This window comes from Armigeres subalbatus, chromosome 2 (genome assembly GCF_024139115.2).
Source record: "Armigeres subalbatus isolate Guangzhou_Male chromosome 2, GZ_Asu_2, whole genome shotgun sequence".
Taxonomy (NCBI): domain Eukaryota; kingdom Metazoa; phylum Arthropoda; class Insecta; order Diptera; family Culicidae; genus Armigeres; species Armigeres subalbatus.
This window is the reverse complement of record NC_085140.1, coordinates 142,296,208-142,356,712: the sequence shown is the minus strand read 5'-3', so window position 1 is coordinate 142,356,712 and position 60,505 is coordinate 142,296,208. Positions and strand designations below refer to the sequence as shown.

Here is a 60,505-nt window from a genome sequence, read left to right as displayed (position 1 = left end):
ACTGGATTTCCATGTGGAATTCTTCTGAGTTTCTTTTTTAAGAATTCCCTGAAAGGATTCGAAAGAATTTACCGTGAAATACCTGAAGAAACTTCCAGATTTTCTGAAGAAATTTTTGGAAGAATTTGTGAAGAAACTTCAGGATAAATTCCTGATGGATTTTTCGGAAGAATTCCTAAAGAAAATCCTGAAAGGTACGGAGGAATTGCTTTTGGAACATCTAAAGGATTTTCTGAAAGAACTTCCGGATAAACTTCTAAAGGAACTTCCGGGTGATATGCTAGTTCCATTAACATGGAACTTGCGGAGGAATTGCAGGAGAATCTTCAGGAGGAATTCCGTAGGGATTTTCTGTAGGAATTACTGAAGGATTTTCCCGAAGAATTCGTGAAGGATTTTTCTGAGGAATTCCTGAAGGATTTTCCTGAGCAATTACTGAAAGGATTTGCAGTAGAGCTCCTGAAGAAATTTTTGAAGAAACTTCCGGAGGAACTTCCTGAGGTATTGTTGCAGGAATTTCCGAAAGAATTCCTGGAGGAAATAACAGAGAAATTCCGGAGTATAATTTCAGAGGTATTATTGGAGAATCTTTCGGCAACATTCTTGGAGAATCATCAAGAGGAATTCCTGGAGAAACTTCCAAGGGGATTTTTGGAAGAATTTCCGAACGAATGCCTGCAGTAGTTTCGAGAGGCATTTCTGGAAGAATTGGTGGCGGAAGTCGTGAAAGAAACAATTCTTCGAGGATTCTACGGAGAAATTTCTGGACGAACTTATGGAGGAGCTCCTAGAAATATTTCTAAACGAATTTCTGGTGAAATTTTCTGAAAAATCTCTGAAGGAATTTGCGAACGAATTCCTGGAGGAATTTCAGAAAGAATTCCAGATAGGGCTTTACTGGAGAAATACTTAGAAGGATTCCCAGATAAAAATCTGGAAGAGTTGCCAAACATATTTCTAGAAAATATACCTAAGGAATTTAAGGAAGAATTCATCGAGAAAGTGTAACGAGTGTCTCCTGAACTTTCTACTGATTCTTAAAAAAAAACTCTGGCGGATTTGTTTATGAAATTTCTCTGATTTTTTTCATCAAATCAAATTTACCTTGGCAATTGTGAGAAATAGCCATTCAACACCAGAACAATTTCAATTTCTTGTCGACATTCGTAAGAATTTTCGATCTTGGAAACTTAAGAAAATTTACTGAGAAAATTGAAAATAATTTCCCGTTGAAATTTAGAACTTTCTGTTAAATCGTGGTACATGGTGTTGGAATCTGCCGATATAACTACGACAGAACAGGCACAGTGGAATGTCCAACGAGACCGGGGGATAACCGAAACGGAGTTGCAGAAAGAAAAAGATATTATTTCCCGTCAATAAAACCGATGTTTATTGGTAACCGATTGGGTGTCAACTGAATACATTTATGATTTCTTTGTTTCACTTTATGCATCTATGGTGAGGGGAGCGTGGGCCAAAACGCCAGCAAAAGGATGCAAGTGCAAAAATATCGTTACAATACAACACATGGAAAATCCGAAGAGACATCCCTAAAATTTCAAATACATCCCACGAAAATTTAGACAAATTTCTTGTGGAAATAAAAAAGAATTCATTGTGGGAGTTCAGATGATATCCTCGCAAGAGCTTAGAAAAAATCTTGTGGAAATTGAGATGAATCTCCCGTTTAACTTTTGGAATAATTCCTTTATTTGCTCATACGGAAATTATTATAAATTTCCAAGATAATTTGAAAAGAATTTTCAATTTAAATTCTCTTGAATTTTTACGAGAAATTCCCCAGAATTTTAATGGGAAATTCTCCTTATTTCACGGGAAATTATTTTTTAAAACAAATTTTCACTAAAAATTATTTCTAAAACCCACAGAAAATTCGAAGAGTTCTTCAAAATCTATTCTCATTATCGACGGGTATTCTGGAAATACCGATTACACAGAGAAACAGACGTGTTACTCATCGTTCCATCGTTCACCTTTTTAACGGTTGATAATTTTTTTTGTGGGTGTTTGATCGGCCCCCTATGGCGCTTCGATCGATTTTGCTAGTGTCGACTTTTGGGCACCACCGCCATTTGGTTGCGGCTTGGCCACACTCAGTGATTTTAGCATTGGAAGGCAATGCTTCCGTGACGATGATTTTGATTGCATTTTGTTCTAAGTGAGACGTCTGTTTCTCTGTGCCGAAAAGATCAGATGAATTATGAAGAAAATAAAAAAAAGGTTCTAGCGCAACAGTTGAATAGATTTAATCAAGTCATCGTAGAATTCTGTCTTTTTTGCCGTTTAGATTAAATTAGATCGTTCATTGCGTTCTGATGCAATGATAGAAATATTTTTTTTAAAAGAGACACATCGAAAATACCACCGCTACCTAGGAAAATTTAAACAAATGCTGCAATCGCAAATTTTGAACCCGCACACAACTAAAAAAGCACGTTTGACGTCTAAAATGAGTTGCAGTTATCAACCTTATCAACCGGCTAGTATAAATGTGCTTTGGCGCTTAAGATTTTTAGCCATTTTTAGATTTTTTTCTTATTATGTAGGGGAAATGTTCCGATATCCATCTCACTGTACATATATCCATCTCATCGCTAAACAAAGAAATACGGCGCCAAATTCGTCGCTTCTTTTTGTCAACATGCGTGCTCACTGCTGAAAAAAATCACAAAAATAATAAACAAACCAATTTCCTTTCCATTGCTTTGTTTTTGATGTGATTGAAATAGGAGCTATGAGATGAAGTGGCGAACCGTTCCCCTATAACTTTTGTAATATTTATATTCTCTGCATATAGAAGTCGCATAATTTAAAAGTTAGTGATCAAATTATATTTTCTATTCACTGGCTTATTGTTTGTTTTTTTTCTCCTTTATTTAAGTGATTTTTAAATTTTAAAATTAAGTTCATCACTAGCTCATTGATTGTCTTCCAAGTACCTTTAAATAGGAAGATTAGTCTTCAAATATTTTGAAAAGTCTTCACAATGTCTTCATGAAATAAATGTCTTCACAGAGATTCAAATGTCTTTAAATTGAAGACATGTCTTCAAATCTGGCATCCCTGCGTGTGGGTTTTGTGTGTGACATAACCGTTTTATCCATAATGAGTATATAGAAGGTGAGGAGAAAGACCAAATGCAAGTGAATTAGGGTCTCGCCGACATTTCTCACCAACACGAAGGCAGGTTCGTGGTTGCAAACAATCCCATTTGATTTTGCCGTGACAGCTGCTCGTGGTTGCAAACAAACCGAGTAAAAGTGTGAGTGAAACGTGCGTGTACGTACACGATCGCTGAAAGCCTAATAGTGTATGATGGAAAATGTAAACAGCAAATGGTGACGTACATATTTGCACGGCTTCTTATGGGAGCTCGTTCGAATGTAGTGGTGAAAACTTTTTCGCCATACACGAAAGGCACACACACAAAATATGGATTTCCATACCTTAGTATCTAATCATTGCTTTATTTCGTTTTGGTCTGCGTCATTGTGAACGAGATTGTGAACTCGGGAGTCGGGAACTGCCGGTTGACTTTGCAGTTTTATGTGTTTATCAAATTTATCGGCATATAAAAAGTTTTAGTCATCATGACTGATGAAGTAGCTAAAGCCCAAGAAGCGGATGCGACCGCTGAGGATACCATTTTTGGAAAAATCCTTCGCAAGGAAATTCCTTGCAAATTCATCTACGAAGATGACAAAGTAAGTCAAAGCTAATTATCTCCAATTATGAAAACTGAAAAATCCCTTTCTCTACAGTGCGTCGCATTTCACGATATCTGCCCTCAGGCTCCGGTGCACTTTCTGGTAATTCCGAAGAAAACGATTTCCCAATTGTCGAAAGCCAGCGACGAAGATGAAGCTTTGCTGGGCCATTTGATGCTGGTGGGAAGAAAGGTTGCCGTTGAGCAAGGCCTGGGGGAGGGTTTCCGTGTCGTCATTAATGATGGAAAGAACGGTGCCCAATCCGTTTATCACCTGCATTTGCACTTTCTAGGCGGTCGACAGATGAAATGGCCACCGGGTTAATGCTCTATGTTAATCATTGCATTGTTGATTATTATTCAATAAACTGATGCTTCTTAACAAAAAAAAACTACGAAAGTCGATTTTCTGACTGCCAGGTTTACAGAAGCTTAATTCGTCAAACAGTGCCGATTGGAATCGTCAATTCTCAAGTCATTCGAGACGCAGAATAAGCATATTATATCTTACACCTCCAGATCTCCAGTTGCCATACAAGTACAATATATTCATGCAATTGCAATTGGCCTTCATGGAAAAGTTTTCAATTAACCTTCCGGAACTCGCAACGATGTAAAAAGTACACCTTTAAAAAAAACTCGCTTGTCGTGCACAACGTAGGTGGGACTTCGTGAGCGATCTAGGCCCATGCTTGTCCGGGAAGGTTTTAATATCTGTGGAAATGGTAATAGAACCCTACGTTGAAAAGCAGGAAAGGTTCGAGTTGAAATGCAAAGCCATAGAAAAAGAAGAATCTCATACCTTACGGTAGTTATCAAAAATGCAATGGTCTGGGTTATGGTGTTTGAATGAATTGAGCAAGTCACGTGTCATGAGCACGAATTGAGCTTATGAGCACTATACCATTTATCACAAATCGTTCAGATGTTGTTCAATTTACTAACTGCGCATATTCAATCAAATAATACGTAGGTATACGTATGAAAAGATATGAATTAAATTCAAATTACAAAGTATCGCAGGACTTCCAAAAACACGTTGATTCGGTTCTACACAGATATGACCATATCACATAATTTATTATACAAATCATAATTATTGAATAAAATAGTGATTCCCTATGTAATACAGTTTTGATCACCCCAGGATTACGAGCTATTCCATTGTGTCTGAAGATGGTTGACTGTAAATACTGGTTTGCTGCGTTCCACTGAAAGTGTTGTACTGGCCAGGGAGGGATGGGTTGTACGACCCAGCATATTTACGGCCAGTATCTCTGCTATAATATTTACGCTCAATCACCTTGTCGAAAAATCGTGATAACTTGACTGAATCTGTCGTTCCTGCTGCCAGGCTCCTAGCTTCATGGGAGTTCAGACAAATTTCATCCGCGCCGCATTGTTCTGCTATGCTTCCAGCTGAAGTTTTGTTGAGGATCTTGTTTTTATGATGTTCGTCCAACATGTCCAATTTAGTTCCGATCACCAAAATGGGTATCTGAGAATATTTTAACTGGAATTATTTTGTTTATTGCTTTGATAAACTCCAGTGCAGTTATCAGACTAACCTGGGTTGAGCCAAGAAATTGTTCTGGGTCAAAGTCGAGAACATCACCACCTTTGATAATGTCTTTTCCATCTTTGTTTAAAATTTCTAATAGCCATCGTTGCAAATTCTCGTGGCTTTTTTTATTCGTCAAGTCATGTACCAAGACAATACCATGCGTTGGGTTGTAGAATACACCTCGGGTGTTTTTATGGCTAATCGACCCTCCTACGTCCCATAGCTCTATGAAGAACGTGTTCTGTGATGGAGTACCTTCCTTATACTCGTGCAGCTTTACTTCGACTGCACAGCCAACAGTCCATCCTGGCGAGGTAAGTGGTTCATTGTTTGATATCAAATGGGTCAAAGAGGTCTTTCCGACGCCTAAAAACAAACAATAAATAATTTTTGTTTTCCAATGTATTATCCATATATAGACTTAATGTACAGTGTAAACTGAAAAGTTATCGTACCCAATATTAATAATTTAATAGAAATAAAAATTACGATTACAATAAATCAATCAGCCTCCGGCCTCGAAACAGGCGTATCTGTCGAGATAGATGACCAACTTTAAAACCCCGATAGCATCGATATATTATGTTCTGTTGTTGCATTATACGTGATTACGTTTATTGGTCTAATGTTTCAAAAATAAATTTAAGAAAAAAGTTACAATAGGGGTGGATAGGATTTGCGAATAAACCCCACTGCAGTGGAATTCAACGCGTCTTTGAAGGAAACGAAATCATTACAAAACTGGCAGCACAGAACTCCCAGAGTTGTTATTGAAGCTTTACATTTCAAAAGAGCGCACTTTTTATAGAAATAGCAACATTTTGCGTTGCGCTGGAACGTGGTACAGAATTTAAGGAGTCAATATCGACGAAAAAACAGCTTGTCCCATTCTCCGTATTTAAAAAAGGGAAAATAGCAAATAAATGAAATCATGCTTTGCAGTGACACGAACAGCTTTTGTTTACTAAAGCAATTAGGCTCTTCTGTAATGTTAGTGGCGATTTTCAACATGGCGATGCGCTGTAGTGTTTGACAATTCGATCGTTGCCGGAAAAAAGTTAAAATTTTCAATAGAATTAGTGTTCGTTTCGCTCCAGAAAGTTAACTCCAAGACGGATAATGTGGTGCTTTACCGGAATCGCCTACAACTAGAACGCGAACTTTGTCGATAGCCGCCATAAACGCGAGTCAATTCCGGCCAGTGAATCCAACCTAGCTCCAGAGGAAGAAAAACAACACTGCTTCTTACGAACATCGTCGTGCCGTCCGGGGGAAATCAGTGAGAGCAAAATCGGTTGAATAAAAAAAACTCGGCTGTGTGGTGTGAGTGGGTGCGCACGCGAGAAACGGCAGCAACGACACAAACGTCAGCAGTGCATGTTCGTTGTTTACCGTTCCTTCGTGGATGTTTTGGTTTCGCGACTTGTTGATAAGCGCTCCTCTCGCAAACTCACAAACGACACTCATCAAGAGAGGGATCCGAGAGAGAATGAACACGTCGTCCGTGAACGCAATCCATTAAAACATTCATCTTCCAAGGGGTAAGTAAATAGTGTACAGTGGCAAAGACGGTTTTGACCCTTCCTTCGGAAGTGTCTATAATTTCACTTTGCATGCGTTACGCAGGCGTGTTATGTATTAATCTATCAATAAACCTCTTGAATTATGAAATAAAATGTATGACAATTGAAACAAATTCACTTTAATATTGAAAATATAATTGCAACAAGTGATATGATATGAAAATATGCTTATTTTTCGGATTTGTTCCAAAGAAACAATTGGTTTTAATTGAGGAACAGATAGTCGCATGTACCACAAAACCTTCTCAGAAAAGCAAAAACGTAAAAATTTGAAGGGATTTCAAAAATTTCTTTAGTGGAAGCTAGATAACAAATGTGAGCATGTTTTGAAATACTAATAGACCACTTATATGCATGTATGTGTGCGTATGTGTGCAAATTCTAAAATTTACTACCATATAAATCTCGCTCATTTTTAAGGTATTAAACATCATTAGTTTTACAAAATTAGGCAGCCATAAGGTAAAATATATATTATTATTGAACGCTATTGAGTTTCGTTCAGATCAATGACTGATTAAGTTAGTTCTGGATTAATTAATATCAAGTTCTCTGGAAATTACGAATACACATGCTGCCAGCGTTACGATAGTTTCTAACCAACCATGTTACCACATGTTACAATAGCTATTCAATCCGACGAGCGCCTGATAGATAGGCAACCTGACGTACAGTGCGGAATCATTCGTTTTGTTGTCACTCAACCCATGTAATCCGCCTTTTGGTAGGCAATTATTTTTGTCATTTACACTTTCAATCGCCGTGGGAGGTTGAGTAGTTTTATCTCGTTTTAAATACTGGAGTCTGAAAATATTTCTCGTTTAACTTTTCAAAAGGTCCTAAGTAACATTTTTTTCATGATTTAATCTGAATAATGCAATCAACGTATTTCATGTTAATCTGTTGATTGCAATACTCAAATTAAATCATGAAAAAAATGTTACTTAGGACCTTTTGAAAAGTTAAGCGAGATTTCCTTTTAATTAAGGAAGGGTCAAAATCTCACTGTAGGTGGATTAATCTTGGTTTTTTAAATATTCTAAAATTATTGCCATTTTTGTAAGTTAGATTTTGTTTTGTTTAGATTAGCCATGTGACTTGAGCAAGCCGCTTGGCTTGAACGTAAATTAAGCGCCTGCATACATTTCTTTAACTCACTTGAATGTAAGGAAAATGTATTTTCAACTTTTTTGGCAAATCAATTAATAAATTAAAGCGGATTTTTTTTTAAATTCTAGAATTATAAATATTTAATATAAAGGGTGCGTACTTATCTGTGTTAACGTTCTCTCTCCACAAATAATATTTTTAATTCATTAAATCATCTAATAATTATTTTTATTACCATTTTTAGTGCAACAAAAGAAAAACTGAAATCTTTATAAAGCAGTAACAAGTTTGCATTTATAAAACCATGGGTGATCAACGCTACGTTACTGAGATTCCCAGTAGTTTGAAACAACTCGCTAGGTTTGTCGTACGTGGATTCTATACCATTGAAGATGCACTGGTAGTCGATATGCTTGTACGCAATCCGTGCATGAAGGAGGACGACATTTGCGAGCTGCTGAAATTCGAACGTAAAATGTTACGCTCTCGAATAGCGGTACTGAAAAACGACAAATTTCTGCAGGTGCGGTTGAAAATGGAAACTGGCCCGGATGGCAAAGCGCAGAAGGTTAATTACTATTTCATCAACTATAAAACCTTCGTGAATGTTGTGAAATATAAACTGGACCACATGCGGAAACGCATGGAGACTGAGGAACGTGATGCAACCAGCCGCGCCAGCTTCAAGTGTCCTTCGTGCAAAAAAACTTTCACAGATCTGGAAGCAGATCAATTGTTTGATTTCACAACCGGCGAATTCAGATGTACATTTTGCGGGAGTACAGTAGAAGAGGATAGCTCCGCGCTACCAAAGAAAGATTCTCGCTTACTATTAGCGAAATTCAACGAGCAATTGCAACCGCTGTACGATCTGCTGCGACAAGTTGAAGATATCAAACTTGCTCCAGAGATTCTAGAACCGGAACCAGTGGACATCGATACAATAAGAGGGTATGCCAATTTTCTGATTTGTTCCAGTGATAATATAATTAATGTTTTATTTATATATTTTTAGTATTATCAAGCCTACTAACAGATTCCCAACAGAGCAGTGGTCGGGTGAGGCAACGCGTTCGAGTGGTTTCGCCGTTGAAGAAACTCGGGTGGATGTCACGATTGGAGATTCGGATGCCATGGAATCGACTACACAGCGAAAGGATCGTCCAGTATGGATGACAGAATCGACAGTCGTCACCAATGATGCAGAAGATAACTCCGTAGAGTCGATACTGGAGAAAGCTGCGTTCACTTCGACGCAACCATCGTCGGCGAGTACTAATACTAATGTTATATCATCTTCGCGCAATCGCAAAGACAATGATGACATTATGTCAGTACTGTTGCAACACGAGAAGCAAAGTTCACGAAATGCTACGAACGATGCTATACGTGGATTGGGTGTCAATAACGAAAATTCCAGTGATAGTAGCGACGAGGAGAAGGATATCGATAACACAGAAGTGCCCACTGTGGAGATTATGGATTCTGATTCAGACGACGATACACCCACGGTGACGGTAGCAGGAAGACCGTATCCTCTAGATGAAATCAACGATACGCTTATTGCCGAAATGACGCCACAGGAGAAGGAAACATATATCCAGGTGTATCAAGATCATTTTAGTCATATGTACGATTAGATATTTTTCAAACGAGCATAAATTAAATGAATTGTTAGACTTATAATGTTTCAAAAGTCTTATTTCATTCGTTATTTCATATTGTGACCTCCAACTCTAAAATGCATATAATGATGGAGACATTTTCTTAGACTAACGATACGTTGCGCGGCTACAAAGCAAGGCCACGCTTAAGGTGGCTGATTTTTTGACTTACTTGATGTTAACATGAAAAAGAAGTCAGAATTAAAAACGAAAAGTAAAATAAGGGCTGCGTTGTGAACATATTGGTCCAAAACCGGACGAATGTTAGTCCAAATTTAAATTACTACAGCACGCTTTCGATTTATCATTTTAAATTTAAAAATGGTCCGAGCGGCCAGAGGTCAAGAACATCGTTTTTGTTTCTGAGGGAGTTGGCCTTGAAAAGGTTAAAGAATCAATTAAGCGAATAACAAATTAAGACGGAAAAAGGCCATATGAAACAGCCATACAAAAATGTCGTCAAAAGCTCAAGAGGGAAGGGCTGTAGCTCAAGATTTTTTGAGATTGCATATATTATTTGTTTATTTACTCAGACTAAGACCGGTGTGGCCTGTGTAGTACATAAAAGTCTCCTTCATTCAACTCGGTCAATGGCTACACGTTGACAGCCATGCAGTTTGCGGAGGGTCCGTATAATCGTCTTTCGTATATTCCACATTAGGTATGCTGTGGTCCCCGCCTTTTTGTACTTGCCTCGTTGGAAGCGAACACCATCTTTGCAGTCCATCCAAAATGCCCTGCCCATCGTATCCTTCCAGCTTTTTCCAACTTCTATAGAGTTGGGCCAAAGTCTATTGTACTTCCAGTTGAAAAACGAAGTGAGCTCTCGCGACAATCGAGTTTTCTCTCGTTTCCTTTTGTCGCAACTGTGCAACTGTGGAATCGTGGTGAAAATTGTGTGAGGGCATTCAGCTTCGAGTTGTCTTATCTCATCTCAGGGTTGAACAAAAGTTAAAGTTGGCGACAGAATAACAAGAGCATCGTTCAGAATAAGTGTAAGAACATCCTCTTTGCGAAACTCTTATATTATAGACTCTAGTCTTGATTTTTAGTTGGTGACTGGGTGGTGCGGATAGAATCGATTTGGTTGTCAAACTGAAGCCAAAATTTTCTATTGTGCCGGAGCCAAACATTGAAGATTGTGGTTATGTTCGTTTTAGATCTCATATTGAGAAGTATTGTTATTATTTGGGGAGAAAATAAAAATAAACTTCGTTTGAGTTTTGCATTCTTTGTAACAAATATATTCACATTATATTTCGAGTGGATAATTTGTAGGAAGCACTCGTTACGAGATTTCTCGAGATTTAGCAGCTGATTGGAGCAGGAATGTATGTAAACCATCGTAAAGTCATGTAGAGTCTCGCGCATGTGTACGCCTTCATGCAGCATGGAAAGAGAAATTCGAAGAGAGGGAAATGTTTGACAGCCGACTAACTGCAAAATAATTTTGCTTATGGGATTGATTTCAAAATATCCCGCTACTCGCTTGAGAGCAGAAAAGCGGCTCTATCTGCAGCACCCAAAAAAAGATGGTCACACTGGAACTGCCCGTCGCGTGAATCGAGCATAAATTAAATATGAGAAGACATTCAGCTCCGAGTTGGTCTTAAATATCTAATCTCAGATGTGAATGTTTAATAGTACGTTCAGATTATGAGCTATATCACTTGATATAGAGCATCTTGACATCAGTGTTTGTACATCTAGTTTTCACTGGAAATAATGCATATGGCATCTCATGTCAAGATTCGCTATATCAAGTGATATAGGTCATAATCTGAACGTACTATAACATGTGAATGCAAACAGTATTTAGATTCGGGAAGGCAAAACTGCTCAGTATTACATCACATGACTCAGAATTGAGTAGGTTCAGATTTTCGTGTATTTAACCGTGAACGTGAACCGTGAAGCCTTCCGCGCATGTTCTCTCGGTTCTCTCCTGAGATCTCATGAGATCTTTTTATCAGAATGAACATAAACAAAACTTCGGAAACTAAGTCTTCCTAAAGGAAGTCTTCCTGCTCGCTCTCAAAGCATCACAGGACAGGAAATAAACATTCGATAGGAAAACGCGTTTTGCAATGTTTCGAGAAAGTTTGGGTTCTAATTTGTAAGACAGAATATCAGTTATGTCGGAAGATATGTGAGTATTATCAGAAAATAACGTTACAAGGTTAATAATACCTAAAAATTATACGCTAAAATTTTTGTTTACATTCGAATCGTACTTTTTTGGCCTTCCATAGTCAGCCAAATCAAAACAATCCAAATTGGATTGATTGCACGATTATCTGTAAACAAAAATAGGGGTGATAAGAATATGATAATTATTTATGTTTTTGTTGATGTGATGTATTTCAGAGCAGAGGGAGTAGACACCGGCGAGTACACGGAGGCAGTGAGAGTTCTCTCATCCGGCCTTCTGGAATTGTACGAACCAACAATCAATCAAATGAAAAGCAATTTGAAGGAACTACTGTAAGTATACATTTCTTATGCAAAATGCATATAATTTGAACATACCTATTGATCTCAGGGATAAACAAGAGGAAATGCAAGTGGCAATCGCAGAACAGAAACTAACATATACTACACAAGAAGTGCAACAAATAAATGAAATGGTAAATCTAAAAATATTTCAATAAAAATTTGATTTAACTTAATAATTGTTTGACTTTTCAGGTTAACAAGGCTAAACTATATAAAGATAAAGCTGTTCGTATAAAGAATCAAATGCATCAAATTCACCAAAGGACAAAAAGTTTGCGAGTAAGTACCTTTCAATTTTATTGATAAACGCAGGAACACCTATGAATAATATTTCATATTTGAAATTAAGACCAAGGCGCTCGATATTCAGGAACTAAAGGTCAACCAATGCGCATCAAAATTGCAGCAGTTGCATTACGAAGAATCACTGGTAGCCAATAGTAAAATGGTTCAAAACAAAAAATCATAGAACAAGATGTTTCCCTCGATACATAAGGTCGGGTGGTATATTATTAAAATAAAGTGGTCAAGTATTTTTGTCAAGGCTTCTGTTCGTTGTTTGAAGAAACAAAAAATGTCGGAAAAAATATACACTTGTTTACAAAATTATACAAAAATGTTCCCATAGGCTATTCAGACTACGAGCTCTATAAGTATAGAGTAGTTTGACGTCAAACTTAAAACATCCATTTTTTTTTTTGCGAATAATCACAAGTAACCAAAAGTTTTACAATGATATGGAAATGCTAATATCATCTTCCAAATTCGGACGTACATGTTCATGATAGCATTAGAGGCGAAAGTATAGAATTGATAGTTCCGTTAGGATACGGCAGGCATGAAGAATGTTTTTTATAGAAGTCGATTTGAAAGCGAGCGGAGGGCAATATTTGTGATGGCATATATCACACGACCTTCCTTCTGCCAAGCTCCCGTATGAAGGGGGAGGGAAGAATATCAGTGTGGAAGCTGATATATCTCCACTGGCAAAAGGAAGGTGGTTTGACTTGCTCATATGCCATCGCGTGCGGAAGGATTTGCTATCGACGAGTACTGTCTCCAAATTTCTAATATGACATCAGCATTTAGTCGAATAGGATTTTTATTGCACAGTTCTGTTTTCTCATTGCGTCCGTCTCGTCGCAACCAACTTGGCTGCCTCGGAGAGAACAAAGCAGAGAAAGGCACTGCTGCTGTACCGTCGACCAATAACAGCTGAATTGATGGATGCCCCACCAAGGGTAGTACACTAAATTAATGATTTCGTGTGTTACTTCTACGTGAAGTTAAACGATTTACAATGATATGGAAATGCTAATATCATCTTCCAAATTCGGACGTACATGTTCATGATAGCATTAGAGGCGAAAGTATAGAATTGATAGTTCCGTTAGGATACGGCAGGCATGAAGAATGTTTTTATAGAAGTCGATTTGAAAGCGAGCGGAGGGCAATATTTGTGATGGCATATATCGCACGACCTTCCTTCTGCCAAGCTCCCGTATGAAGGGGGAGGGAAGAATATCAGTGTGGAAGCTGATATATCTCCACTGGCAAAAGGAAGGTGGTTTGACTTGCTCATATGCCATCGCGTGCGGAAGGATTTGCTATCGACGAGTACTGTCTCCAAATTTCTAATATGACATCAGCATTTAGTCGAATAGGATTTTATTGCACAGTTCTGTTTTCTCATTGCGTCCGTCTCGTCGCAACCAACTTGGCTGCCTCGGAGAGAACAAAGCAGAGAAAGGCACTGCTGCTGTACCGTCGACCAATAACAGCTGAATTGATGGATGCCCCCACCAAGGGTAGTACATTAAATTAATGATTTCGTGTGTTACTTCTACGTGAAGTTAAACGATTTACAATGATATGGAAATGCTAATATCATCTTCCAAATTCGGACGTACATGTTCATGATAGCATTAGAGGCGAAAGTATAGAATTGATAGTTCCGTTAGGATACGGCAGGCATGAAGAATGTTTTTATAGAAGTCGATTTGAAAGCGAGCGGAGGGCAATATTTGTGATGGCATATATCGCACGACCTTCCTTCTGCCAAGCTCCCGTATGAAGGGGGAAAAATATCAGTGTGGAAGCTGATATATCTCCACTGGCAAAAGGAAGGTGGTTTGACTTGCTCATATGCCATCGCGTGCGGAAGGATTTGCTATCGACGAGTACTGTCTCCAAATTTCTAATATGACATCAGCATTTAGTCGAATAGGATTTTTATTGCACAGTTCTGTTTTCTCATTGCGTCCACACTGATATTCTTCCCTCCCCCTTCATACGGGAGCTTGGCAGAAGGAAGGTCGTGCGATATATGCCATCACAAATATTGCCCTCCGCTCGCTTTCAAATCGACTTCTATAAAAACATTCTTCATGCCTGCCGTATCCTAACGGAACTATCAATTCTATACTTTCGCCTCTAATGCTATCATGAACATGTACGTCCGAATTTGGAAGATGATATTAGCATTTCCATATCATTGTAAATCGTTTAACTTCACGTAGAAGTAACACACACGAAATCATTAATTTAGTGTACTACCCTTGGTGGGGCATCCATCAATTCAGCTGTTATTGGTCGACGGTACAGCAGCAGTGCCTTTCTCTGCTTTGTTCTCTCCGAGGCAGCCAAGTTGGTTGCGACGAGACGGACGCAATGAGAAAACAGAACTGTGCAATAAAAATCCTATTCGACTAAAATGCTGATGTCATATTAGAAATTTGGAGACAGTACTCGTCGATAGCAAATCCTTCCGCACGCGATGGCATATGAGCACGTCAAACCACCTTCCTTTTGCCAGTGGAGATATATCAGCTTCCACACTGATATTCTTCCTCCCCTTCATACGGGAGCTTGGCAGAAGGAAGGTCGTGCGATATATGCCATCACAAATATTGCCCTCCGCTCGCTTTCAAATCGACTTCTATAAAAACATTCTTCATGCCTGCCGTATCCTAACGGAACTATCAATTCTATACTTTCGCCTCTAATGCTATCATGAACATGTACGTCCGAATTTGGAAGATGATATTAGCATTTCCATATCATTGTAAATCGTTTAACTTCACGTAGAAGTAACACACACGAAATCATTAATTGGTATGTATTTATATAATGTTCCATATCAAGTTATAGAAATGAGCCTGCCGTGGGCTGAAAATCTAATAAAGATAAAAAAAATCAAATTGCACTGTATCAAGTGAAGCTCGTAGTCTGAATAGGCTATTGGGCCAAACACAATGGATACGTTTGGGTGCGTTACGCAAACATACCCATTCTGCGTGGCTCTTATGACAGGTTGATAAACATTCAAAGTTATATTTTGCGAGGATTCCAGAAATAAAAAAAATACGGTTTCAATACTTTTGGCAATAACAGCGATTTTCAGTTAGTTTGATCTTTGGTATTGCTTACCGACAATAAATCTGGGTTTATAACCCAGAAACCTTCTAGTTTGATGTTTTATGCGATTTAATTTTTGTCGGTTACGCACTTCAATTAGTTCAATGAGTTAGACCAATGGAAAAACAATGTAAGTTGTGAAAGTAATGAATAAAGCTTTAATAATTGAACTTGATGCGCCCAAACTAACGTGCTTACTATGTTTCTCTTTTTCAAGCTCTGCAAAATCGGACATTGCAGCTGATTGCAGCTTAGTAAATTTAAAAACTGATTTTCGTTTAAAATCTCGTTTATTGTCGTTTTTCAACTAAATATTTTCCGAATTTCATCTCGTTGGTTGAATTCGGATACACTGACCCAGAATACACTAGACTGGTGCTTTGTCGCAAGTTCGCACACAAAGTACATAGATAAATTATAACAATTTATATGTGAAGAGATTTGGTCACTATAATGTTGCCTCATTAAATTCATTTGAATTGTATTAACTCGGTATGGATGACCTTTAAATTTATCACATGTTGCATTATTCTCGAAGATGTGTGTCTTTCCCCTACATGGCTATTGGCGAATCGCAAAGCACGGAAAATAAAATCTGACTTAACAAACAAACCATACATTCCCGTTCTACTACTACTACTACTACTACTTCTACTTTTTTTAAATATGTATATTTTATCTGGAATCTGAACCAAATGTGGCTTAGGATGTAAGCATTTGCTCACTTTGTACAAAGCATGTGCAAACTATTAACTAGGGCCTTTGTGATTCATCGAAAAAAAGATATTACTCTAGAAAAAGAAAACGCAAATATTATTTTTATCACGTTGTTTGTGGTACCAGTTTACACATACATTTAAAAATATAATAATTCTCATATCAATAAAATTATGAAACAATTACAACTAGTTGCATTCTATACCTAATTGATGACAGCTGCCTATTTTTCCGAAGGAACTATTGGTTGGTCGTCTTCTAACTGGTGCAATGCGTCCTCCGGTGTGGTGTACGCTATTCGAGTATCTGCAATTTAGGCATCGTTAGTACATTCGTATCAAACATGATCATGATTACATGCTATAATATGATGCAAGCTGTTAGGCCAGATATCGCATTGTTTGCTTTTATCAATCAACAGAAGAAACGTGCTCTCATGCAAAGTAAGAAAATTCTACACAAAAAAGCCAACGTTGTGTAAATAACATTTGCTTACATTTTGTCAGACGTGAACAGTATTTCAGCGCGTTTCCAGTCACTAATCACTAAGTGACGACAATGTCTTTGGCCACTCGGTTTATCTATCACACATTGTAATATTTGCTTCGCTCGTCTAGACCACTGGGAAACCGATTCTTGATTGTCTTTGATAGCATTTAAGTATTGTTTGCGGATGTAATCTTGATAGCTTGAACGTCGTCTGGCAAAGAATGAGATAGCGATATATGGCCCGAGATATTTTGGGCACTAGAGTAGATGCTTATTTGAATGGTTTGTTTCAGTTGAATAGAACATCTCAGGGAGTACAGAAATCACATAGGAACCACTCAAATGGTACACAGCCTATATTCAAATATACCCAGTTGCTGTTGCTTTTTGGTTGAATAAATCACTGGAGCTGCCATCCCATCTTTTATCAAGACAACACAATTTTACAATAAAGTGTATGAGCAATAATTCAATTTGCCATCAGCAATCTGAATAAATGTTAAAATATCAATAATACCAATCAGCAACGGACATATCAATAAAATTTTCTGTCCTTACTTTATCTATTGGACTATCATATTGGTTTGATAGTCAAATAGATAAAGTAAGGACAGGAATAATTTCCGGAAGGAATCTTGAAATCAACTAATGGTAGTAATGTAATGCTGATGCTAAAACTTCCCCGTAATCTAGAAATTATTATGCTGTTACAGTTGAAATTTATTGTAACAGTTAAATTTCCGATTAGAAGATACATATATGGAAGTATAAAATACAATAGCTTGGATGGAACGGATTTTTTCTTTCTTTATTAAAGTGATTTGTAATAGTGCCGTAACACTCCGCTCATTCGACAGTGATGATTAAGTATTAAGAGTTCATCACTTGGTTAAAACGGAAGAAGCAAGAAATAAAAATTGAGAAATGTGAAATAATAATTTATAAGTGTACATCTTATTACGAATAGTAAGAATAAGTTTTAAGTATAACACCACAAAGAGAGAAAAAACAGATTAATCCACCTAGCGGTGATAATGCCTTTCTCATACATTAATAAATGCATAAAAAACTATGCCAAATTTGACCAGGAATTTGATCGGTCCAAAATATGGCTTGTTAAGTTATAGCATTCTATGGTATTTTTGTGCTTCCTGGACCGTATTTGAATCAATTGGAACCGGTAAACGGATTTAGCGAGTACCGGTTTAAGGTTCAATTTTGGGAAATAGGCAAACAACATCACGCGACATATCAAACTTCATGATTTCAAAAGTTATGGCATTCTTTGGTAGTTTTGTACTTTCTGAACTATATTTGGATCGATTGGAATCGGTAGACAGGTAGATTTTTTACTTCATGGACAATATTTGAATCCATTTGAATTGTTGTACTGGTTAGAATCAATAAAATGTTACCCAGAAAATGCAAAGGTATCATATAATGCAATAATTTTCGAAAACATGATGTTCGATATGACACATGATTTTCTGCTTCTTTGTCAATAACTACAAATTCTAACTGGAACTTTATTGCATTACATTACTGCAGTTATTCATTGAAAACTTTCCCACCGATTTCATGAATATGTATCCTTTTGTAGCTATTACACTGCATACTATATGCCCGAGATTATTTTCCACCTGAAACATCCTAGACTGGACCGGGAATCAAACTCGTCACCTCCGGATGGGCAGTGCGACGGTATTGCTCTTTTAAAAAAATGGCAAACAAAATGTTTGTTCAATTTCTATGCGATTCGATTCATGACACTGTGATTGAATGCTTGCCAGCAATCAGGGTTTGAATCCAAATGAGAATGAGAAAATCTCTCACTTATCATGTCTGTATACAGTGTATACTATACACTCTCGATAGGTAGCATACCGTGGTGGTACGATAATGAACTGATTCGGGGGGCTACACGCTTAAAGTCATTCACACAATTTTGTGTTTCGTTCACACAAAACGGGCCTAACCTGGAACAACACATATTATGAGTAACTGCCATGTTACTCATTTTAGTGTAATTGACGGTGAACGATTTCCGATGAGTTCATTTCACACAGTGAGAGAGCGGTCGGAAAACGGACCTAACCTCAATTATATTTTTTCATGTAAATTGAAAATTATCGCAACATTTTTATACTATTTCAGAGGAGTCCCCATTTGTTTCGATATGACCAAACTAAAGTGCGATGTTTATAGTCGCACATTTTAGTTGTATCGTATCGAAACATAACGAAAATCCACAGAAAAAGTAATTTACGTTGCGGTGCATGCCGGACGCAACCGCCATCATGGCGGTCAAAATGGACTTGACAGTTCGAAGCAAAGTTTCTTACACATATTAAAATAATAAAAGACATTACACAGCGACTGTGCATGTCTTACACATAATTTTCACACAGATTGCTATTCTCTCGTGTCATCGTCGTCATGTGTGAAAATTATTCATGCGATGTGTAATTTACTTTAAGCGTGTACAAGCCATGATAGATTTCTTTTAATAAGCCCCAATTGCGGTTCTGATGATGCATTTCAACTTGTTTTACACAGCAGTGCGAAAAAAATATGGTCCCCAACATAAAATGAGCGAGAACAAAGCGTACTCCCTCGGTGGGGGCCGCATATCCGAATCAGTTTTTTTTCCAACTTGTATACAAGTGCGATAGTTTTGTTTTCATGGCTTGATATGATTCGAAGAGATTTTTGGCTCTCTTCTATCGTCGTTCGTTATCTATTGAGAGCGATTTCTGCAATCCCTGCCAGCACTAAATAGATTTGAAGCACACCAACCAATTGAGCTGAAATTTTCTCCAGAAGTCCTTAGCATAAAAATTGTGAATATCAGTTGACTGGTCGACTTTAAGAAACTTTTTGAAATTTGAACAGATCTATGCCTAATGTGCATACGTGAAATGCTAAATGCATATTGCATTTGCCTTTTTCCGATCAAACGCGTATTTTAAAAGAAGGGGTCATCTATTCGTTGAGTTTATTCTGGGAAAATTCGTACTTCTCAAGAAGGAATAATCAGGTGGGTGTCATCCATATCTCGCACAAAGGACTTGTTTTGCAGCCAACATTGTGCGACTGGTCCTCACTGACATTTCTGGATCCCAATGGGAATCAAATCAGATGTTGGTAAACAACACAAATACTACATATTTTGGGATGTTGGCTGCAAAAACATGGCGTCGTGCCAGGTGGCTGGGAATCATTAACTTCTATCCCTTTTTCGGGCAAACACGTGTTCCAAAAGAAGGAATAATATACTTGGTTGCCTTATTCCGGGGTAATGCGTAAAACGAAGAATCTATTGATGTGCCTTGTTGTGGTAAAAGGCGTGCTAGCACTATTAAATTATAGACTTATTTGCCGTATTCCAGGGAAATGCGCTTTTCCAAAAGAAAGAACCATCTACTTATTTATATTGACTTATTCCGGGAAAATGTGTGGATCCCGATTTGTTTCCTTAATCAGGGCATGGTTCAAAATAAAAAGCTATTCACTCTTACTGTTGGAGGCATTATGCCAAAAGGCCCATCGTATTTAAATCTGTAGTTTCATAGGGTTTTTGGGAATAGTTTGGAATCGTGCCCATTGATAAGCAGCCGCTATGCTGACCAAATGGCTACGTTCGAGGAAGAAAGTCAAGTTGCACGTTGAACTTGAGCAATCGCATGATGTCGCACCGAAACGAATGCCGTACTCGATCGAATGAGTTCTCCGGATCGGCGCTGATGAGCTCAGCTGTGATGAGCGTCTGTGGTGGCTTGCTTTCCGATCTTCCAGGGCGAGAGTGGCTTGGAAAATATTGCTCTCTAAGTTCGTACATTTCTGTTCGTCACAGGGTCTACATAACGCGTTCCAATCAGTTTTTCAGAATGCGAGACAGCAAATTATGTATTTATAATCGCTGTTGAGCAGCGATATATGTAGGCCGTGTTGTCACTTCCCTTCCTTTTCACCAAAACGATGATGCCCTCCATGCAGGCATGGGGAAGATTGCCAGTGAGTGCTCTATTCAGAAACAAGTTCAACGCACGGTGGGTGACGTTGACGTCGCACATCCGGAGATAAAATCCTTGTGGGATCCCGGTGGCACCGGATGAATCGTTTGGGTTGCGCTCGCCATTATTTCTGCTGTTGTTAGCTATACCATGCAATATGCATGCTTCATCTAGTGGGTCGTCCGGTGGGATAGCCCAAAAAAACGTCCCCGTTGTTATCATTGCTGTCGTTTTCTGTTTCTTGGCTGTCCATATACTACGTGGACAGTTTAGGACAAATGTCCACGGTCCATACAAATTATTGAAAATGTATATGAGCGAATGTCCACGCTGGAGTAGGGGGTTTCTGAAACTGAACAAAACCTGTTCTGTCCTGTAGACAGCCCCTAAGTAAAGGCTCAAAAATATATCACATAGATTTGCCTCGATTGCTTGAAGCTCGACGATAATTACAGACCTCATTCGATTTCGAAGGGAAAGTGGTTACCTCCAATACATTTTCCAAATCAATATCTTCCACATAACGTACATATTCACATATGAGTTTTCACAACATTGTAAATTAATGTCCAAGTCGGGTGGTTTAATCCCCGGAAATAGGCAATGAATCGCCTGCTTTGAGCGTGCTTACAGCGGCACACTAGGAGTTAACTTTCTGAAATCAGTATGGCGAAAGCAGGCCTGGTAGCGATGAATGCCATTCAAAATAGTGACTTAGTGACCAACGATGACTAAAAAAGTGACCAAATAGTGACTTTTAGTTTCAGGAAAAGTGACCAAATAGTGACTTTTGTATAGAGTTTTTAACCAGATAGTGATCTACAAGTTGCATTAGCATTGTTACGGTGTAATTCGTAGACTGAAATTTATGTCGCGATACTCATATTTATCCTTAATCCTTATCTAGAATGCTATCATAAATCAAGAAAAGACGAAAACTTAAAAAAATTAAGAACACGAAGATTACTACTACGCCTACCGTCACGGTAACCAGGAAAAGGATGGAACTTAGCAAGAGGTCATCGCCTTACCGACAACATAAGTACCACGGAGTTGGATATTGGGGAAGGTATTCGTTCGTTAAGCCAGAAGCTTGTAGTTTGACCAAGATAAATCATATTTAGTCACACCACAAAAAAGTATATATCAGCCGTCACGAAAGAAAAGGAAGTGAGTTACAAGTTTATAATTTCAGCAACGATTTTGAACCAATTACAGCCTTGTGGTAATAATGTTTAATATAGTAATATGAGCTCAAAGTTTTTGGGCCCTTCTTAGTCGTGCGGTAAGACGCGCGGCTACAAAGCAAGACCATGCTGAGGGTGGCTGGGTTCGATTCCCGGTGCCGGTCTAGACAATTTTCGGATTGGAAATTGTCTTGACTTCCCTGGACATAAAAGTATCATCGTGTTAGCCTCATGATATACGAATGCAAAAATGGTAACTTGGCTTAGAAACCTCGCAGTTAATAACTGTGGAAGTGCTTAATGAACACTAAGTTGCGAGGCGGCTCTGTCCCAGTGTGGGGATGTAATGCCAATAAGAAGAAGAAGAAGCGAGCTCAAAGTGTTCCGTGAAACTGCAAAAACAATGATCTAGTTGATTCCTAGACAGAGAATTATTTGAACTCACAAAGCTTATAAATCTTTAGTAGTTAAAAAACTTAAATAAATTAAAATAATGAAGAAATTTTTAAAATACGATTTTTCCAGCAATAGGTAGATTTTTTTCAATAACAGTAGAAGCTTAAAGTGGGTGAAGGTCAACTCAATGCAATACGCGTCTCCATGCACGGCTCATACCAAAATGCTGATCCACCGATGCGTGTTGCATTGTTCCCTAAGAGCTGCCAACTAAAAAGCGGTTTGCCTCATGAGTTTTCCGGCATCGTAACATAGCCAATTTTTTTTAAATGTTATTATCAATATAGGGGGAATGACGGCTTTGGCAGGTTTTGTTCTATTATTGGCAGGGGGGGTTTTTATGTCTGACTATGCTCAAATTTGGCCTAAACATTCTTTGCATATCAAAGAACATTGTGGCCAAATTTCATAAAATTTGGTCGACAAAAACCCCCCTGCCAATAATAGAACAAAACCTGCCAAAGCCGTCTTTCCCCCTAATTGAGATTTTATAAAATTTTAAGATGGAATCGGCTAGCTATATTGTTTAACTGTTGTATGAGGTAAAAGTACCCATGAAGAACGGTATTGCTAAGACATCAAAACAGTCTTTGCTTAGGTAGGGTCGGCCAATCCTTTCGATAGTTTTTTATGGATATTTGTATAAACTTCGTGTGACTAAACTCGGTCTCTGTAAGAATTCTTAATAGGAAGTTAATTTAATGCAAGTTCAACTGATTGAAACTCACAAAGTTGCAGATAGTTGTAGCTGCAATGCACATGATTTCATAGGGTACACCGAAAACAACGATTCTGTTGATGTTTTAGGGTGGAACTCATTGGAACTATTTTCTGAGCTCCAAATTACTTTAAGTTTAAGAATCTTTATCGATTAATATTTCAGCGAATTTAACATTTCTGTTTCTCGCATTTTAAGTTTAAGTTTAAGAATCTTTATCGATTAATATTTCAGCGAATTTAACATTTCTGTTTCTCGCATACAAGATCTAACTCAACTTTTTTTTTGTTTGCAATAAAACAATGTTTGCTTTATATTAGATATTTGATTTACGAGTTGTGAATTCGTGCAGTAAAAAATCTGTAGGAACGTTTTTATGGACCTTGTTATTTGAGGGAAATTTCTGATTGATTTATGCCTAACCATTTATATAAGTTTTTAAGCATATCGTGACACATGTGACTGTTCTCTATGCTTCCAACATACGTTTACAATATACAAATACTTTTATGTACATAATATGCTAGAATGTGAATTTTCAAAATTTAATTTTTGTCTATGAGTCTATGACCTTTTGTGGTTGGTCCGCAATTCGATTTTGCAAAACTTGTTTTTTACTTATGGTAAAAACACTGTCTAGCCTGGCTTGTGCCAGAATTATCGCTCATTATTTTCCCTGATATAGAAAAACCTCGCTCGACATCGGCGTTGTCATGTGATGCAGCTAAAGCTGTGTTCACTATCTTAGTTACAGGAATAAATTTATGTTTATCTGTAGCAGTTTTTTAATAAAAAAAAACTGGATTCTACACTACTTAATTCTGTACTCTGTACTCTAGGTCAGAAATTCGTATTTTAACAAATTCCATTCGTGAAGAGCAAGACCATAGTTGACCTGAATCGAAAGTAACCTGGCGATTCTCACAATACACCTCCGGAAACAATTATAAAGCATTCGCTGATGTTCATACAAACGTTTGTGGATCTAAGTCTTAATTTCTACAAACTTAATTTTTTTTACCGGGATCTCAGCAAAATGTTAAACTTTTACCGAGTTTCGCACAGCCGTGCCCCAGCAAACATGTTTTTTGCCGAGATTTCTGTCAAAATTGCTGAAAATCAGCAAAAAATTTGCCGAAAATCAGCTAACAAACGTCATTTTTGCCGGGATATCAGTTTTTATTTTGCTGGGCAGACGGCTGTGCGGATTTTTGCCGAGCTGCAGAATTAAAAACTGAGTGTGTAGCGATTCAATTGAGGACATTTTTGCCATCACATTTTGGGTGTACACCTGGCGCTTTTAGCATAATACTTCAAATTTATACATTGCTACCAGATTTACATTCGATTCGGTTGATAATAAAAGTAGGTACAAATGATTTTTATTTTGATCTATTTCCAATAGGCGGTGCAAAAATAGTGACTTTAGTGACCATTTTCCGGAAAATAGTGACTTTAGTGACTTTTGGATGCAAATAGTGACTTTTTAGTGACTAGCCTCAAAATAGTGACCAAGTCACTAAAAAGTGACTCGCTACCAGGCCTGCGAAAGGCATCTAAGGTTCGATTTCTCAAAATTAAGCACCTTAATCGAAAAAATATTTGGTAGGCGTAGTAGCGGACACCATCCTTCATAACCGGTACCAAATAGTTTTTCATGAAAAGTTCATAATTTTGAGAAAACCCGCGTTAGATGTCTTTCGCCATACAAACTTCTGGCGGTTAACTCATGCTGGCTATTTTGCGCATATACTATAGCGCCTAGATGTGGTAGCGGCGGGTAGAAAATCAGCCACCGCCAATAATTCATTAACTTTGATTGAACATTTTTGTTGCCAAAAAATCGAATGGTTTTGGTTTTCTCATCATATTTCTTAACCTATTGTGACACTAGACACACTAAGATGATTTTTTTAAATCTGAGTGTTATTTTCTTACGTTTTCTTTTTACTTCGATTTTGGGGGCTTTTTTTCACACGGATTTCGAAATCTTAGCCTTTTTCCTTGACATTTGTTTACGTGGTTTCTTTTACGTCGGTTTAGGGGTCCAACTAGTTTTTTACGCGAGTTATGAGATTTACGCGGTTTACATGCAATTTCAAAAAAAAAATAAAAATTTATGTTTGGCAGAAATCGAATGGGATCTATACGCCATCTCCTGTCTGGAGCTGCGTGATCGTGGTTTTCTTCCGTCTTTTTTTCCCACAACTGAAAGATGGATTCCTGCCACGTGCGTTTCGTTAATGCGCATAAACATGTGGAAGAAATATTACGCTACAGCGCCAGTTTCAATATTTCTACTTTCAGCCGGTCGGTGGTGGCTATCGTTTGTGACTACTGATAATAGCCTTCGTACGTTAGTCGTACATAGGTGCGTAGTCGTGGTGCGCGTCGTGAAATTCCTCGAAGGCTGTTCGAGATTTCCTTTTGAAAATAGATTTGATTTTGGACTCAGCATATAACAACCACCAATCCATTCACAATCCGTAGTTTCCGTTTTACCAATTCCAGTATTGTCTCCTATATTGAAACTCGACGAAATTTTTACACTATGTTTAAAAACTATTTGTGCAATTACATAACATGTGAAAGATTTAGTTCGAAAAATGTATTGGAGGGTATCCACTTCCTTCGGTGGGGTTTGAACCCATGTGCTAGACAGATGCTCTTTCTATTAAACTACGGGGTACCTCTGTGGTCCTTTGAGGAGCACCTGATCGAATAGAATAGACCCCATCTCGCGGTCCTTAGCCTCTTACCCAACAGTTTCTATCCCTACGTCCTCGTGGAGCCTTCTTAGGGAAGATCGGGGAACCAACCCCGCCGGGAACTATGGTTGTATGCTGACAGGGAAAAGGCGGTTTGTTACTCTCCTGGGTTGCAAATCTGATCGAACGACTATTTTCCATGTTAGAAGCAGCTCTGTCTGCAACAGTGTCTGTTCTCCATGTGGCATGGTGGCTGATCATTATCCGAGTGCCAGCGAGGGACTCAAAGCAAAATTGTGCACCATGGTCCACCAGAAATTTAGGTGGAATGGGGTCCTCCGGAAATTTAGAGAGTTGGTGTCAGGTATTGCAAGCAAGCTATAAAAAACAGCTACGAATAATCAGCGAGAGGATACGGACTGGAACAATCACGTGGACGTAGCTTCTCCCACAAATCATGTAACTGCAGCGATAAGAGATAGGAGGAGACGTCATCTTGTTTCCAATCGAAGCGTCAAAAAGTGGTTTCAACAATTTTACATTGTTTATGACGATGAAGGCTGCTTTCATCGGTATCTCGACTCTTACACCGGATATCAATCGCTTTTCATCCTTTTTGACACACATAATCCTGCTACATCAACACAAATTCAGACACTCTTAAATTGCTCCCAGCGCAGAGCTTGAATGCCCTGTTGGAATTTATTCTCGTATTACCATCAAGGCCAAATAACAGTCCTCGAAAAAAAACATCGTCTAAAGATGGTTAACGCATACTATTTAAAAAAAAACATTTTGTATTGTTTTAATTAGAATAAATTATGCCTTGAGAAATTAAGGATGGGCTACCCTCTTCAATCTTGCTCTCTGACAGATGTACCTACGGTATCCTGGCCTATTGACTAATGAAGAAAATAAGCATTGATTCAAAAATTCGCTAGGTTTCAAAGCTATAAAAAAACCTTATTCTTAAAATGTCAGTCAGCAAACCCAACCATAACCGTACAAAAAACTAACGAACAATTGAATGAAAATTTTAAGAGTTGGCAATTTATGATGCCATATCAACTTTAAAAGGAAAAACTCTCCAGTTAATAGATAATTATTTTTTCTGGATATTTTAGGAAAGTTCCTACTTGGTCTATGAGTGATAGCAACTTGCGTCAAATAATCAGTCTGATATGAATATCTAATTGATCACTGATTACTGTGCGGAATAATCACTGTATTGCTAATAGCCTATTCAGAATTCGAGTTTATTGACATGATAAAGATGTCGTAGCCAAGCAAATCCGTCTTCCAATTTGCCTTTTACCAACGAAAACAAGCGCGGAACACCGAAGGATAATTCGCATGTTCACGCCTCAAAAACATAACACTGAATGATCGTTTATTTTCACCGTTCGAATCATCTAGAATTCCTGTCAGTCTACTGAGATTGAATTTCAAATTTCTTCTCATTAGCTTCTAACTTGCATTTCAAATGCCAACTACGATTGAATTTCAAATTCGTTATCATGTTTTCTATTAATGTCATTTTTAAATATTTTAGTTTATTTCATTATTTTTATCATGAAATAAGAAATACGTTCCACTTTATCCATCAATGTAACCAACAAATGCAAATGCATTTTTCAGACTCACTTTATTCCCCATCTTGATGTCAAAGTTCACTCATTTCAAATCATCTCAAATACCTCGTAAATGGTCGTTATCTGAATAGGATTCACTTAGGGCCAATTTCTTCACCTCCGCTTAACTCTTAAGCGGTGCTTACCCATACGATTAAACCTGGTTTAAGGCCTAAGCGGAGGTGAAGAAATCGACCTTTAGACTCTGTCGCATTCCCGAATTAAATTTCAATTTAAACTTGAGAGTTACAGTTCATTATTTATTTATTCAGACTAAGGCCGAAGTGGCCTGTGCGGTATATAAGAGTCTTCTCCATTCGGCTCGGTCCATGGCTATACGTCGCCAACCACGTAGTCTACGGAGGGTCCGCAAGTCATCTTCCACCTGATCGATCCACCTTGCTCGCTGCGCACTTCGCCTTCTTGTGCCCGTCGGATCGTTGTCGAGAACCATTTTCACCGGGTTACTGTCCGACATTCTGGCTACGTGCCCGGTCCACCGCAGTCGTCCGATTGACGCAGTGACGCAGTGTGGTTCTCCCAGCAGCTCATGCAACTCGTTGTTCATTCGCCTCCTCCACGTACCGTCCGTCATCTGCACCCCACCATAGATGGTACGCAGCACTTTCCTTTCGAAAACTTCAAGTGCGCGTTGGTCCTCCACGAACATCGTCCAGGTCTCGTGTCCGTAGAGGACTATCGGTCTAATGAGCGTTTTGTAGATTGTCAGTTTGGTACGGCGGCGAACTCTATTCGATCGGAGCGTCTTGCGGAGTCCAAAGTACGTACGATTTCCAGCCACTATGCGTCTCCGAATTTCTCTGCTGGTGTCATTTTCGGCAGTCACCTGTGAGCCCAAGTACATACACAAATTCTTCTACCACCTCGATTTCGTATCCACCGATGCAAACTCGCGGTGGGTGGCTCACATTGTCTTCTCTTGAACCTCTTCCTATCATGTACTTCGTCTTCGACGTGTTGATGACTAATCCGATCCGCTTAGTTTCCCTCTTCAATCTAATGTAGGCTTCCTCCATCTTCTCAAAGTTACGTGCCATAATATCTATGTCGACGGCGAAGCCCAATAGCTGGACGGACTTATTGAAAATTGTACCACTCGTGTTAATCCCTGCTCTTTGTATTACCCCTTCCAAAGCGATGTTGAATAGCAGACATGAAAGACCATCACCTTGCCGTAACCCTCTGCGGGTTTCGAAGGGACTCGAGAATGCCCCTGAAACTCGAACTACGCACATCACCCGACACATCGTCTCTTTGATCAACCGTGTCAGTTTATCCGGAAAACCGTGTTCGTGCATTAGCTGCCATAGCTGGTCCTGATCGATTGTATCATATGCGGCTTTGAAGTCGATGAATAGATGATGCGTGGGCACGTTGTATTCGCGGCATTTCTGCAGTACTTGGCGAATGGCGAACACCTGGTCCGTGGTGGAGCGTTCGCCCATAAAACCTGCCTGGTACTGCCCCACGAACTCCCTTGCAGTTGGTGCTAGTCGACGGCATAAAATTTGGGAGAGTACCTTGTAGGCGGCGTTCAGCAATGTGATTGCGCGGTAGTTGCTACAATCCAGCTTATCGCCCTTTTTGAAGATGGGACACACGACACCTTCCATCCACTCCTGCGGCAAAACTTCCTCCTCCCAAATCTTGGTAATGACCCAGTGCAGTGCCTCACAACCGTGTTTAAATAGCTCTCCTGGCAGTTGGTCAACCCCAGGGGCTTTGTTGTTCTTCAGCCGGCCAATCTCCTCCTGGATTTCCTGGAGATCCGGAGCCGGTAAAATTATGTCCTGCGCGCGTTCTCCCAGGTCCATCACCATACCGCCATCTTCGTCTGCCACATCGCCATTCAGGTGTTCTTCGTAATGCTGCCGCCACCTTTGGATCACCTCACGCTCGTTCGTAAGAAGGTTACCGTTTATGTCCTTACACGTATCCAGCTGTGGCACGTGGCCCTTACGTGAACGGTTTAACTTCTCATAGAACTTTCGTGTGTTGTTAGCGCGGTACAGTTGCTCCGTCTCTTCACGGTCTCCATCTTCCTGCTGGCGCTTTTTCCTCCGTAAAATCGAGTTTTGCCTGTTCCGCGCCTGTTTATGTCGTGCCTCGTTCGCCCTCGTGCGGTGTTGCAGCAATCTCGCCCATGCTGCATTCTTCTCTTCCGCTAACTGCTCACATTCGCCGTCATACCAGTCGTTTCTCTGATCCGGGGGCACCGTGCCAAGTGCAGCGGTTGCGGTGCTACCAATGGCGGATCGAATATCTCTCTAGCCATCTTCAAGAGACGCTGCGCCTAGCTACTCTTCCGTTGGGAGTGCCACTTCCAGCTACTGCGCGTATTCTTGGGCTAGTCTACCGTCTTGTAGCCGCTCAATGTTAAGCCGCGGCGTCTGACTTCGACGGGTGTTGTACACCGTCGAGAGTTTTGAGCGCAGGCATACTGCAACGAGGTAGTGGTCGGATTCAATATTCGCACTGCGGTAAGTGCGGGCGTTCGTGATGTCGGAGAAGAATTTACCGTCTATTAGAACGTGGTCGATTTGGTTTTCCGTTTCTTGGTTAGGTGATCTCCATGTGGCCTTGTGGATATTTTTGCGGGGAAAGAAGATGCTTCGGACTACCATTCCGCGGGAGGCTGCGAAGTTTATGCATCGTTGGCCGTTGTCATTCGATACGGTGTGCAGACTATCCGGTCCGATGAGCGGTCTATACATTTCCTCCCTTCCTACCTGTGCGTTCATGTCACTGATGACGATTTTGACGTCCCGCAGTGGGCATCCATAATATGTCTGCTCCAGCTGTGCGTAGAACGCTTCTTTCTCGTCGTCGGGTCTCCCTTCGTGTGAAAGTTACAGTTCAATAATTTCCAAATAACGCAGCTCAAAGAACAAGATTACTTTTGACGGAGATCAAATCGTTTTCGACAGATGTCTAATCAGAGCTTAAAATATTCATCTTCATGAAGCAACTTCAGTCCAAATTTTGACAAACATCGCATGATTATTCAAAACGTAGAATGACATAGTCAGACGACTACTCCACCAATTCATTCATTCGATTGTCACTGAATGAGCTTACTATGTGCAGAAAAAAAACATAATTAGCACACTCAGTCAAAAAAACTAGCGATAATCATACGAATATCTTATGTTTTTTTGCTATAAGAATTATTTATAAGCTTTATACGATTTTCTTATAAACTGTGTGTTATACGATCAAGAATGATTTTCATAAGATTGTCTTATGAAAATATTAAGTTGTTTCGGAACTTGTAACAAAATTCATGAGAGAATCTTATGAACATCATGGATTGTTGTATATGAGGGTCATAATATTTTCAGCACGATTTTGATATATGTTGTCCTTTCACAAAAAATAATACAAAAAAGAAATTAATACAAAAAAATCACAAATAAATGTGTAAGAAAAGATTTTATTTTTACCTTTGGGTTATATAAACCATTTTGTAAAGTAACATTTATCTTGGGCAACAATTTTCGTCTGCTGATCAGCATCATGTCTATCGTCCTCAACCTGAAAGGGGACAAAAGGTTCGTCCACCTGATCGGGGACCGAAGGTTCGACGTCAACCACCTCGGTTACTTCTCCATTATCAAGTTCGAGGATTTCGTAGGTCGTTTCCTCATACTCGACTGGGCAACTGTAGAATAATGAATGCGTAGTCCAATACCAAGGAATCCACTTCAAGATTGTTTACTTTAGAATGGGCGCTGATCTGGTGGTATAGTTTATTGAATATTCCCGGAAGGTTTTGCACTTGCCATCGTTTGTTTCCAACGGGAACTCGAAGTTTGAACAGGCGTTTCGTAGGACATGAATCCTGCAGAAGGTAATAATAAGCTCGGAATCGAATCTGTTGCCCTTGCTAAAAAAGTTCGCATCCTTGATTTATACAAATAACCGGTTGGACTGGACTGCCGTTAGGACGGAATTTTTCGTGAACGCTGCTGTCGGTCCACTGGTGGATTCGATCGAGCCCGGACTATGCACAAGAGGCTTTGTTTGAGCATGACGACAGAGAGCGCTTACGCTTGCTGCTGTGCGTGAATCAGATGAATTGATCTCGAACGACTACGGTGCTCGCCGGAGACATCGACTTGTTGATATTTGTTGCTTGTAGCAGCTCGTGAATCAGCAATGGCTGTGATAGTACTTGGATGGCGAAAGCTTTTGCTGGGTCCGGAGTTTTTGCGTCGACAATAAGGTTCTGTATAGAATATAAATTTTGATTTTAGAAGTAAGCAAGAGGATAGGAAACTTTAGGAAAAGTAAATATTTACTTACATTTTTTATCCTCCAATTAACAAACGATTCCTTTAGATGGTATTAAACGATGGTATTATTATTTTTCCGATTGATTAATAACAATGTCAACATATTTCGCCCTCGATTCCGCCATGATGACTCACCATTTCATAAGACTTGTCTCATGAGTTTTTCACATCGAATGTTGTGATGAAAATCATAAGACAATTCTTATGTTCTATTTTTACTATATATGAATAACCTGCATGAACTTCATAAGATAACAAAACGAATTTCATAACAGTGCAATAATTATCATAATGCTACGTTTAGACAAGGCAAGTGAATTGAGCAAGTCGCTTGAATCGAACGCGAATTGAACGTGTAAACACCTTAATTCAATTCACTTGAACGAAAAGAAAGTTGAACATGTTCAACTTTTGGCAAGTCAATTGAATTCAACTGAGTTGCTCAATTCACTTGCCCTGTCAAAACGTAGCATAAGAGGCTCAATGAAAATGAAATTTGATTATTTTTTCACGCTTCATAAGATGGAGCTTATGATATTCCTAAGATAGTTTAGTTGAGTGCATTGTTTATATTGATGCTTACCGTTGAAAGTGCCTCGTGGATGAAAATCAGATTAAGCTCTATGTGATAAATTACTTTACTCATTAAACCGTGTTCAGATTTCAGATAATTTATCAATTTGTAGAATGTGCATAAATATTCAATGACTAATATTCAACCGAATATTGACAGTCCAGAGCCGACTATGAATGTGTCTGGAAGTGAGCTAACAGGTGAAGAGAGATTCATTTGGATGGACGTTACCAAAAATTTTCGATTATTTTACACTCTGTCTAATATTTGTTTTTATAAAAAAGCGATTTGACGTGCTGAATCGATTTTCAACTTTATTGAGTTTTGGCACTTTCTTTGCAAAACTGCTGAGAAGGATCACTTGCGTCAGGAAAATTTAATACAAATAGGGATTAGGATCTCATTCGCCTGTCGGCTTAATCGTATGATAGCGTTTGGACTGAATGTAGGTGAACGGTTCGGCACTTCATTCCATAGCTCTTATATTCATCCCATCAGAAACAAAATTTTGTGATTATTTTCAGCAGTAATCACGCATGTTAGCAAAAGAAGCGACGAGATTGGTGCTGTATTTCTTTGGTTTGCGATGATATGAATATATGTTCAGCGATATGTTAAATGGAACAGTTCCCCTATTAATTTTGGGGGCTCAGAAACTTTACAACAGGGACTACAAGCACCTCCTCCAGATGACACATCGGCTTCAACTAATTCCAGCAAGTCGTGGTATACTTTGTAAACTTTTTGGAAAACGCTGTTTCGACAGGTTGATAACATACCTATACATGGTTTTTTTAAACAAATTTCCGAAAACACAAATTCGTCAGTTTCGGTTGAACCGATTTTTTGTGTTCAGAAAATAAAAACAAATTTTTAAACATTTCGTTTGAATTTCGGTGACTTGAAAGAATTTACTTGAAACGTCGTTTACACAACGATTTTAATAATAATGGATTGAAAATGACTTGGTTAGGAGCTGTACGTACATATACCATGTGGAAAATCTAGGGGGCCCATATACACGCCTCATATAAATTTATCAAAGATATTCATATGAACAATTGTTTACGTTGCATGAAGGGGTTATCTGAAACTGATCAAAATCTGTTCACGGTACATGGACAGCCCCTAATGTTGCTGGTCCTGCGCTTAAGTTGCTTGATACTTTGTAAATATGGTAGTTATTATTGAATTTGCAATCAACTGAATGACTGCCTGAGTTTCTGGGTATGAGAAAAGAAAATCTTTATTAAGGATAATAATTAAAAAATGAATGTATGTCGATAAACTTTTATCAGAGTACGATAACGAAAATTACAATTTTGAGTATATTAATATGAAAGTGTACGACCATTCTAGTTATAAAGGCATATAAAAAATATTTATTACGTTTCGTATTCCAAGAAACTAATGCAAATTTAACGAACTAGTACACCAAATGCTTTTTTGTACTGAATTTTGTCTTTCTCTTATGGTTGATTAACAGTGGAGATATAGTCTAATTTAATGGCCTGACATAATCGCAAAAGTTAATTTTCGTTTAAATTGACGTCGTGAAAATCTCCTTTTGTTTTATTGTTACTTTTTTCAATCACATTTTGTGATTGGTTGTTTGAAGCTTCGCCTTTCGGGCTGTCCAATTCTTCCTCTACTGTAGTTTGAGATAAAATAGAGTCGTTCTTGCTAATTATGCAACCTACTTCTACGCCACTATTAATGGAACCATTTGTCGATTTTTGGTTCAACATGGTATCAGTACCTATTTTCTCTTCAACTTTCTTACCCCGGGGGCCCAGTTTTTCCATCACAAACTGGATAACAACATGCACAACGAATAACAGCAATGCTGCAATTCCAAACCATCTGAAGGTCGCACTACCACCAACTTTGACGAACATATTGCCGGCTATCAAACTGCCCAGTGATACTCCAACTCCTTCAAAGACCGCGCCCACCAAACCCTGCAATTCAAATAGAACGATTATACATCACACTCATATTCATTTGAAAACTCCAGCAAGTTTACCTGCATGGTGGACTCAGTACCCGGTGGTGCTACGATGCTGGCGTACGAAGCCATAGTGGCGTAGAAAAGACCGAACGTGATGCCGTTCATGAACTCGATCGGAATAACCCACCATGGATCGACCAGCAGTGAATACAGCAAAAATCGTACGCCGAATCCCAACAGCACTAAACTCATCGCGTGGATGTGTCCAATTTTTCTTAGGATCCATCCGGAAAGGAAAAAGAAAGGCAGCTCACCGCCGAAGCACTGAATCGACATAACGATCCCCTCGAGCGTTTTGATCCATGTTGTGTGGCCACATCTGTAAAAAGGCCACATTTTCCAAATCATATTATTAATAGTTTTGTTACATTTGGTAAGATGCTGTTTTACATAATGACAATTATTGAGCTTATCTAACATTTTTTGCGAATACCTAAAATTATTATTATTATTAATAGGTGCTCCAAAGAATTCCCGCAGTTGAAAAATCTTACTAATTCAGCATTTAATATGTATACTTACTTCAATACTTTAAAATTAGTGAAATTATAGATTTAAGCAATAATTTCCTCTAAACCCCCGAGAACATGAACTTTTTTGATGCCGATACTGAACTAGCTATACACGTTTGGAACGATACTCTAACTACATAAATATTTTGTTGGGTTTTCATCTTTCACCCTTCTGTAAGCCTTTACATAATTAGTATATGGTCCCCTTTTAGAACTCCGTTTCAGATAGTTGCCAACTCCAATATTCTAAACTGAGCAAGACAAAATTATAACGTATGACTACTCCAACATTAGAGAATTTTTGGAACATCCTTTGTACATTGTTTTTAGATTACCCTTCCTGCAGACTGGCCAGATCCTCCAGGTGCCAAAACAAAAAGTTCCAAATGAGTGCTGTACCAAGACCCACCAGCACGCACCAGCAGAAATATACAACCACCTTGAATGAGACAAATATTTGACTCACATCCCGCAGAATGTTGGTCGACAGTCTTGTTTGAGTGTGCTGAAAAAATATGTCTTTTATTACAAACATCTTCTATCCGGAAATGCATCTAAGCTTGTTACTTACTTTCAATTTTGACGAAACCAGTATGTCAACGGCAATGATAATCACAGTCATGTAGAATACAACGGTGTAGTCTTTGCTTGCTTTTCCATTCGAGAAGTGATCGACCAGAACCCCTGCCAGCAGCGAAAACGTCCCCCAACCAACCGATCCCCATAGTCTCTGGTTACCGTATAAATGGGGTCTGTCTCCTAGCATGTCGAAACAAATAGCATCGCCAACGCTAACCACAACGGCCATACCGGCCCAGCTGAGGATTAAAATAAGAACAGTAACCAGAACTGGTACAGTTTTCTCGCTTCACTGTCACTGATCTTCGTCTCTGTGATGGCTTCCATGATCTCGGTATTATTACATGTTACTTGGCAGCTAGTCCTAAAATCGGTAGTATTGGCAGGACAGTACAAAGGCACCTGGTTGCCGTCGAGTTCGGCTGATTTGAGCATGAAGAACAGGCAGTTGTCAAGTTGCTCGATGTGGCTCATTGGCAGCAGACCCGTCAGTCTTAGTTGATTATCCGTTGGTATGTTCTGTGGATCGCAATACTTCTCCACCTTCCAATATTGACAGATTGTATCCCACATCCATGGTTCCGTCTTACAATCCATCTGGCAGCTTAAAATAGTTGAATTACTTGTAGAGTCGTTCACTATTCCATCGGTAAGGCAACTGTCGAGTGAGGTACCGTTCGGAGGGCAATATCTTAGATCGGAGGCGCCTTCGTGACAATGAAATGAAACTGTCGATTCCTGAGGTATTGCCGGTATGAACATGATCAGAAAAAATGGAACTGCCGAAAGGATCTGTAATTAGGATAAAAAGTGTCTATCAGTCATTAGGTTCACTTTACTGTTCATCTAAACATGTTTGCGATATCGACATATACCTAGTACTGACATGGCTTGATTCGAAATCAAGCCTCTAATGCAATGCAATCAATATCATTATACGCACCTGGAACAGCAAAAACAGTAACTTTTGTCGCTGGAATCTATCGGCAATTATGCCGAACAGCGGCTTCACCAGCATACCAACGATTGGCAGCACGGTGTAGATGGTCCCCACTATGACAGTTGAGAACCCCAGTTGTCGTACCAGGGTCGGCATGTACGGAACAACCGGCGCAGTTCCTGAAAGCAAAAATAGTACATCCATAGTTTTCATAACAAAGTAGTACGCAAAGGATTTCTTATCATGGTAATAAATCGGTCAGTTTTTATTCATCGGGCAGTATAAACAGATGCAAAACACGAATGTATTTCAATAGGAAGTATATGTTCCTTATCTCTTAAATTATTAATTAGGCGGAACATCATACTTGTAACATTGTCTCTAGTTAACTGGGGATAACTTAAAATGAGAATTTTTAATCAGAAGAGATGATATTACTGATCATCCCACTGTAAACTATTTCTACTTTCAATTATTTATTTATTACAACAGAGAGAAGAAAAATTGGCGGAAAATCAGTTTTTTCAGAATAATTTTGGCGTATGTAATTGAATTTTAGATAAAATATTTAATTTGGTGGGTCATGTGCCCCGCTATTTTTATAAATAATACCGCAAACAACAATGATTTCCATGAAACAGCTTTCATCGCCAGTGGTTTATTAGAAATCAATTCTGAGTACCTGTTAAGTGTAAGCCTTTTCGACAAGAAATTTCGGGTTCCATTTACGTATTTTGGCATAAACTGAATCATATTTGGCCGGGGCTCAGTCAAATCGCACCAAGCGCCAACAAAAAATTATTCATTTTTCTAGACACACTTTCGGTTAGCAGATTTATTTTTATAACTGGGATATCCAAAATAAATGTGCGTATGAATTGATATGAAATGATGTCCGTTTTCTTTCTGCGAACAAAATACCACAAATCAGTCGAAGAGCTGCTTGGTGCGGTTTGGCTGAACCCCGACCATTTGTGAAACAAAATTCATCACGTGGGTGATAAAAACTAATTATTAAGTACTGTATCACAAAAAGCATACACCAACAACATATTTGAAACATGCCGATAGCTTATTTTGAATATGCGCGTAGATTTCTGTGCCTTACTCCTGGTGTTGAACTTAATTTAAAAAAAATAAAAAAACACCTTGACTCGACGCCCTTATAGCGTCTTTTCAACGCCATGTGCACGCAGCGTTGAAGTAACGCAGGTGTGCATCGGCGCGGCGATGCTGCGTTACCGCTGTTCCTCGATGCACACCTGCGTCTTTTTAACGCCGTCTGCATGCAGCGCTGGGGCCTTCCTTAGCCGTGCGGTAAGATGACTACAAAGCAAGACCATGGAACAGGTGGCTGGGCTAGATTCCCGGTCCAGTCTAGGAAATTTTCGGATTAGAAATTTTATCGACCTCTCTGGGCATAAATGTATGAGTAACCGTTTCCAACATGGCTAAACAATTTTAAAATGTTTTAAAATCGTAAAAAGTTGTCGGAATTCTACGCATTTGTTTGCCAATAAGCTCAAACCTTATCTAACTTGAAGCATTCTTCGAGTCAGAGTTATCAAGGACACTAATAGGGGACGTAACGCCTACTAGCTATTCGCAACGTTTTTTTTGTGATCCTCTTCTCGGTTATTTTTTTCCAAGTATTCCCCGTTCATTCGGTTAGACTGTGCCGGGTAAACCCTGAAACACTGCTCCTAAACGGAACACAACTGAAGGCTAAGCTGTTTCTATGCAAACCGGAGTGCAATTGTGATTCCAAAATTGTCTTCATCTCAGCGGGATCTATCCAAATACAAAGTAAGTACCGAAAACAACAGTAGTGATATCGTGCAGGCGTTATATCTCCGCACTCACAAACGTGATCCAGCCACTCAGTCGATTAGTACTAAATCCCCCGGTTTGTTTTGCTCTGTGCATTCACCCGCGATCACCGATGAGACCTGGAGGAAGATAGAGGAGCGAAGAGAAGCCAAAGCCGCGATAGAGCGATCGAAAACCAGAGGAGCCAAAGTCTTAGCCCGTCAACGATACACGGCTCTTGAGAAGGAAGTAAAACGCTCATGTCGACGGGACAAGCGAGCGTGGGCAGACTCTCTGGCCGACGAAGGAGAGAGAGCCGCCGCAACCGGGGACATTCGCCTCCTCTACGATATCTCACGACGCTTAAGCGGGGCGAAGATGAATGCAACGATGCCTGTGAAAGACGCGAATGATCAGTTATTGACCGACCCAACTGACCAGCTGAAACGCTGGTTCGAGCACTTCGAACAACTTTTTCAAGTGCCAGCCAGGCCATCACCACCTCGGCATGATCTGCCTAGGATCCGACGTATAACACGTGTCAATACCGAAGCTCCATCACTGCTAGAGATTCAAACAGCCATCCAAAGCATGAAATCGAATAAAGCCCCAGGGGTCGACCGCATATCAGCCGAGATGCTCAAAGCTGACCCCATGACATCCGCTCAACTACTGCATCGTTTATTTCGTAATATCTGGGACACCGCAACTTTCCCGGTCGACTGGATGCAAGGTATCTTAGTGAAGGTGCCCAAAAAGGGTGACCTGACTGTATGCGATAACTGGCGAGGCATTATGTTGCTGTGTACCGTTCTCAAAGTTCTGTGCAAAATTATCCTAGCCCGGATTCAGGAGAAGATCGATGCGACTCTCCGGCGGCAGCAAGCCGGATTCCGTGCCGGAAGATCCTGTGTGGACCATATTGTCACGCTCCGCATCATTTTGGAGCGAATTCCAAGAGTCCCTTTACTTGGTATTCATTGACTACGAAAAAGCTTTCGACCGTCTCAATCACGAGAATATGTGGGGCGCCCTGAGACGCAAGGGGGTTCCTGAGAAAATCATCAGCCTCATCGAAGCACAGTACGAGGCCTTTTCGTGTAGAGTGCTGCACAATGGGGTCCTGTCCGACCCTATCCGGGTCGTAGCTGGTGTGAGGCAAGGATGTATTCTATCACCGTTACTGTTCCTCATCGTAATCGACGAGATTCTGGTAGATGCGATTGACCGTGAACCAAACCGCGGGCTGTTATGGCAGCCTATAACCATGGAGCACCTAAACGACTTCGAATTGGCGGATGACGTTTGCACTACTCGCGCAACGGCGCTCTGATATGCAGAGTAAGCTCAACGACCTTGCCGATCGCTCCTCCTCGGCAGGTTTAGTCATCAACGTCAACAAAACCAAATCGTTAGATGTAAACACAGTGACTCCTTCCAGTTTAACAGTAGCCGGGCAACCAGTGGAGAATGTTGAAAGCTTCCAATATCTTGGTAGCCAAATGGCGTCAGACGGCGGTACCAAGATCGACATAGGCGCACGGATCAAGAAAGCAAGGGCTGCCTTTGCGAGTTTAAGAAATATCTGGAAAAACAGGCAGATAAGTGAACGCACCAAAATACGAATTTTCAACTCTAACGTGAAATCTGTGCTGTTATACGCTAGCGAAACATATGGTGTGTATCAGTTGAGAACCCGCAACGGCTGCAGGTGTTCATTAATAGATACCTGCGGTATATAATTCAGGCCTGGTGGCCTCACAACTGGATCTCAAACAACGAGCTCCATCATCGGACCCCAGAAATTCGGGATCGGAAGTGGGGCTGGGTCGGCCACACTCTACGTAAGGCGGAAACGAAATCTGTAAGCAAGCATTAGACTGGAACCCAGCGGGACATCGCAGCAGAGGCAGACCCAGAGGCTCATGGCGGCGAAGCCTCAATAAAGAAATATAAGAAGTCGACCGAAATCTAACCTGGCAACAGGTTAAAGCGATAGCCGGGCAGCGCTCAGGATGGAGATCTTTCAAGTCGGCCCTTTGCACCACCGGAGGTGTACAGGATCCATAAGTAAGTAAGTATTCACCCGCCCGAAGCGGTGCTGTTGTTTTCGATTAGAGCAGCAGGTCCTGGTGCGTTCGGCAGTCTCAAAAGCCGAAACATTTCAGTCGACGCGCGTGACTCTGTTTTGAAAACCGCTTTGGTGGAGGTCCATTCAGTGCGCATCCACACGCTTCATTCGCGGTGGTGCTGAAAGTTGGATAGAGTAGTGTGTCTTGGTACGATCGGTGGTATCAAAAGCCGAAGTATTCAATCGACGTGCATGCTCTGGTTCAACAACGGCTTAAGTGAAGGCAAAGCGAAACGATAAAGGAGGATTTTTAGGAACACGCTGTATGAGCTTGGGCACGAGGTGTTTGCTGTTTTAAACTGCCCTCACGACATCACTTTAATTTCGTTGTCGTAGGGAAATAGTTTTTGGGTTGATTTATCTGTGAGGTAGAAGATAATTGGTAATCATGGAGGCATGTAAGGCGTGCGCTAGGAATTTTGCGCGGTCTGATAGGAGTGTTTTGTGCAGTGGGTCGTGCGGAAGGGTTTTTCATCCTGGGTGCGTTGGGTTGAATGTTACAAACTTCAAAGCATGGGCAGCTAATGTTGGTTTACTCTGGTTTTGTGAAACCTGCCGAGTAAATTTCCATCCGAGCGTTATGGACCGAGAAGCTGTTATCTTGAAAACGATGAGGGATCTTCTGCTGCGCGTTGACTCGATGGATCTGCGGGTTGGTCAATTTGGCGAAAATCTGAAAACGCTGAATGGGCTAATGTCAATCTCCACAACGGTTCGACGTGACTCAAACTTTTCCACGAGACTTCAACAGTTCGCGATGTCGGGTCCGGCAATGCACGATCCAACTGAGTTTCACAACAGCATCGATCGTTTCAACCTCGATCAGTCGCTTCGTTCTAGCGCTGCGAACAACACAATTGCAGATGTGGGAGATTTAGATATATCTCTGGATAATGATGATAACAACAACCGTGACCGTGAATTAAATGTACCACCGGTTCTTACCGAAATCATGTTGCCTGTCGCGTCTACCTCGGGTACGAATGCTGAAGCCACCACAAAGACGAATACTGCCACTACTGCCACCGCTTCCTCCAACGCTACCTCCTCCATCGCCACTTCTTCCATCAATGCCGTCGCTGCCGTCATCGCTCCATCCACCGCTCCACCCACCGCTGCTACCACCTACGCCACTGTCACCTCGAGAGCCAATGCTGTTGCTGCTGTCTCGAATCGTATTTCAAATAGTGCCTCTCCAAGCAACCACTCACAAGGCACAAATCTCACCCGCTCTATTCCACCATCATCAAATCAAGATTGCCGCCTGAAGGTGGTAAACAGACTGCGACCCCAGTGCGTCGAACATCAAACGAAGAAACGATGAAGGCGTTCTATGTCACACCTTTTCACGTCGAACAAACTGAAGACGATATCATCGAGTATCTGTGAGAAACCATCAACATCGACCAGTCTACGCTAAATTGTGTTAAACTAGTGCCGCGTAATAAGGACATTAATGAATTATCATTTGTATCGTTCAAACTTTCTGTTTCTGAAGATCTTGTCGCTGTAATTAACGATCCTTTTTATTGGCCAGAAGGTGTAGAAATTCGCGAGTTTCAGCCAAAAAACGTGAACGTACCAAGCCTGCTAGTACCGAAATGATTAGCGTAAGTAACTCTAATACCAATGCCCAAACTGATTCAAATATCAATGCACTAACTGATTCCAATACTTCTTCAGCTCCTTTGCGGTTTGATGGGTCTATATACGATTCGAAACTGAAGCTACATTCACTAGATTATGGAAAAATGAAAACTATTCTAGAGAAACGGTCCAATAACTTTATTAAAATAGCTCTCCACAACGCAAGGAGTTTAACTAGCAACATTGAAAACTATCGTTCTTTGGTTGTTAATTCAAAATTAGATGTTCTATCTGTTGTAGAAACATGGCTCAAACCTTCAAATACGAGCATATCAGTTGAACTTGAGGATACAAAATTATTAGATCTGATCGCGATAATAAGAACAAATCAAGAGGGGGTGGAGTCGCCTTTTATGTGAGAAAAAATCTCAAATTCTCTGTTATCACTAAATCTGGAAAAGGAAGCGAAATTGAATACTTGTTTATCAAATTAAAACAGGCCAACTTAGTCTGTGGAGTCGTCTATAAACCCCAGACGTGGCAGTTGCTAAACTAGATACAGTTTTCTGCATTGTTTCTGAATTTTTTCTACAGAACCCAATATTTTTGGTTACAGGCGATTTCAACATCAATTTGATGATGGAGAACTCTAACAAGACATTAAAACTAATTGATCATTTAAGCGCATTATCCTTTAAACTGATTCCAACTCATCCAACTTGTCATAGGCCCGGTTCTACATCCACCATTGATTTATTCACAAGTAATTGCACAGAGAACATGAAGAACGTTTATCAGTCATCAGTGGGAGGAATTAGCGATCATGATTTTATTTGCATTGATTACAAATTCAAGCTTCCTAAACCTGGTGCCAATGTATACTGGACACGTGAATATCACAAAATTAATCAATCGACTTTTCTGTCTGATTTACGTAGCGTAAATTTTGATGGTGTGTTCAATTGTGTGGGGATTAATGGAAAACTAAAATGTTTCAATGATGTATTCTTCACCATTCTTGATAAGCATGCTCCGCTCAAGAAAAAAACGATTAAAGATCCAAGTACTCCTTGGATCAATACTCACATTCATCGATTGATTAAAAATCGGTCCGAGGCTTATGAATGTTGGAAACGCGATAGAGGAATCAGCGTAAATGGAAAAATTTCACTTGTCTTCGTAATTTAACAAACCAAGAGGTCAATCGTACAAAACGTCAATATTTTACCTCACACTTAAGAGCTGACCTTCCTGCTAAGCAACTTTGGAAGAACATTAAACGATTAGGCTTAAAACAAACAAACACTTGTATGGGTGGAGGGATGTAAGTGCTGATACTCTGAACTCATTCTTTGTTGCTCATTACACTCCACTTTCATTCAATCAAAATGACGACGTTGCAACACACCCGAATTTCTCATTTAGGTGTGTTACAAATGACGAAATACTTAGTGAGTTTGTTAAATCTTCTTGTGATGCTGTTGGCAATGATTCAATTCCACTACAAGTTTTAAAATGTCTTTAAGTGTTACTCTCTCATACATTCAGGATATCTTTAATTGTTGTATCACTTTCTCAGATTTTTCACTTGATTGGAAAATTTTCAAAAGTAATTCCAATAGGTAAGAATAACCACCATGTTACTAAAGAGACTATCATCCGATTAATATTCTTTGTGAGCTTTCAAAAATATTCGAATCATTACTTATCAGCAAGTGAATGACTACTTGACACACAATGATCTGTTATGTCCATTCCAGTCTGGATATAGGAAATCATGCAGCACCGTAACCGCGCTTATTAAAATAGAAAACGACATTAGAGAAGCGTTAGACAAGAAGATGGTCACTTTACTGGTTCTTCTTGATTTTAGTAAAGCATTCGATTCTATTGATCATAGACAATTGTGTAACAAGTTAAAATATAACTTCTATTTAGATCAATTCTCCATAAAATTAATTCAGTCATATTTGTCCAACCGATTGCAATACGTTGACTTCAACAACCAACAATCTGAACTAATTCCTGTTCTAAGCGGGGTGCCTCAAGGTTCAATTCTCGGACCGCTACTTTTCTCAATGTACATTAATGATCTTCCATTGAATCTGTCACATTGTCGATTCCACCTGTATGCAGACGACTGTCAATTATACATATCTGGGGTCCCTGGCACAATATCAGAAATGGTAAATCGAATGAACACTGACATTCAGAGTATATTGCTGTGGTGCGAGCAAAACGGCCTGATTCTTAACGGAGGAAAAACCCAAACGATTATTTTTCACACAAAACGTGCCGTTTTGTCGAATGTACCATCAGTTAGAGTGGGAAACCATATAATTGAATATTCTAATGTCGTCAAAAATCTCGGTTTAATGATGGATACTAACTTGAACTGGTCACCTCAGGTTAATGCCGTGTGCAGTAAAATTTATAATGCCTTACACTCGCTTGTATTATTGAGACGGTGTACTCCCCAACATATCCGAATTCAACTGGTCAGGTCTCTTTTAGTTCCACTGTTTGATTATGGTGATATTTTGTTTGGCCTTGTAACTAAAAAAACACGAAAAAACTAAACCAAGTATTCAACGCTGCTACACGATATGCTTTTAATCTGAAAAGGTTTGATCATTTATCCAATTATAGAAAGGCTATTCTTGGAACTGATTTTACAAATCATTTAAAGTATAGAACCTGTATCCAAACATTCAAAATTATTAACAACTCTCCAATTTATCTTCGAGATTTTTTTAGATATACTCGTTCTTCGCGAGGTTCGTTACTTATCGTTCCTAGATGTTTCACAAACAGTTTAAGAGACTCCTTCCGCCTACGAGCTATAAGAATTTGGAACGATTTACCTAGGAATCATAGGTGCGAAAGAAGTTTTTCTTTATTTAAGCGGAATCTAAATATCTTATTCAGTATGTAGTTATTGGTATTAGATGTTGCATAGTAGCATAAGCATTGAAAATCAATATGTGATTATTTATGTTGCTATATGGTAATTGTTAATAAATAAATAAAATAAATAAATAATATACGTAAAGCTATATGTCCATTTAGAATCCGGAATAATAAAATCATCTGTTTCTCGGTAACGGATTGACGTAAAAATAAGGTTAATACATCAAAACAAGGGTAATTCACTGTATTTTGAGGAAAAATTATTGATACAAATAATTTCTTCTTGTTTATAGTGAAAATTCGCACCTTCTTCTTTATTCCTCTCATCGAAAGTTGCACACCTTCGAAGTCAACTTCCTTCGCACATTTGTTCCACATTTTGGTCATCTGAGTCCCGTCCCGAGCTGTTTTTCCACTTTTTCCACTTTTCTTAAGCTTCCGCTTCATTACTGCCCAAAATGTCTCGATGGGCCGGAGCTGTGGGCAGTTGCGTGGATTTATGTTTTCATTGATGAAATCTTCGTTATTATCGAAGTACCACTGGATGACTTCCCGGCTGTAGTGGCAACTCGCCAAATCTGGCCAAAACTTCACGGGACCTATATGGGCTTTATGGAACGTCGACCGCGGTTTTTGAAATATTCCTCCTTGTACAGCTTCGAGTCCATCGTCTTATTCGTCACAAACACTTAGGCCTTGCCCAAGTTGCATATCCCTTGCCAAAATCATCCGTTTTTTTGCAAGTCTGTCCAAAAAGTAAAATTGAACTTCGCAGGAACTACTCCTCGTGCCGTCACCATGTAGAATTTTTGGCTAGGAAGCTGTCCGAAATCCATTTTGACGTAGGTTCCATCGTCGATGACAGTATTATCAACGTGGGTGTGCAGACTTTTTTCTCTCCTTTCGGCTTCCACCTGGAATAATTTTTGACACGCTGCACGAAACTTCGTGAAATTTATACCACAGCAAGTGGGCGCCTAGGTCCCAGTCAATATTTTTGTACCTATTGCTATTGATATAGGTCATCATATACACATAAGATATTATGTATATAATGCACCGAATCGCTATATACCTACTAAAGTGGAGGCTATATACGGGCTAAATAACGACTTTCTCGAGTTTTCATGAACATTTATACGACTTAGTGAATATTTAGAAAAATAAATGGTAACAACCCTGTCTCGAACATTTGACCTCTGGAACTAAAGGCTGATGCTCTACCCTTGCGCTACTCAGCAACTCTTGAAAAGCTGCAAAATTTTGCCAATCATAATCTAGATGGCGATTTATTATTGATAAGATCTTCAGTGTACGATACGAACTACATTGATACGATTCGGATGCCTTGTTGTTGTGCGTACAAATGTGGCTTGAATCGTATATGATAATAACTTATGATTATCCTGATAATGTTCGTACATAATAACGATTGTGCATCATTCCAAAAACGATTATGAAATGTCAACATCAGTCTTTCATCGTGTTTACTCTCGAACTGTGTTTACAACTCAAATACATTTTAGTTGTTCGTTAAATAAGGGTTGCTGACGTTTAATCATCTTTCGCTTTCAAGCGCATGGGAAGGATAGGATTTGTTTTCATCGGGAAACGTTTCCCGATGAAAACAAATCCTATTCTCCTATGCACTTGAAAGAGAAAGATGATTAAACGTCAGCAAGCTCTATTGTTAGTGCAAATATTGAGCGATACTGGTTGGCAGTGTAAAAGTACACCGGCAGTAATCGGAATTTTGGCAGATCGGATGGAGTGAAGTAAGTAATTTTGAAATTATTTTAATCGGAAAGGTTCAGTGCTCAACGCGCAGAAGGTGGAAGCTATATACGTACAACGCACATCGGTATATGATTTGTATGACAATATTTGTATACATAAACGATATTTCCGATTTGATCCGATAAAACTGATGTTGTATTCCATAAACGCAATCGTAAATATTGCTTACACTGGTATCATATACAATAATATTCATATTTTAGCCATCTTTATAAGCAGTCATATACGAATGTGAAAGAAAATAGCAATATATGCGATACAATTTATCATTTCATATACGATATGTGGTTTACTGGGGTAGACAAACCGCTGTAAAAGAATTCTTGCAGCGATCACTTTCCGTGCCGCTGCAATACAATAAATGATTCCGGATTCTAAATGGACATAGAAAAGATATTTTAGTTACAAGATAAAGATTGTCGCTTCGGTTCCCTTTGTTCTGCTGTCCGAAACATGTGTGGTACATACCTGTCAAATCGTATGGATTTTCCTTCTTTGACATTTAGCTCCCCTATCCTCGCCAGCAAAAGATGTTCCGGACAGCGACGACAGCGACATTCTTTATCTAGTAACTAAAATATTTTTTGGACATAGCTTTATTACTGTTACTTAAAAAAATAGTTTTATTGGGAAATTATAATTTTTCGTCAAATGTGGGAAGTGTAAAATCATCTTAGCATGAATTTGCAATTAAAACCTAAATTTATCCACCTAGTGATGCACTTGTTTTTATTATTATTACCTGCCAAGACGCCAACTTTTGTAGTGTAGATCAACTAACAATGATATGTAATTTCATATTTATCAATCGATTTTTCCGTATGCACACAAACATAATCAGATAATTTATGAAACATAACCGTTAGATGTATCATTTCAATTAATTTATAATTGAAATCTATTGGAATTAAGCTTAAAATAGCTTCTAAACAAAGGCAGTTTGTGTTAAAGAAGAACCATTTAGCAACCAAGGCAACAATGTAGGCTCGTAAATATCGTCTACAACAATTTATCAATTGCAGCCTATCTTATCTGACAGATTGATGCCCATTCATCTAGGTGATACAGCTGAAATTGTATTCAGCTCTGATCCAGATGGTAAAACCCGATGCAAACTGCTGCAGTTGTCAGGGTTTAAATTTGAGAAATAAGTGAGCACCACTCTACCTTCATCAAATATGATCACAAGTGATCATTTCCCACGAACGTTTCCAAATTAGTTTCGGCCTGAATAACATGTTGTTCAAGCTACCGACCAAAGTAACATCAGCAGGATAACATTTTACAAAGGCATATTATGTGAGGACGGCTCACAACATATTTTCAACAATCGTAAGTATGCTGCGCAATTTTAAGACCAAAAAGGAGATGTGAAGGCATACTTCCTTACACGGTTAGAGAAAAGTACCTAATTTTAGGTACTTTTTTTCTCTTGCATCTCCCTCCCTCTTCCCTTTGTTGTCATAAAATGAAGAGCAAAACCACTCAACAAGGGCATTAAAGTGTGGGAACTCAACGTTGAGTAATTTCATGTTTACAAAAGTTGAGTCAAATTTACCTAACTTTCGGTTAGTTACTATTTAAAATTAAGTATATTTTACTTAATATTAAGTGAATTTTACTTAATTTCTAGAAAAAAATACTTAATTTTGGGTTCCCACACTGAACCTCCGATTTGATTGAAAAGTACCTAATATTAGGTACTTTTTTCTAACCGTGTAGAGTTACGAATAGATGCGAGATTGGTTTTGATTCAAGGTCCGGACAAAAAGATTTCTTCTAGGATGTTCTTAGGTGAGGAACATTTTCAACTTTCTGAGTTGAGAAGCAGTCCCAGTTCCAGTAGGAATATAGAGCCATGCAGAAGGAAATACTTCAAATTGGGAGGCGGCCATGCTTCACATGGAGATGACATCTTTTGAAACACTCCTAATGTGAGGGGCACTGATGCGATACCTCAACTAGCCTTATCGGTAAAGGCATTACCAATCCTAAGTTCGATTCCCGCTCTGTTCGAGGGAATCCTTCGAGTCGAAATTTTCTCCACATCTTTGACCACAGAGTAATCATTGTACTTGCCAGACAATATACAAATACGTTCAACTAATAACTGTGTAGGGTTATCTACAACAATAATTTGAGAGCCGACTGACAGCTAATTAACACAGATAAGGATTTTATTTGGTAACCATTGAAACTATTTTTAAAATTTATAACCACCTGGATGGACTCAACTAAGGCTTGAGCGCCACCTCTGATTGAAGGAATAAAACATTACAAGATCGCATATTTGTATCATTTACATTTTTGCTGAATCTCATTGAGCATGAGCATGATGAACGTGTATTTCGTAATTGCTAGTCCGTGATTGATCAGAACAATCGCAATTGCACAGGGAACTAATGGATGGAAGCATTGGATTTGCTCTCCACGCTCAATGTGTCCGAGAGCTCTAGTATTTTGGATGGTCGATAACGGCGCTGGTCACGTCCTCACGGTCATCGGGGATGGGAAGGAATTGATGATGCAGTCACTGGGGGGGCCTCCTTAGTCGAGCGGTAAGACGCGCAGCTACAAAGCAAGACCATGCTGAGGGTGACTGGGTTCGATTCCCGGTGCCGGTCCAGACAATTTTCGGATTGGAAATTGTCTCGACTTCCCTGGGCATAAAAGTATCATCGTGTTAGCCTCATGATATACGAAGGCAAAAATGGTAACTTGGCTTAGAAACCTCGCAGTTAATAACTGTGGAAGTGCTTAATGAACACTAAGCTGTGAGGCGGCTCTGTCCCAGTGTGGGGATGTAATGCCAATAAGAAGAAGAAGAAGAAGAAGATGCAGCTACTCGCTCACTGCAAGTTCCTGCGGAATTTTATTGGAGTCTGGGGGTTAGAGGTTTAATTGCAGAGGTTCGTCTTGATTAATGGGTTGCCAATGTGATAGAAATGAAAGGGTGGTTGTATTATTCTAATTTTATGCCGAAACGAGATTTTTTTGCTCATTTTAAATTCTAACAGTTACCTGCTAGAACTATTCAAGTTGTAGGTATAGGGATAGAAGATGGAAACGGTATGAAATCCCATTTCCAGACCCAGCGATTGCTAGAACATGAGAAATATATGAAAAGATACAAAAGTGGGAGGAATGGAACGGGCCTGGGATTGAACCACGACCTCCTGCGTATGAAGCAGAAGCGTTAGCAATATGACCACCTACTCCGTTATTTACATTTTTGCTGAATCTCATTCTTGCCAAAAGTCTGTAAATTGATACCAGTAACTAATTGCTGTCTGCTTACCTCTGATAAGGATAACAACTCTCAAAATACAAATAGAGGTACGTTTAATTACCTCATTTCTCAAATTAGCATTATTTCGTGATACGGTAAACTCACTGGAATATGACTGAACTATTGAAATGCTTTCGTTTGTTGGACTGAAATTCAAACGATCTTCAAATGAAATCGAATCGCAGAGCAAACGTTAAATCTCCAATTGTTAACACAAAATAAAGGTTTGACCTAATTAATAAATTTCGGGCAGGACGAAGTTCGACTGGTCAGCTAGTAACAAATAAAGCTTACTCCAGACGAGAGCCGAATTGACAATATTTTTCAAGCTTTTTAAAAACATTTTTTTAAAAATATTTTCGCTGCTGCTGAAGAAAAATTTATAGAAGGCTCGGAGATTCCATACACACTTAATTTTTTTTTACCGGGATCTCAGCAAAATGTTGAACTTTTACCGAGAATCGCACAGCCGTGCCCCAGCAAACATGTTTTTTGCCGAGATTTCTGTCAAAATTGCTGATAATCAGCAATTAATTTGCCGAAAATCAGCTAACAAACGCTATTTTTGCCGGAATATCAGTTATTTATTTTGCTTTTGCCGAGCTGCAGAAATAAAAACTGAGTGTGTAGTGTTATATACCAATCGACACATTTACAAAAATCTGAGACACAATTTTGCACTGGTAGATCAAACAACCTTAATTTTGAATTGTTTTACATTTGGCATCTCGTTCATTCCACCCGTTGTTATCAAAAACAGAGAAACAAAACGGCCTAACGATAGCAAGTCGATGGGGGAAGCCAAAAGTAGGTTTAAAGTGTTGGACACAAATTTGATAAATATCTTGGCTGTTCATATGCACAGCCAAGATATTTAACAAAAAAATGGTTTTCGTACGGCCGAGTTGCCGAATAATATGCAATTAATCACAAATTTGAGTTTTTTTTAACCTAGCGTTAGGTGGAAACAACTCAGAATTTAAGTACTTATTTACACACTTTATTAAAAAGAATGAAGAAGAGAAATAGTAGTTATGGAAAAAAATCAGAGCAAGATATAGATGCGCATTTTGCTTCTGCCTCATGATAACTTGAAATATGAATCAATGATAATTAATCGTTGGAATCAAATGAAATAGCAAGTACCTAAAGCAGTGGTGCTCAGCACTTTGGGTGTTTTTTTCCTCAATTTGCTTCTCACACAATAAAAATGAGCTTTAACCATACAAATTAGCACTTGGTCGAAAGCTTTCAAATATATCTATCTGCTGAGGGTAATAAGATGGATATTGGTGTCAAATTCACTCCGTACGAAACGATCAAAGCAAAACAAAGGTGCGGCCCGCGGGCCGCAGTGTAATTTTACTTTGATCAAGTCGTACGGAGTGATTTCAACACCAATATTCTTTTTAATACCCTCAGCTGACAGATATATTTGAAAGCTTTCGTCCAAGTACTAACTTGATAGAAGAAAGCTCTTTTTCATTGTGTGACAAGCAAATTAAGGGGAAAAACGCCCAAAATGCTGAGCACCACTGACCTAAAGGATTTCACTGAAGTTATTTTTTTACGCGGGGGATACGTTCGAAAATAAAACAACATAAATCCCAAAGTATCTAATAAAAAAAAACTAGCTAATTCCAAAATCTTTATAAAAAAACCCTGATTAATCCTAGCGGTGTTGGTGCCTTTCTCGCGCAAAAAATACTAAAAAACATGAATGAGTGTTTTTGCTATAACTTCTGATTATAGATAGTAGAATCTATAGATGAGCGAAAGCATGGCTGAGTCGATTTTTTTGCCCGTGCACACGCGCATATGACGTCACAGCCCTTAACGTTTCCATTGAAATCGTGACGTCATGCTCGTTTGGAGACACGTTTGACAGTTCGTTTGGAGACAGAGGATTTATCTTCGCTCATCTATATATTCCACTATCTATACTTCTGATCTCATAGTCCGACCTGGTCACTTTTCAATATTTATTTATTTATTTACTAGCAGACCCGACGAACTTCGTTCCTCCTAAAATTTATTTATTCTCTGATTTGTGTTTCATTTGTATGGGAGCCCCCCTTTCCAAAGAAGGGAGGGGTCTCAAACCATCTTAAGAATCTTCCCTGGCCCCAAAAACCTCTGCATACAAATTTTCACGCCGATCGGTTCAGTAGATTCCGAGTCTATAAGGCTTAGACAGACAGAAATTCATTTTTATGTATATAGATTTCGTCAACCGACGTAGACTAGTACATATATAATATACACGTTTTTCTTTATTTTCTTAAGGCTATAAATACGGTATTATAGTGTATAAAAATAAAAATAGATTGGTTAAGTATTAAACACTACTTTTTTGCGATTTAATGTAATTTCAGATGTGTAGGTTTCGAATTGAGGCAAAATATTTTTAAGGTTCTGCCGAGACATTGTAAAGTCAATAGTTTCGCAGTTTTGATTATAGAAGGCCATCATCTGATTGAAATTTGTACGACAGTGAATAATTGAAAATGTATGTCGATGACGCAGTTGTCGAGATGGTATGTAGATTTCAATTTCGATAAAATGTTTGTTGAATCAACACGCTGCAAAACTATATCGTTAATAAATGAAACCATTGCAGTTTCACGACGCTCTTTCAAAGATTGAATGTTTATAAGCTTACAGCGTGCCTCTTATGATGGAAGTAATGTTGACCAACCTAATTTACGAAGAGCAAATACCTAATAGGAATTGTTTTTGATTCTAATCTTTCTTCGTGTGTTATTGAAAATGGAGACCATACAATACTGCAATAATCCATTATCGACCTTACATAAGCAATATACATATAATGTTTTGAAAGTTATAGCAGAAACGTTTTATAAAACCCATCATATTATTTGCTTTATGAATAATGGTGTTGTAATGGTCGATGAACGTTAGTTTGGAGTCTAAGATAATTCCTAAATCCCTAACTCTATCGCATTTCTCTACAACCTGGTTTCCTAATGTAATTGAGAGATTTGATGCTGTTCTTTTTCTGCTGAATGATATAAGGTTACATTTTTTTACATTCAGTTGCAATAGTATTTCTATCTGATAACCAAAATGTTTTCAAAAACTAAAATTTAAATTTCATTTTATTAACAAATATGTAAAGTAGTAAGTAATAAGTCATCCCAATTACGCTTTTTTTGTTCTCGTAACAAATAATTAATGAAGTAAATATCGATTTAAAAGTATGTTTAAGCTATCAATATCATACGATAAACTTACCTGCATTGAATAGGAAATAGTGCGCCTTCATTGGCAGCAGCTTTTTGTCGACCTCTATGTTGCCCATTTTTTGAATTTCCTTCTAGCACTTCCCAATTAGCAGTGAGTGTATCAATCAGCCACGCAATGGAATTTTGATGTAGGCAATAGATTAGACCCTCTGATATGATCAAAGTTTAATGCGATAAGAGTATTCGACGCTAAACCGTATGTTTCTTCTGTGTTTACGATTATGATTTGATCATCGTGAACGGTCACCGTTTGTGCTGAATCCCGAAGAAACTATTTCCAAGAACAACTAGAGGCTTGTTTGGGGTGGAATCCGCTCAATTTATTTAGAGCACACAGATCACTGCACTTTGTATTTATCTTATCAATGCAATGGAGTGTATTCACTATTCAGTTTAGAAACGTAATGAATGACAAAAACTGCAGCATCTCATATTGATGGAGAAAAACACATGGAACCGGCATAGTTACCAGTAAATAGAATCACTTTCACATAATCTGCGGGACCGATTCTACAACGTAACTCTGAGACGTATCAAGCAAAACTAATACGCTCAACCTCAGCGCCTAACATCGTGGTCGTCGTTTCTCGTGAACGATAGACGACGTCAACATCAAGCCGCGGTTTGTTGCGTCTGCGTTTTAGTTCCAAACTAGGTGAGGAAAGCGAACGAAAAGGTGTTAGTATAGATTATAACAAACGTAAGCAAATGAATTTCAGGAGGCTTGATAGAAGCTTGACGAATTGAGGTGATGTTTGTCTGTATGTAGGTATGTGCACACAAAAAAATAACTCATTTTTGCCTTTCTCGTATACAAAGTATACGTAAAGGCTATAGGATCACTCCAAAACCGAACTTTTGATAGAAGGCCCGGGGACCCATAGTGTTATATACCAATCGACTCAGTTCGACGAATTGAGGTGATGTCTGTATGTGTGTATGTATGTGTGTGTGTGTGTGTGTGTGTGTGTGTGTGTACAAAATGTGAGACACACTTTTGGTACTTAGCATTATCCAATTTGCTCGCAACAAGTTCCATTCGACGTAGAATTCAATCCCATTGTTTGCTATTGAAAATTAGATCCATCGGACATTGCGTTCCGAAGTTACGGCGAAAAAACTGTTTTGACGTGCAAAAAAAAAGCAAAACGCCCTGCCTCGGATTCGAACTCTTGATCTCTGGGGTGGGAAGCGCATACTATACCACAGCACCATCAATACTCTTAACATGTGAGAAGATATATGCAAACATAAATCATCGAATTGGAGATATGTTTATTGCCTCTATATAACATTAGAGTGTATCCTGCTAGGGTAAATGTTCCTATACTGGAAATATTAATGAATTGAGAAAAGAAAATATTTGTTTTTATCGTTTGTTGATTGAAACTATACAGTTTCAGCTTAGCTTAGACTGACTGTACATATCAATGATTGCTACTCCGTGATTGATCAGAACTGGTGCAAATTGCACTACGATCCAAGTGAATAGTGGTTTGGATTTACCAACTATTCTTGAAGTGCACGTTTCGTGGCTGAAAATAAACAGTTTCATTACATTAACTAATAGATAAAATATTGATTTTAAAATAAGATTTATTTCACCTAACCAATTATTCAAAATAGCTTCGTAAAAGTTGTTTCACCATTGATGTGAGGAAGTCAATTTTGTTATGAAAAATTATATTGGTGTGATGGCATAATTACATCATACCGCAACGAAATGAAACATATGTGGATAATAATGGGAAATATATAATAAGAACCCACTACCTACACTCACAGTACGGGTGCCCTATGGAAATTACAAATGTCCGTTATCCGATATCCGTTCAGTAATTGAAAACCCTCTCCTATGTTAAACGTCATACATAACTTTTCTCATGTCTTATTGCTAATGCGCTAAGTCATGCGCTAAGAAAAACACAAATACCCTATATCACATACTCATGTATAGCAATTTCAAAATGCATCGTGCTTTGTTCAACGCTCTCCCGTACGAATGCGCGTGAAAAAAGGAATGGCAATGTGCCGTCGCACAGTGGTGGGCCCCCATATAAATGTCAGACTAAAAGAATTTTTCGAATTTTATTTGCCCATACACATTTGTTTAGGAGATGCTTTACAGCATCAACTTTTTAACACCAAGTTACCAAAAATTAAATTAACAAGCTACAATCAACAAATTAAGGAATAAGCTCATTCACAATATGTGTGAGCTTCGCGAAAAAAACGAATCTTTCTTTGTACGGGTTTCCGCCACTGCGCATCGGTCGGCATCGCATCGTCAAGCTTTTACTGTTTATTTTCAGCTTGCATCAGGCATCCCATTGTACACAGCCCGTACAGCGCGTACAGCAAGCCGTGCTTCTGTTCTATTTTTAGCACTGGTAGAAGTAAATACCTATATGAGGCAAGAAAGCACATAGGTAGTAGATCATTTTGACGTCTGGCGGTCGTCACAAGAACCACGAAAAAAGTGCTGTTGGCGCCGAAGTGCTTGAGCAGCATAGGGGGGGTGTATGTTTCTTGCGTTGACTGCTTGTAAATTGAATGAATTTCAGGAAACATTTGCAAAGTGATAGAAAATGTTATGATGGAATAAAATTTGATTTTAATTTTTTTCAATGATTTCGAATTTAAACAATCGATTTAACAACTATATAATATAATAACATAATTATTATGTTTTGCTTTTTGCAGATTCCAAAAGACGAATTCGAGAACGATTTTGTGGTAGAGTATGCTGTGGGAGATTTGGAGAAAAACTCCCACAGCTTCTACCATACCACAAAAACGTTCTCGAATTCGTCTTTTGGAATTAGCAAAAAAGCAAATCATAATAATTATGATATTATATTATATTAAAAATTGCTTTATTGCATTTGTACATAATTGCATATTTGTACCATCTTCATTTTTAATTAATTTTCCAGTCCATAAATTGTCATTAAAAGCTTTTAAATATATCATTGATTACACAATGGAATAATTTTTATTCATAGGGCGTAAGGCAGGGCGAATATTTTGCTGAATTTTGTCTACCCCTTGAATGTATCAATTTGAAAAAAATACAGTAAAAAGTATTGGTAATTCAACGACATGTGGTCGGGGCTTAGCCAAATCGCACCAAGACGGTTTTTTGACTGACTTGTGGTACTTCGTTCGCAAAAATAAAACGAACATCATACAATATCAATTTTTATGTATATTTGTTGTATGATATCCATACGATTTGTTATCAATTAAATCTGATAATCGAACATTTGAATAGAAAAATGGGTTATTTTTTATTGACGCTCAGTGCGATTTGGCAGAACCCCGGCCATGTGAAAACACAAATATTCCCAACAAGTGAATATTCATTATTATCGATTAAATTAGATAAATTCTACAAGCGACAAATTTATTCGCATTATAAATAACAGTTAGTTTGATTGGATATTGCACTTTTCGCATGCCCCAAATATGTGCATGGAAATTCATTTAAAATTACAAAACACCTATATCTGAGGAATTATTTACGAAAACTTATTTCTCGTAGGGCTTGTAGACCAAAAGTGTCATAATACAAACGATTAAGTTCGAACAGAGCTGCAAGTCTTTATAATAAATACACAAAATGGAAATATGCCCATTTCAACACTCGATCCAATTGTATGATCTTATTGATTGGGTGACAGAAGCCTAAGCTGGATTCTGACTTCAAACTGGGAAGCACTCGAATGTTTGCCAACTGGCTATATCCAGGATTTTTTGTAATACTAAAATAAAACGTCACTGCATTCGCTTCAGTCGCTTGCCGTTGGATGAATATTGCAGAAGGACGCAACACGCCCCATTGGCCCATCACCCCGGCAAGGGTGAAGTGCGTCAATTTTTAAATGATTGTTAAAATGTTAAAACACATTTTAGCCGAAAATAGTTAGATTTTTCGGATTTGAAATTTAATTTTCTTTTAGATTGACAACATGAAAGTCTAATTATTTCGATTAAAAGACATGTGTAGATAGTGTAGTAGTCTAACATATAGGTAAATACTTCGGCTACCTGTTAGTGGTGCTGGATTGCGTGGGAGTGCTCTCACCTCTCAGATTTGACAGATCGATGTTTTTAACTTTGTTTACAATCGCAGAGAAGTCGTTTCAAAAATTTGGTATTGAGTTATAGAAAATAAAAATTATTTATAAATATGTTTTTGAAAAAAAAACGAGAACCGAATGAGCGTCGAACACAAACTCTCTGAGTGAGAGCCTAGAACGTTACCCCTTAGCTATCCTTACTTCTTGGATGAGTGTTGATCGAAGTATAACAGGTTATATGCAATTTGCACTTATCATCGGCTTGTGCATTCGTGCGGCAATGCACCTGGAGCTGTGTTTTTAGGTTCCGTGGCATATTTAAATCATCTGACGTTGAAAAACATATACGATTGAGTTTACGTCATGTGCTTTTGTGTCAATTCATTCAAATATGTCGCATAATATTCATAATGTTTTGGTGTGCAGGGAAGCAACTTCAGAATCAATTTCAACATTTATTTTGAATCCTCTGTAATGCATTCTTCCTGGCGTTTTAGCAAATAATTCATATTGGCACAGTATATGTAAACATGGCTGGTCTAACAATTAGTTTGTAAATAAAACAATTTATTTAAGTAAATGGTTTTGATTTTCTACAACTACTTACTATATTCGTACTTTTTCGCTTGTATACCTTCGGTGTGGTTTTGATAGTTAATTAATTCATGCTATACATAAGTCCTAAATCTTGGACTTCGCTAGTCTAATTGGAACCCCATTCATAGTGACAACACATCTGTTTGAAGATTTCAAATAGCACTCGGATTATGTGGGAGAAGCTGAGTTTCGGAAGGATTTGAAGAAAATTTTCTTTTTGGGAAGTCAATGGAAAATGTGTCCAAACTTTTCTACAATCCAAGCATGTTTTGGATCATGTAGTAATCTATGTTCGATCATTTAGTTTGTCGATTACTCATACCAGAAGTTAAATTTTAAAACGTGTTTTATGGTCCCAACAAACATTCACTAGTTGAACTAACATCAGTGTGATGATTTAATTCAGCGCTGTGTTGAATAATGTCTGTACTATTTCTTATCACAACTTCTGTTCAAGCTTTGTTCACACAATTTTGGCGAAGTTATACAACTACAACATCTCATTTTGAAAAACAACTTTATTAACTGATTCGTTAAACCTTTAATAAGCATTTTACTAAGCCTCAATTTAGCTACATGTGAATTCTTCGAAAATAATAACGCATAGAAGGTAACATCAGTAAGATCTCCAATGAACGTATTTTGAAGCAATTGCTATTTTCATATATGTAATCATTTTAAAATTTTCCTAAATCGGGTCTCGAACTGCTGTCATTTGATCATCCGCCGGTAACGTTGTCATCTGCGCCATCCTTGATTTGTTAGATATGGCTCACTCAGTGCATAACATAAATAATCTTATTGCTGAATATGAATCATAATTGGACTCTTATTCAATCGATCATCAAGTCGATCTGTCAAACTACAGTTTGTTAATAACTGTACAAGATTTTTATTTCAACCATCCCAGCAAACAATATGTGAGCTGTTAGACACTGGTTAGGGTATGTTAGTTATGCTACGGTTCAAAAACATAACCATTTTTATGATTTTATGCTGATTCTCATTTTTTTCTCAATTTTGACAGTTCTTTTCATTTTTCTTTGCCGGCCGGCATCTGACTATCTGAGCGCTAAAAACAAAATGGAGTTAGTTTTCGAGTGTTTGTTTCTCGCGGTTCCCGTGCGTTCCTCAGAACAATTTAATTTGTTTTATTGCCATTGGCTTTTCCAATTCAGCCATCGAAGTGTGGTCTCTGTCGCCTATCAAGTTGCGAGAGATGAAAACAGCGGACCTCTTGAGGGAAGTTGATCTCGATGCCGACGATGTGCTGATACGGATACTGGATGATCGCAAGGCGGAAACGAGTCGGATGTTACACGGCCACAGTGGTCCCGTGTATCGCACTGCATTCTTGCCGGACCGCACCGTGCTTCTGTCATGTTCGGAGGACTGTATCGTTCGCCTGTGGTTGCTGCATACCTGGACCTGCGTGGTGGTGAAGGTCATCAGTTCCCTATTTGGGACGTTCGCCTCTCGCCTTACGGACATTATTTTCTCAGTTGCTCGCATGGCAAAACTGCCCGACTGTGGTCCACGGATTCCCACCAGCCACTGGGAATCTTTGGGGGGCACCCGTCCAGCGTTGATGTGTGCATTTTCCATCCGAAATCAATCTACGTAGCTACCGGGTGAGTAGGAATCTTTTGATTGCTTTATTGGACGTTCTAACTATGAAAACGTTGTTTAGGCACCGGCGTTTTCCATTTGCGGTCGCTATCTGGCCTCAGGTTCGATTGATCGTCGTGTTCTGGTTTGGGACCTAGCCAATGATCATCTAATCGCGGCTCTCTGCGGTCACTCGGCGTCACACTCTGCTTCAGCTGTAATGGAACCTTGCTGGGTACCGGCGGACTTTTCCAAATTGTGCGAAGATATCAGCGTAAGTATAGAAAGTGTCGAGAAGGCACTGAAAAAGGCGATTAATTATACATATTTGTTGACGGGAAATCGAAATCCCTAGATGCCCCTGTAAAAATTATTCAATCGTCAATTCGTTTAAACAGGGAAAGCAACCCGTTCCTGTGATATTGTGGTACCCGGCTGATGCTGATGGAGTGAGGAAGAGGATTTTTGACAGGAAGGCTAAAACAATCGTTCGGCAGAAGAATCCGCAAGCGCATTCCGAACATAGAACCGACACGACCCAGAATTAATGTTTGTAAGTTTAACATTGCTTTTATTTATTTATTTTGTTTTCTAATTTGATCCTAACCAATGCTATTTAATGGATTTCATTTAAACTAATATACGATTTGGGTTTGGTCGCTTACAATAGTATACTATAGTATAGTAAGTTATAACTTACTATTTTAACACCCTACGTTTTATTAGCCTAGATTTCATCTATAGATGAATTAACGAACGCCCTAATAAAACGTATGGCATTTAAATGCTCTTGATTAATTTATAAAAATTAAGGCGGAAAGTGTAAAACCAAGGAAGGTGATTAATAAATATTTATTGCTCCCGATTCAATTAATTCAAGGACGCTACGGTCTTGCCTCATATTTTATACTAAATAAAAAACTTTTAAAAACTAAATGTTTGTCAAATCGAGAGTTAATGTAACTATATGTATGTATTCTAGGAGGACCATATAAAAGACTATTTGAACCATCA

General features: G+C 38.8%; 5 protein-coding genes and 1 long non-coding RNA gene across 7 annotated transcripts in view; 4 read left to right on the top strand and 2 right to left on the bottom strand.

Annotated features, from left to right (window-relative positions):
* Positions 1-3,497: 3,497 nt before the first annotated feature.
* On the top strand, positions 3,498-4,107 carry LOC134210926 (adenosine 5'-monophosphoramidase HINT1-like). The gene is made up of 2 exons (XM_062687365.1): positions 3,498-3,728; positions 3,786-4,107. The coding sequence occupies exons 1-2, from the start codon at positions 3,615-3,617 to the stop codon at positions 4,053-4,055; spliced, it is 384 nt and encodes a 127-aa protein (XP_062543349.1). The 5' UTR covers positions 3,498-3,614; the 3' UTR covers positions 4,056-4,107.
* Positions 4,108-4,773: 666 nt separating this feature from the next.
* Positions 4,774-6,564, bottom strand: LOC134210925 (rab-like protein 3). Of its 2 annotated transcripts, none has more exons than XM_062687363.1 (3): positions 6,428-6,564; positions 5,299-5,660; positions 4,774-5,243 (listed from the first exon to the last, which is right to left on the bottom strand). In XM_062687363.1, the coding sequence occupies exons 1-3, from the start codon at positions 6,471-6,473 to the stop codon at positions 4,887-4,889; spliced, it is 765 nt and encodes a 254-aa protein (XP_062543347.1). In that variant the 5' UTR covers positions 6,474-6,564; the 3' UTR covers positions 4,774-4,886. The 2 variants fall into 2 exon arrangements, with proteins under 2 accessions (XP_062543347.1, XP_062543348.1); XM_062687364.1 differs by having other exon boundaries at positions 4,774-5,228.
* Positions 6,565-6,694: 130 nt separating this feature from the next.
* Positions 6,695-9,673, top strand: LOC134210924 (general transcription factor IIE subunit 1-like). Its single transcript, XM_062687362.1, has 3 exons — positions 6,695-6,835; positions 8,232-8,938; positions 9,003-9,673. The coding sequence occupies exons 2-3, from the start codon at positions 8,292-8,294 to the stop codon at positions 9,625-9,627; spliced, it is 1,272 nt and encodes a 423-aa protein (XP_062543346.1). The 5' UTR covers positions 6,695-6,835; positions 8,232-8,291; the 3' UTR covers positions 9,628-9,673.
* A 1,977-nt stretch (positions 9,674-11,650) lies between these two features.
* On the top strand, positions 11,651-13,358 carry LOC134215203 (biogenesis of lysosome-related organelles complex 1 subunit 6-like). Its single transcript, XM_062694431.1, has 5 exons — positions 11,651-11,800; positions 12,019-12,135; positions 12,194-12,278; positions 12,340-12,426; positions 12,497-13,358. The coding sequence occupies exons 1-5, from the start codon at positions 11,787-11,789 to the stop codon at positions 12,614-12,616; spliced, it is 423 nt and encodes a 140-aa protein (XP_062550415.1). The 5' UTR covers positions 11,651-11,786; the 3' UTR covers positions 12,617-13,358.
* A 2,998-nt stretch (positions 13,359-16,356) lies between these two features.
* On the bottom strand, positions 16,357-53,753 carry LOC134210923 (major facilitator superfamily domain-containing protein 6-like). The gene is given in 8 exon segments (XM_062687360.1): positions 16,357-16,587; positions 34,157-34,334; positions 34,400-34,703; positions 35,232-35,401; positions 35,468-35,724; positions 35,727-36,267; positions 36,419-36,594; positions 53,194-53,753. Coding segments are annotated over 8 exon segments (1,776 nt in total). The 5' UTR covers positions 53,261-53,753; the 3' UTR covers positions 16,357-16,504.
* A 6,142-nt stretch (positions 53,754-59,895) lies between these two features.
* LOC134215202 (uncharacterized) overlaps positions 59,896-60,505 on the top strand; it is a 1,259-nt gene continuing 649 nt past the window's right edge. Inside the window, exons 1-2 of the long non-coding RNA XR_009980071.1 lie at positions 59,896-60,044; positions 60,474-60,505. The exon at positions 60,474-60,505 is cut by the window's right edge and continues 254 nt beyond it. This is a non-coding gene — a long non-coding RNA (uncharacterized LOC134215202). The remainder of the gene's footprint in view (positions 60,045-60,473) is intronic.

Bases quoted from the DNA above. Each gene is read 5' to 3' on its own strand.
- LOC134215203 (XM_062694431.1), top strand. The intron at 12,136-12,193 runs GTAAGTATACAT...TATTGATCTCAG, and splicing joins AGCAATTTGAAGGAACTACT to GGATAAACAAGAGGAAATGC. The intron at 12,279-12,339 runs GTAAATCTAAAA...TTGACTTTTCAG, and splicing joins TGCAACAAATAAATGAAATG to GTTAACAAGGCTAAACTATA.
- LOC134210926 (XM_062687365.1), top strand. From the start codon at position 3,615: ATGACTGATGAAGTAGCTAAAGCCCAAGAAGCGGATGCGACCGCTGAG. The intron at 3,729-3,785 runs GTAAGTCAAAGC...CTTTCTCTACAG, and splicing joins TCATCTACGAAGATGACAAA to TGCGTCGCATTTCACGATAT.
- LOC134210924 (XM_062687362.1), top strand. From the start codon at position 8,292: ATGGGTGATCAACGCTACGTTACTGAGATTCCCAGTAGTTTGAAACAA. The intron at 8,939-9,002 runs GTATGCCAATTT...ATATATTTTTAG, and splicing joins GACATCGATACAATAAGAGG to TATTATCAAGCCTACTAACA.
- LOC134210925 (XM_062687363.1), bottom strand. From the start codon at position 6,473: ATGGCGGCTATCGACAAAGTTCGCGTTCTAGTTGTAGGCGATTCCG. The intron at 5,661-6,427 runs GTAAAGCACCAC...GTTTGTTTTTAG, and splicing joins TCTAGTTGTAGGCGATTCCG to GCGTCGGAAAGACCTCTTTG. The intron at 5,244-5,298 runs GTTAGTCTGATA...AAATAATTCCAG, and splicing joins AATTTCTTGGCTCAACCCAG to TTAAAATATTCTCAGATACC.